The 72089-nt window shown below is 42.6% G+C and overlaps 1 long non-coding RNA gene across 1 annotated transcript; it reads right to left on the bottom strand.

The window, feature by feature from the left end:
* Positions 1–17994: 17994 nt before the first annotated feature.
* LOC121536599 lies at positions 17995–45892 on the bottom strand. Its single transcript, XR_005994885.1, has 4 exons — positions 45647–45892; positions 31855–31923; positions 20224–20317; positions 17995–18332 (listed from the first exon to the last, which is right to left on the bottom strand). It is a non-coding gene; the product is annotated as an uncharacterized LOC121536599 (long non-coding RNA).
* Positions 45893–72089: the final 26197 nt, after the last annotated feature.

Raw genomic sequence — 72089 nt, 5'->3', positions numbered from 1 at the left:
GATTATGCACTGGTCACTTTCCCATTTTTATATAGATTTTTAGGGCTGTGTCCCATAATATTAGGTCTATTTTGTTTAGGTTGATCTCTGTTGATTGTAACTCAACTCTTTTTCTGTTCACCAGTTCACCAGAACAGTTATGCACAGCATCCAATATGCTAGACTAGGCCTTCACCAATTTGACTTAGGGTCTATTCTCATTGACAAGAATTTCGAGAGATTCTCGAGATGGTATCGATTCTCGAGAGGTTACTGTAATGTAAACTTAAAGCTGCAATATGTAACTTTTTCTGCGACCCGACTAAATTCATATAGAAATGTGTGTTATAAATATGTAATTCTCATTTAAAGCAAGTCTAAGAAGCGGTAGATCTGTTCTATGTGCACTATTTCTATGCTTCCCGTTCTTAAGTTTCGTTTTTGCATCTTTTACTTTCGGTTTTGTACATCAGCTTCAAACAGCTGAAAATACAATATATGTGGTTATGGAAAATATATTTCACAGCGGTTTAGATGGTACAATGATTCTCTACACTATACTTGCTTGTTTTGTCACATAAACTGAAATTAGGCAAACTATTAGAATTTTAGCAACCAGGAAATGGCGGAGTGATTTCTGCATAGTACATATTTAAGTATTTTTCACGTCTCAAATGCTACCTCTGGAATCGCGCATGACACTCACCCTACAGTTGCCCCTCTCTAAAGGCTTCCGCATGCTTTGGTTCGGCAGGCGCCTAGGCTAGGCTAACCGAACGAGTGTGCTCACATACTCCCTTAATTAAATACCTTTGCTGTAGCCAGTATTAGCTAGATTCCTCAAAATAGTCAGAATGAATCTAAGATAACTCTAGAAACCTGTCATTAATTTTGACGTTTTTGCAGAGGAGATCTTAGTCGCGCAATTTTACATCTAACAGATGTTTGATGCAGAAAAAAAGTAATCTATCGTTGAATGACAACAAACACTTCATTGAAGAATCATGACTGTTGACCAATCACTGACGAAGGGGCATGGACTCCGGTTACCAACTTCGGCTTGCCTCAAGAAAAAAAAATGTGCAAGACCAAAATGAATAAAAACATCACAAAATGTATCATAAAATATGCACGATCTGTTCCGAACTGTTTCGGGTGGAAAGCATGCGGACGCCTTAACCAGGGCAGTGTAAACAGAATTGTCTGGTTGAGGCCAACATTCATACAGTAAGAATACAGGCTGTTACATTCAAAAATTGTCGCTGTAACTTTGTTTGACATGTAACGTTACTAGCTAGCATAGCTAGCTAGCTAGCTAGCTGTGTTATTGTCTTGCAAGCTACATTTAATGCCTTTAAGAATGAGAAAATAAACCCCTTAATTGTCTGCACATGCTTGTGAATTGCTGCATTATTCAGGAGTGTAATGTGGTTTGGTTGCATTATTCAAGAGTGTAGTTAGCTAATATGTTTTAGAGGAAAAGTTTTGAATAGTTTGCAAGCTTACTGGCTCGTCAGTGGCTACTGTGATACTGATTTGTATGGTAAATTTGGAGCTGCAGAGAAATAATGTCATGTTGCCAGCCACAACAAAAGGTAAGGCAAAGATGTCATGTAAATTGAAGTTAAAAAATAAGTTAATGTAGGCCTACATACATGTATTATGTAAATGAAATAAGAAAGATGAAAGGATTTAGGCCTATAGGGTTTGGATAGACACACAGGCATGATATATATTAAACCCTGTTTGATTAGCCGAAAGTTGGTGATCCCAATGAACTATTGTATAAAAGCAAATAACTGTCAAGTGGAATTGGTGATTGATAGGCCTATTGATTGACGACAAAGACAAATCTTTGGTATGATAATGGTATTTAGGCCTAACTGTTATAGTTCTATGTCGATGGTCTCCACATACACCCTCAGGGGCTTGTAAAAGCTACTTTGACCCTCTGACCTCGCACTAAGAATTCCATTTTCTCACCGTTACTAAATCTTTTTCCTTACACAGGCTATACCTTTGCTTCGCAACGCCTAACCGAGGCATTTTATTGTCACCACGGGGAACTAGGGTTCAGGCAACAGTCATCCGACAACAGGTCAACTATTAGTGCCAAGGGCAAGAGGAAGGATAACTTTTACTGACTTGTTGAAACAGTGTAGGCCTACTTTCCTGTTTAGCCTAATATTGTGACTAGTGAAAAATACAGTCTGTTGCAGTGGGTTTTCAGAATAATTGTTGTCTCATGATCATTATTTAGCCTACTGAAAACAGTTAAAGAATAATTTGTTTATCCCTTCACTTGGGATCGCAATTTTAACATTTCTAATTTACCATCAATGTCCCCTGGTTTTTGTTGTTGATCTTTAATAATATAAACAAATAGTGCCGGTCTTGCAGAGTGTGGTATTTAATATTTGCCGAAGGGTCACTGATAGTCCTCCCACCTGTGCACCTTTAGTCCTATACATTTTTTGGTTTAAATGTCTCATATATAGTCTTGCACAATTAATAAACAAACAGTAGCACGTTAAGTTACCTATATTTAATCTTAATTAGCTATACCCATGCTGGATCGTCATTTTCGAATGATCATGCTTTTTCTCGTTTTAGTCTGGTGCTGTGACAACAAATTATGTTCATTCATGCGGTAGGCTATCACCTTATTGTAACTGAGCAAAATTGTATTTAAAACACAATATTACTCATTTTAGACTGGGACATTTTTTAGACAAACACAACAATGTTTGGTTAAATATGATTAATATCCTGGTTTCAGATTTTATAATTTTTTACATGCAACCACACAAATATAAAAACGGCAATTGCGCTGTCGTCATTAAGAAATTAAACGCACTCAATTGTCTGAGAGTGCACAATCCAAATTTCTTACACAAGGCACAGTACTATTTCGTTTTACTCTGCTGTTGTTCATGTATTTATGGCAGGACATTCCTAGTCCAAAGGCTAATACCTCTTTTAAGGCAGGGGCTTTGCAGAAACCGGCTGTAGTGTGATTAGACTGCTGATGCACGTTTTGAAAACAGCTCCTGTACAGTAGCCTACGCTCTCTGAGTGATGTCACACATGGGTGGGTCCATAGAAATAGAATGATAATTGAAATAGCATTATTCTATTTCTATGGGTCCCTCGGTGCAGCAGCTGGAGAGCCCAGTAACATCTCTCTCTCCATTGAGGGCTGGGACTAAAGTGAGTGCTTTGAAGTTGTTAGTCGGCATAGCATAGCCTATAGTTACGATGCTGCAGGTGTCTTACAAATGTGAATGGACATATGGGTCAGGGATGACCCTTCACCCTACAGAAGGCATTTTTCACGCTAATAGCTAACGTTAGCCTACTTAACGACTTTCACGACTGGTCGCGTGATGTTTGTCAGGAATTTCCAGCAGTCCGTTGGCGTGCAACTATTTCTGTCATCTTTGCACGCCATGCGGTATCTCGTTGTCAGTCACCACGGCAGACTGGGAGCCGGGAGAGGACGCCAGTGCTGTGCCAGTTGGCTAGAGTTTGTGAAAACAACAGGCAGACGCAGCACGATTCTAATCTTAATCGTTCCAGACATGAAGGTCACTCTCGTGGCGATCGCAGTTTTACTTGTTACATTAAGAATAATGTAGATTCCACAGCTTTTATATATCAACTGAGCTCATTTCGTTTTTAACCACAACTGAATTACACACTTACCACATCGAAAAGGTTTCGCTCTTGGACCAGAGGCCACCGTAATTACGTTGACCTTTTGTTGTTTATTGTGTTAGGTGAGTAGATACGCACGGTTCCTAATAGGCCTACTACATTGTGAAGACCTTTGAGAAGTGTTAGAAAGCCAAAAAGGCTCAAATAAGTTTAAATGGGACATGCCACTGCAACACTAGTCTTACGTTATTTGATTGTGCATTACACACAATATACCCATTAGGCCCAAGGTATACCATTCCTAATTGGAAGAATTGAAAGGAAGGAGACTACTTGATCCTTCAGACATGGCTACAGGCAAAGTAAGATTATGCATTTGGGTTAAGTGCCTCCAAACGATGTTATGTAATTGAGGATGAGGAGAGGATTTAAGAGGCATGGCTTACTTGGACTATTTAACATACAGACTGAACACACTATTACTCTCTCATTAAACAAACAGGCACATGACTTACCTACCAAAACCTACCAAAACAATAAATTACCATGAATGGAAAGTCAACAGGAACATAGAGAAGATGAGTACTCTCCTATACTGTCAAACCACAGCGAAGGCCATCACATCTATTGGTATGATTCAGGTCCCTACACTCTTAGGAAAAAGGGTTCCAAAAGTTTTTCTTAGGCTATCGCCATAGGAGAACCCTTTTTGGTTTCAGGTAGAACCCTTTTTGGTTCCAGGTAGTTTCTACATGGAACCCAAAAGGGTTCTTCAAATTATTATCCTATGGGGACAGCCGAAGAACCCTTTTAAGGTTCTAGATAGCACCTTTTTTTCTAAGAGTGTATGACAGTATTGTAAATATCGAGGGGCCCCTTAATATATTTGGCTCAGCAGGTTTGGACATTATTTGAGTGTTTGCCTAATAATAGCTAATGAGAGCCAAGTGACATGTGTATGTACCCAGAATATCATGGGGCCCATTAAACTATAACAATGTTATAATTAGCATTGTGGCTAAGGTTAACTTCTGCCCTATAAATATCAAACTGGATGTGGGCCTGATTGGTACACTGTTTTTGGGTGAGGAGATGTGTGTGTGTGTGTCTGTGTGTGAGAGAGAGGGGGGGAGAGAGAGCGAGAGAGAAAGAGAGCAAGCATTGGACTAACCAAACCAATATACAAAATGTTTGTGTATTGTCTTATCCATTATGTTAATGCTCATAACAATATCAAAATATGTAACATAACGTGTGATACTCACATATCATACTGTTTGTACTACAGAAAAGAGCAGTGGTGTACCCTTCCAAGTGTGTTATAAACATGCAACCCAGTCACTATTAAACTACCTTGCTTTGCCAACAACAAAAATCAAGCAAATCCTCAATTTCGTCCATGACCAACACACAGACGTCATTATTTGTTGGTCTTTTTTTTATTGTCCTCTGTAAGTTGCAAGGCCTGGAATACACGGCAGTCTTCAACATTTATATTGGAAATGTTTTTGATCTTGTACCCCACTGCAAACACATTCAGCTGTCTGCAGGTCTCCTAGCAACAACAAACAAAGGCAGGGCCCATTTCAAGTTTCCCGCGGAGAGGCCAGTCCGGCGGAGCCTTTGATTTTGACTGGGAAAATAGCTGAGTGGGCACTACTGGCATTTGTCTTTCATTTACTCCAACACCCCCAAAAAAAAAAAAAAAAAACTTTCTGGAACAGCCAAATCTTCATCTGTCTGTCCCCTGCATCCAACCAACACCCCCCGATAATCAACCATGGCGAAGCAGCTCATTGAAACATTACAGTGTTTTGTTGAAGTTCTTCACTTTTTGTTTTGGTGCATAGTGACTGTTTGAGTAGCTAGAAAAGAGCTAGAATTTAGTAGACTAGTCATTTGTGGTTTCTCTGTATTCGGTCCATTGTTTTCACCTCCTCTTTAAAGTCGACCTATTTTTTATTTTTTCCACCTTTATTTAACCAGGTAAACCAGTTGAGAACAAGTTCTCATTTACAACTGCGACCTGGCAAAGATAAAGCAAAAAACAACAACACAGAGTTACATATGGGGTAAAACAAATCATAAAGTCAAAAATACAACAGAAAATATATATACAGTGTGTGCAAATGTAGCAAGTTATGGAGGTAAGGCAATAAATAGGCCATAGTGCAAAATAATTACAATTTAGTATTAACACTGGAATGATAGATGTGCAAGAGATGATGTGCAAATAGAGATACTGGGGTGCAAATGAGCAAAATAAATAACAATATGGGGATGAGGTAGTTGGGTGGGCTAATTTCAGATGGGCTGTGTACAGGTGCAGTGATCGGTAAGGTGCTCTGACAACTGATGCTTAAAGTTAGTGAGGGAGATAGGTGACTCCAGCTTTAGAGATTTTTGCTGTTCATTCCAGTCATTGGCAGCAGAGAACTGGATGGAATGGTGGCCAAAGGAGGTGTTGGCTTTGGTATCTCAGGATTGTGACATAAAATTATTTTCTAATCACATAATGTGTGCGTTTTCCTCCCCTACACAAGCGCGTAAAGCTTTTTGTGTTTCAATGGAGCTGTTGCTAGTTTCTCTGCTATGTATCTCCGAATGCCTGCAGCTCTCCAGAGGAACAGTGGAGCTGCCGTGGGTTTTCAGGGTCATGGGACCCATACAGAGCCGCCTATTTGGAATTCAACTACATCCATAAAGTGGGCCGCACATTGAAAACATTATTTGAAGTTGATGCTCGCCGAGAAATAACGCTTTCGTAGTGAGTCCTGAGGAGCATAGTATAAATAGCCCACTTTTTGCTGTATGTATAAGCATGGGGGGTAATAACGTTGGGCTATGTAATGTTATCTTACTCCAACGCTGCTTGCTTTCATCCAAAACGGCTCAGGAGATTAAACAAATGAAAGTGTTTCTCATTGTTTTGGTGTAATTTACTGTAATTGATGTTTCCATCTAGTTGCAGAGGCCTGCTAGAGCAATTGGTTGTGTTTGTAGAAGGACACGCAGCCCGGTGGGGTGTATTGACTCAGGCTGTTGACTAATACTGCGTTATTGCCATGTTTTAGGCTAACACTGCCCCCATTGTTTGTGAGTGACCAAACAGTACCCAGGCTCTACACTGAGACTATGCACAGCTCACCATGTATTGTATTTACATAGCATTTGGCCACTCAACAGAATATGAAATACTGTATCTAGAGTCATTTCAGTGAGGGAGTGCGCCCATGTGGTACGTTTATGTGTAGGCTAAAGCGTTGTCATTAAGTGTGCATGTCGTAAACATTATATAACACATACGTTACTAACCATTAGCATTTAAATGGAGTGCTCTGTAGTACCATTCTGAAGGCATATAGTGCAAGACCTCCATATTCACTATAACTCATCATATGTTTAGACGGAAGCAGAGACACACGTTAGACCATCTCAATATGTGCTGTTCATCCAAGCATGAAATGTACAGTTACAGTACACTTGGAATGAGGCCATGTATGTTTTGTGCCATATAGAACATATCACAGTATATGACTATATGACATTTTTGGAGTGAGGAAAAACACGGTACAGAAGGAGTGTGGGTGTGGTAGCATTTGTCACTGCTCTCTTTAGGGGTTCAAAACTAGGTTTGAAAATGTCTGTCTTGATGTCACACATTTATTTTTGTGTTGCAGAAATCTGTTCAGGGACCCCAAAATTTTTCCAACCGTCAAGGGTGTCAAAAACCCGAAGTGCAACTGAATTGCCACCCCCAGTCCTTCTGTACGTTAAATGGCTTGCTGATTCCAAGAGACGAGGTGGGAGTCTGTTGTATGTTGTGGTGCACCAGCCGCTCTGTCCCATCTCAAAACATGACCAGTCGCCCTAAACACACCCATCCCATAGCTGGCCCATCCCATCCCGTCACACACACACACACACACACACACACACACACACACACACACACACACACATTTTGTTATCCTATCCTCATGGGGACCTAAAATTGATTTCCATTCAAAATCCTATTTTCCCTAACCCTAAACTTAACCACTATCCCCTTACCCTAATTCTAACTCTAATAGTAACCCTAACCCTAAACCTAACCTCTAAGCTTAAAATAGCCTTTGTCCTCATGGGGATGTGGGAAATGTCCCCACGAGGGTAAATGTTCCTTGTTTTACTATCCTTTTGGGGATTTTAGGTCCCCACAAGGATCGAAGAACCAACCCCTACACACACACACACACACTCTGTGTCCTCCTCCAAAGTGTCCTTCCCTCACCACCTCTTTGACACTGTAATGTGACAGACAACCTTGTCCCACCGCCATTCGTTTTCAGGGTGACGTCTGAAAAGCTGAAGCTAACAGACTCTGGCAGTATTGTCCCGAGTGATTGAGATGTTAACTTTCAGTGCCGTCTCCCTACAGTGCTGTATCTCCTTCCTCCCTCCTCCTCTCCCCCTCCTGCTCCCCGGTCCCTCCGTCTCTCTTCCTCAGCAGCCTCTCTCTCTCTCTCCATCTGACTGCACTGTGAGAGAGCCAAGCCATTAGACACTCCCAGTGCTGATAATGAAGACACAGAGGTGGTCCAAAGCAGCGTGATGCGGTGGAGGAGAGGAGAGCAGAGGAGTAAGGTAGATTAGGATAATTGCCTGGCGTCGGGGGCAAAGAGAGAGAGAGAAAGATGTCTTACTACCAGCCGTCTCCATTTGCAAAAGGAGTATTAGCGCGATATTGCCAAATGCAGGATTCAGGATTCATGGTTTATTGTAACATCAAATGAGACATTTTTCTTTCCAGTGAATGTGCTCGGTAATCTGATAATAGGTGCAGAATAAATAAAAATGTTGCCAAATCTTGTTGTTATTGTTGTTTATACTGAATATTGATCATGTGGTATGTATGTAGGCCTATGCATCACCAGCTACGCCAGCATATCTGTTGTTTATACAGCCTCGGCCCGGGTTTCTCCTACACCAGTAAGCGCTAAATATCCGGGTCTCTCCTACACCAGTAAGCGCTAAATATCCGGGTCTCTCCTACACCAGTAAGCGCTAAATATATGGGTCTATCCTACACCAGTAAGTGCTAAATATCCAGGTCTCTCCTACACCAGTAAGTGCTAAATATCCAGGTCTCTCCTACACCAGTAAGCGCTAAATATCTGGGTCTATCCTACACCAGTAAGTGCTAAATATCCAGGTCTCTCCTACACCAGTAAGCGCTAAATATCTGGGTCTATCCTACACCAGTAAGTGCTAAATATCCAGGTCTCTCCTACACCAGTAAGCGCTAAATATCTTGGTCTCTCCTACACCAGTAAGTGCTAAATATCCAGGTCTCTCCTACACCAGTAAGCGCTAAATATCTGGGTCTATCCTACACCAGTAAGTGCTAAATATCTGGGTCTCTCCTACACCAGTAAGCACTAAATATCTTGGTCTCTCCTACACCAGTAAGCACTAAATATCCAGGTCTCTCCTACACCAGTAAGCGCTAAATATCCGGGTCTCTCCTATACCAGTAAGCGCTAAATATCCAGGTCTTTCCTACACCAGTAAGTGCTAAATATCCGGGTCTCTCCTATACCAGTAACCACAGAATATCAGGGTCGATCCTACACCAGTAAGCGCTAAATATCCAGGTCTTTCCTACACCAGTTAGCGCTAAATATCCAGGTCTCTCCTACACCAGTAAGCGCTAAATATCTGGGTCTTTCCTACACCAGTAAGCACTAAATATCCGGGTCTCTCCTACACCAGTAAGCACTAAATATCTGGGTCTCTCCTACACCAGTAAGCACTAAATATCTGGGTCTTTCCTACACCAGTAAGCACTAAATATCCGGGTCTCTCCTACACCAGTAAGCGCTATATATCTGGGTCTTTCCTACACCAGTAAGCACTAAATATCCGGGTCTCTCCTACACCAGTAAGCACTACATATCTGGGTCGCTCCTACACCAGTAAGCACTAAATATCCGGGTCTCTCCTACACCAGTAAGTGCTAAATATCCAGGTCTCTCCTATACCAGTAAGCGCTAAATATCCGGGTCTCTCCTATACCAGTAAGCACTAAATATCCAGGTCTCTCCTACACCAGTAAGCGCTAAATATCCGGATCTCTCTTACACCAGTAAGCGCTAAATATCAGGGTCTCTCCTACACCAGTAAGCGCTAAATATCCAGGTCTTTCCTACACCAGTAAGCACTAAATATCCAGGTCTCTCCTACACCAGTAAGCACTAAATATCTGGGTCCCTCCTACACCAGTAAGCACTAAATATCTGTGTCTCGCCTAAACCAGTAAGCGCTAAATATCTGGGTCTCTCCTATACCAGTAAGCGCTAAATATCTGGGTCTCTCCTACACCAGTAAGCACTAAATATCTGGGTCTCTCCTACACCAGTAAGTGCTAAATATCCGGGTCTCTCCTACACCAGTAAGCGCTAAATATCCGGGTCTCTCCTACACCAGTAAGCGCTAAATATATGGGTCTATCCTACACCAGTAAGTGCTAAATATCCAGGTCTCTCCTACACCAGTAAGTGCTAAATATCCAGGTCTCTCCTACACCAGTAAGCGCTAAATATCTGGGTCTATCCTACACCAGTAAGTGCTAAATATCCAGGTCTCTCCTACACCAGTAAGCGCTAAATATCTGGGTCTATCCTACACCAGTAAGTGCTAAATATCCAGGTCTCTCCTACACCAGTAAGCGCTAAATATCTTGGTCTCTCCTACACCAGTAAGTGCTAAATATCCAGGTCTCTCCTACACCAGTAAGCGCTAAATATCTGGGTCTATCCTACACCAGTAAGTGCTAAATATCTGGGTCTCTCCTACACCAGTAAGCACTAAATATCTTGGTCTCTCCTACACCAGTAAGCACTAAATATCCGGGTCTCTCCTACACCAGTAAGCGCTAAATATCCGGGTCTCTCCTATACCAGTAAGCGCTAAATATCCAGGTCTTTCCTACACCAGTAAGTGCTAAATATCCGGGTCTCTCCTATACCAGTAACCACAGAATATCAGGGTTCGATCCTACACCAGTAAGCGCTAAATATCCAGGTCTTTCCTACACCAGTTAGCGCTAAATATCCAGGTCTCTCCTACACCAGTAAGCGCTAAATATCTGGGTCTTTCCTACACCAGTAAGCACTAAATATCCGGGTCTCTCCTACACCAGTAAGCACTAAATATCTGGGTCTCTCCTACACCAGTAAGCACTAAATATCTGGGTCTTTCCTACACCAGTAAGCACTAAATATCCGGGTCTCTCCTACACCAGTAAGCGCTATATATCTGGGTCTTTCCTACACCAGTAAGCACTAAATATCCGGGTCTCTCCTACACCAGTAAGCACTACATATCTGGGTCGCTCCTACACCAGTAAGCACTAAATATCCGGGTCTCTCCTACACCAGTAAGTGCTAAATATCCAGGTCTCTCCTATACCAGTAAGCGCTAAATATCCGGGTCTCTCCTATACCAGTAAGCACTAAATATCCAGGTCTCTCCTACACCAGTAAGCGCTAAATATCCGGATCTCTCTTACACCAGTAAGCGCTAAATATCAGGGTCTCTCCTACACCAGTAAGCACTAAATATCCAGGTCTTTCCTACACCAGTAAGCACTAAATATCCAGGTCTCTCCTACACCAGTAAGCACTAAATATCTGGGTCCCTCCTACACCAGTAAGCACTAAATATCTGTGTCTCGCCTAAACCAGTAAGCGCTAAATATCTGGGTCTCTCCTATACCAGTAAGCGCTAAATATCTGGGTCTCTCCTACACCAGTAAGCACTAAATATCTGGGTCTCTCCTACACCAGTAAGTGCTAAATATCCGGGTCTCTCTTACACCAGTAAGCGCTAAATATCCGGGTCTCTCCTATACCACTAAGCGCTAAATATCCAGGTCTCTCCTACACCAGTAAGCGCTAAATATCCGGATCTCTCTTACACCAGTAAGCGCTAAATATCAGGGTCTCTCCTACACCAGTAAGCGCTAAATATCCAGGTCTTTCCTACACCAGTAAGCACTAAATATCCAGGTCTCTCCTACACCAGTAAGAACTAAATATCTGGGTCCCTCCTACACCAGTAAGCACTAAATATCCGGGTCTCGCCTAAACCAGTAAGCGCTAAATATCCGGATCTCTCTTACACCAGTAAGCACTAAATATCCTGGTCTCTCCTACACCAGTAAGCGCTAAATATCCGGGTCCCTCCTACACCAGTAAGTGCTAAATATCCGGGTCTTTCCTACACCAGTAAGCGCCGTAAATGTCTGGTTCTTTCCTACACCAGTAAGCACTAAATATCTGGGTTTCTCTTACACAAGTAAGCACTCAATATCCGGGTCTCTCCTACACCAGTAAGCGCTAAATATCCAGGTCTCTCCTACACAAGTAAGCACTCAATATCCGGGTCTCTCCTACACCAGTAAGCGCTAAATATCTGGGTCTATCCTACACCAGTAAGTGCTAAATATCCAGGTCTCTCCTACACCAGTAAGCGCTAAATATCCAGGTCTCTCCTACACCAGTAAGTGCTAAATATCCGGGTCTTTCCTACACCAGTAAGCGCCGTAAATGTCTGGTTCTTTCCTACACTAGTAAGCACTAAATATCTGGGTCTCTCTTACACAAGTAAGCACTCAATATCCGGGTCTCTCCTACACCAGTAAGCGCTAAATATCCAGGTCTCTCCTACACCAGAAAGCGCTAAATATCCAGGTCTCTCCTACACCAGTAAGTGCTACATATCCAGGTCTCTTCTACAGCAGTAAGTGCTACATATCCAGGTCGCTCCTACACCAGTAAGCGCTAAATATCCAGGTCTCTCCTACACCAGTGTGCACTAAATACTCTCACTCACTAAGGCTTTGAAGAGCCTATGAGGTCGGTTTTAAATGATGGTCTGCACCCACGCCACGCTTTCTCTCTCCCCTCGCACAAATCTATTCGCCATGCACACAATGCATTTCAAATCAAAGCAGCGTCACCATAACGTGCCTTGGGAGACATTAAGCTGTAGTACGTTACTTTAATGTATGATAGTATGGCCCCTGTACGCTTTGATGTGCTCACTGTTTTAATACTTTATTAATAATAACACACTGGCTACTTCTGCTGCTACTGCTGCTGTTCCCTCCCTCCTTCCATCCATCCATCCCTCCCTGGGTCTCTGGGTTGGACTGTCGGTGTGCTTGTGATTAAAGACAATGATATGGACCCGGAGATAAAGAGTGCCAGGAGAACCTATCAGAGAGCACTGGGTGTAAGGTACTACTCTCCTATTGGCTGCTGTTGGAATCAGACACATCTTCATTCTTCTTCCATCCAGCCTGCTTTCACATCCAAGCTCCAGGGAAGTGTCAGGAATTTCTCTGTGTTTGTGAGTGTGTGCACATGTGTGTGTGTGCATGAGTGTGTGTGTGTGTGTGCACGTGTGTGTGTGTGTGCGTGTGTATGCACGTGTGTGTGTGTATGAGTGAGTGTTTGTGTGTGTGTGAGTGAGTATGTGCAGGTGTGTGTGTGAGTGTGTGTGTGTGTGTGTGTGTGTGTGCAGTAAACATCTTATACACACAGAAGGCACAGTGCTTAGACACTGATAACACTAACCCTCCTCCAAGCCTGGCCCAGATACAGACACAGTGTTGGGAGCGCTGGCAGACTTCGAGGTACTGTCTTCTTCCAGCTACTTCAGTAGGACATCAGCTCATTATGAATGAGAGAGAATGGCTACACTACAGTAAGCTTTTTGCATGGATTTGTAATGGTGCTCACATTTGTAACAATGATTTCTCGCTGGCTTGCTCCTATTTATTCCAGTCATGTATTATATACAACACTCGAGTAAAATTCAGATTTAACACCACACCAAAAAAATACACTCAATGATCACACTTTTAAAAAAGGTGTTTGGTTTTTCCTTATATTAATTTAGCGGCTGATGTTGTTATTACACCCCTGACAATGGTGAGGAATTCTGCTCTGTCTGTGTCTCCTGTTTTAATCTGGTTGGGGTACCTGACATGATTTGTCAGTCACCACCACTCAACATTCATTTTTTCACAATGTGTTACCTTGCATTACTTTCAGTTATATTCAGCAGTCACCCCATTTCAATCAAAAACGCTTCCAGTCAAAGAATCCATGCATCGGCACTAGTTAAAAATAAATATGTTCCCTATTGCTGCCAGTGTAAGTCCTTGATTCAATCCGTATCGCCGAAGTTCAGCGTTATATCGCGCTTAAAATGTAAAGGTAATTTCCGATTGAGCTGACATGTGCAGAGTTTACCATGAATGCAGTCTCCGCAAACGCGGGAACATTGCATTTAAACTTCAATCGCGCTATTACGCTGAACTTCGGCGATACTGGTTGAATCAAGCCCTTAGTCCATCACCCGGTCAACAATGTTACAGCCAGTCAACACTGGGGCTCGGGCTAATGGCGTGACTGGGACCAGTGTGGCCCAGACTCCTCTCCTCCATGCCCAGACTGTGGCAGCTCATTCCAAGCCCCACCAGGGGCACCTGGCTCCCCTCCCTTCCCTGGCTGGATCAATGACTAGGGCCTTCCCAGCCCAGAGACCAGGGGTCAGCATCAAAAGCCCCCTGCCCACGTCCCTGCCACCTGGTGCTCTCTTTAGGATGAGGAGGTACACTTCCACCCCTCCACCCTCTCTGAACAGGCCAGTCTGTGTGGACATGGAGCCAGAACAGGGCCGTCGTGTGATCTCCCGCGCCCCCCTCCCCAGCCGCCCCCCACAGGGAGAGGGTGAGGGGTCAACCCCATCAGACCACCACACGACTCACAGAGCCATTTGATGAGGGGGATCTGTTTTTGATTTCATTATGCCAGTTGAATCCTGATCCTGAGCCCTCGTCAACGTGGCAATGATTGAGTGGTTGTTTGGAATGTGTTTGTGTCATCTGTAGTCAAAACCTTAATGTTGGAAAATGTCTGTTTTCAGGGATTGGTGGATGTGAAGTGGACCTGGTCATTGAAGGTTGGTAGATGGCTGTTTTCCTCACTTGACTTCATTATTGGTTCAAATGAACACATCAACAACATACTGTTATTTATGATACCGTTTATTAGGTCATTAACTAATGGGGGAAGGGCAGATATGACACCATATTAACAGTTATGATAATGAATCTGACATGTTTCTGACATAAAAAATGCATGAGTTGGAACCACAACAGGCTTTCATTTCACTAACTCATGCATGATAATGTACGGTGTGTCACTACCACACAGTCCTACCGAGGTACACCACAGGAAAATGGACAAAAAATATTCAGCCATTCTTGAAGGACAATGGAAGTTAAATATGTATGAGTTATTGTTATTAAAATAAACACCTTTTTGACATTAATGCCTTCATTACAGTGTTAGACTTTACTGACTGACTTTACTGACTCTTGGAAGTGTTTTATGGTCATTAAACTTTGATACAACATGAAGACTCAGTTTCTCTGTGACAGATACTGTATGTCGTTCAGGCTGTCAGTACATCAGCTCCATGAATACATATTCATTTCTAAATCTGTTTATTGAGCTCTTCTTCTATTTCTTCCCCCCATTCTTTCCTCTAGTGCATTAGCAGATCCCAGTATGTCCCCTAGTCTTGTGAACAAGGGATGAAAAGGAGAGAAAAAAAAGGTCTGATGAGTTTGGCAAAGGGAGGACGGAGGGGGACAGATGGCATGAAGTCTGCGTGGCTCTGGCCTGGCGCTAAAATCCTCCTCTCTCACATTCCAACAAATCCTAGCAGGAGGCTGGGGAGTCTGCCACACCACTCAGTGGATCCACAGGGTTCTCTCTGCATCTCTCTCCTCGCTCTCCTGCACCCCCCGTAAGTCCCTGACCAAGGGTGTCAGCCCCCCCCGATACCATATACACCTATAAATATATTAAAAGGCTACTTCAGGATTTTGCCAAAGAGGCCTTTATCTACTTCCCCAGAGTCAGAAGAACTAGTGGATACCATTTTTATGTCTCTGTGTCCAGTATGAAGGACTTTCGAGGTAGTTTCGCGAGCCAATGCTAACTGGCGTTAGCGCAGTGACTGGAAGTCTATGGGTATCTGCTAGCAAAAAAAAATCAAAAAGTATCCCTTTAACATGTGTATATGGTATGATGGGATTTGTGAGTTTATTGGCCTGCTAAGATAAGAGAGACAGGAGGGTGAGAGATGGAGACTCAGGCCCTGATTGTTAGTATGGAATTGGACAGAAGCGGGCTGGGCGTGTGGGGTAGAATTGGTAGTGGACCTATCCCGCCACTCCAGTGTCAGATCTCATTGAGTAAACATAGGACCAAAGCATGGAGGCAAAGACTGTCATCCATTTGTATGAGAGGAAGAAAACATAAGGAGTTTTTCAATTAGTCTTGTCATCCCCAGCTCCTGATAAGGAGGAAACGCTAGCAAATTGAGCCTGTCACAGGCCAGACATGCCCCGCTCAGATTGCCTCGTATCCTCCTCAGTCGGTCCGTCGGAGGGGTGTAAGTGTAACTGCATGGTAACCACACACAGATAGTATGCCCTACCACTGGCCCGCAGTGACCGCATGACGTCAGATAGTATGCCCTACCACTGGCCCGCAGTGACCGCATGACGTCAGATAGTATGCCCTACCACTGGCCCGCAGTGACCGCATGACGTCAGATAGTATGCCCTACCACTGGCCCGCAGTGACCGCATGACGTCAGATAGTATGCCCTACCACTGGCCCGCAGTGACCGCATGACGTCAGATAGTATGCCCTACCACTGGCCCGCAGTGACCGCATGACGTCTTTATGCGTTTCCACTTCCAAATTGTTTTCGATCGCATTATAATTTTAGGAATGTGCATTGAGGAGCACCGTATAAAAATATATCAGCAATATGATAATCATGTTTATAATGTCATTTATGGACTGTACTGTGTGCACTTTCTAGCTTTATATCGCTCTCACTCTCTCTCTCTGCACTTTGCCTTCTGCTCGTGCTAATGAGTGGCTCTTCTGAGAATAGAGGACGCTGTAAAAAGGTCACAGGAGGTTTGAGTATCACATTACTGTTAATGCTAATGATAATAAAAAGAGCAATCTGGGTAGGCCAAATCTATCTCTGAGCTTTTTTCCCTCTCCATATGGAATGTGATTTATCTGCAGTTGGTCATATGATTTGCTTTGCAGCATTGTAAGGAAGTGTGTATCTCATTACGATACAAAGGTTGTTGTTCATTTGTTGTTCTATGGTAATGTCGGATGCGCCTCAGAGGTTACTATGATGAAAGGTACAGTAGGGAGCCATCTGGGTTGTACAGAGCCTCACACACCACAACATCTCAACCCCAAAGCTTTACACAAACATTTAAATCCCTACAACTGCATTTTCCAGTTAAAAGCTGAAAACCACATAATATATTCCACTGCCCTAAACTTGGCTAAAGTCTTTGCCGAAACTGTAATTACACTAGACCCGTAGAAAAAAGGTGCTATCTAGAACCATAACGGTTTTTTTTTCTTCGGCTGGCCCCAAAGGGGAACCCTTTCATGAACCCTTTTTGGTTCCAGGTAGAATCACTTTGGTTCCAGGTAGAACCTGTTTTGGTTCCATGTAGAACCCTTTCCACAGAGGGTTCTACATTGAACCAAAAAGGGTTCTGCTATGGGGACAACTAAAAAAACCTTTTGGAACCCTTTTTGCTAAGAGTTTACATTTCAATTGAAAATTGGCCATAAACTTGTCATAAACACTAGGTCTTTCGTCAGATTCTTAATTACAGTATAGCCTACTGATAAAGCTGATTCCATCCAACCACAAAGCCATAATAGCCATTATTATAGATAGATCTGACTTTCACAAGTGGATCTGCACTGACTTTCCCTCCCTACCTACAGCACAGAGACAGAGGGGTTGGCCATCCTTCCTCGGTGGCAGGGCAGAGTGGCATCATGACATTACCATCCCCAGGCCCGCTGGCACAGCTATCACCCGCAGGATGGGAGAGTGGCAGGGTCGATGGCCCCATGTTGGCTCCTGGCTCCGTCCCCTTCTGTCCCCTTTGTCCCCCTCCGTCCCCTCTCTCAGAGAAAAGGCAAGATGGCCTCCGCCAGTCTCTCAGTGCATTGATCAGAGGCCAGACCTCCATTAGCTAAAGGTCAGTTAAGGCCAGCGGATGGGGTCCTGGATGGGTCCTGTGTGCGTGTCCTTTGGGGGGACCCAGACCCACTCAGGCCCAGCCAGGGAATGTGTCCTTGTCACTGGGTTCACCGTGCTCTTTGCCGTCCCCACAGCTCCCCATGACCATGTTGGTGGGAGGATGCGCCCCCCAATCCAGCAGGCAGCCCCCATCTATATCTACCTCCATTTTGTTTGATCTCAGCCACATTATACTACACAATTGTCCCTCTCCCAAAATCAAAGACTCATTCATTCTAATTTTCTCCCTCCAATAGAATGCCACAATAAATGATGTGCCTAGCTCCTACTACAGATGATCACAGTGGCACAATTACATCAAATTGCCAGGCCAGACCCGTGGTTTCACATCGCTGAATGGCAGTTTACCTTATAAGCCTGTGAATGAATGGGGGATAATTGTGGAGATAAACAGTGTGTAGGCTGAGTCTGCTGTCGGGTGGGATCAATTTCCTGTGTTGTCAGGGGCACCAGTGATGGAGAGGGCTGTGCTGTACACACAGAGAAAGGCAGATGAGATTATTTGCATACACACACACACAAGGATACAACCACCCTCACACACAGTCACATGTGGATACACACACACCGATATACTCACACCACACACACACACAGATGATTGTCTATTGCTTCTGTCAGTTTTTTTTTCTTCCTCCAGCCATGGAGACCTCATCCTGGGAAATTGAGCAATTTCTGATTGAAAACAGTGCCGGTAATTAGAGTACTCACTATTTGTAACCACTTGGCATTACATTAGTATGCAAAGCTGGCAGTCAGCTAATCTGTGGGAAAACGTTTGTTTCCTTAATTGCCCTCTTAGGACAAAAGCAAAAGTAAACGGAGGAGAGAATATAGTAGAATGTTAACTTGCTCCTGCTAGAAGGGAGCCTGGTGTGTTCAGGGGACGTGGCTCCCTCAACACAGGGGTTACACACACATACACACGCTTATAGATTGATAAACAGTGATGGCATATACAACGTGACAATAGGGTCATCTTCCTATCTTACTCTTTGTATGAAGGCATATCAATCCACCTGGTCTGTGTCAGGCCAGTCGTTCCTCTCCATCCTACCTGCCTCACCGTGGCTTCACTTGTATAAGGACGACTACCTCACTCTGCCGAAAGGTTACCCTGTCGTCTCACCCTCATCTTCAGTGGTCTTTTCTCCCTCTCCACTCCAATGCCTTTAGTAGATTATTATAGTCCCACCCTAATGACTTCATCCCTGCAGGCACCTATGACTTGAAATTGGTCCTGTGTTAATATAACTAAATATGTATATAATTACTGTGTAGAAAGTTAGTAAGTTCAAGCAGTTATGCACTACTTGACACTTTAAATATTACGGTTTTGCATGTAGTGATTTTGCAATGGAAAGTACTATGCAGAAGCCTACAATCACCTGTCTGGTACAATGTAATTTTCAGTAATTCCTCCCCTGTAGGATGACACCACTGTTTCATAAAGTGTTGCTATCAGAGGAGTCCTGCTCTACAATCCCTATTCTATATAAGATGAGTCTCTACTCTCATCCCAATCATAATGCCATCGTCTGCCCGCTCTCCCTTCTGCTCCAACCTTTCCTTACTGCAATCAGGGTCCTCCATCTGCCCAGCTTACCTTTATAAGGTACATGCACCTGGACACTGTATTATTGTTACGTTCCCCAGCCTAGAAAACCAAAATTGTCACTCAAACAGGAGGAAATAACAAAGAGTCACTGACAACAACCAAAACAAAACAGGTGGGGTTTTAGGAGGGGTTCTGAAAGACACTCATGGGGGTGTCCACTGAAAGTTGACTAGCAACAAGAACTGGGACCTAAAAGACACCCACCATGAGCGCCCACTAAATGTGCCCACTAAGATGCAAACAAAAGAAAAACCCCACATCAAACTTAAAGACAGGAAGCGAACCAAAAAGGTGGCGCAAAACAAAAACAGGAAAGATCAGATAAAGGATTGTCTTTCTAGAAATCAAATCGGGAGAGCCAACTAAATGTGTTGACCCTCCACATCTCTCAAGAGAGCTGGAGCACTGAGCCAGCCTCTCTTAAATATCACCTGTGCCAACGCAGATGGAAACCCCTTCCAACTAACAAGATGGACAAACCAGCACAGGTGGAACACATACTGACTTATGAGGTGCCACCAATCGGTGCACCCTACGTGTTAAAGTGTAACAATTATCAACAGGGAAGTACACTGTACGCTCTACCATCTCCTCTGTAACAATCTCTCTCACCCCATTGGTTGACCTGACATTGGTATGGATTGATATTCTATTCTATTCTATTATACACTTATCTTTTGCCCAGTACCACCATGACATATGATGTGCATTTGACAACAAAAATGTTGGCAATCTTCCTATACCTTTAATATGGATGGAGAATGGTTTTCTGCGATTGCAGGGCTGGAGGATCCACAGCCTGGCAAGCTTCATGGTCAGATGTTCTGTTGGCTCATCCTGCACACAAAGTAAAATACAGCCCAATTAAAACCGTCTGCAGCCTGGAAATGACAGGATCATACAAGAACGTCAGGTCACACTTTCATATGGAATAATATTGAGGCTTTTTCCTGAAACTGAATAGATGTGGCTCTTGGTGCATCTTCTCTGGGTTTTATGCTGTATTTACCTGTTTCAGTAAAATATGGTAAATTGATCTTGGCAGTGAGTTTTATGAGGGAACCCCGTATGATGAACATGAGTCCATCCAGGATACATTTTTGATTATTAATTACTATTCACTGCACAATACATCACAGCAAAAACATGTGTCTTGTTATTCATATAGCAACTAAAAACTACCATTGTCCTTAATTTGAGCAGTTTCAATAGTTTGATCATTGCAGCTGATTTAAAAACACTCTTTTCAAGTTCAAGCTATGCCTGCATAGGGCCCACTGAGTGGAAGTCTGACAGGCACAGAGACAAAATAAATGAAATACTCATAATAGGCTACTTTGTAAAATATGAAGATATGCATCAACATAATTAAAATAATAGAAAATGTTTCATGAATATAAACACTGTGTTATGGTGGTCACCATATCAATGCATTCTGGTTTAGGATTATACTATAGATCAATTTATAGATCAATATATCTTTACAAATCAGACTATAACAAAACACAAATTCAATCATAAAGGAGGGGTACCACATTATTTCAGTTGGATTGACAATTGACAGGTAAGAGACAGGTTTACAATGAAGTACTTTTTCTAGTAACAGGCCTAAATGTTAACATTATGTGGCCTTCAAATTATGACAGTCATGATCGGATTAGTTTTGAGCATTGGATTCCTGCATCGAACAGCATGGCTGATAAATTACTTGGAAAATGAGCACATACGTCCCTATAAATGATTATGTTGTAAAAAAAACTATTCGAATTCGTTCAATATAAAGAACCATGGGCTGTCTTCTTTACGTAGATCAACTTTTGCACAACCTTTACACATCACAGGTGCGCAGAAGAGGCAAAAGTGTACTTGGTTCCCATAGTCTGCAAAACTAAAACCACGTGCAATGTTTCTGTCGCCTTTCATCAAGGCAAGACTTTCTTCTAAAAAACTATTCCATTATCTTACAGCAAATTGTTTTATATCTTTTCTGTCTTTTTAATATTTTTAATTTAGCTCCTTGCTCCTGTTGACCTATTCACGCTTCGATAATAATTTCAGCCCACTATCCAAATTCAGACGATTTCACAGTGAGACCTTTAGGATATTGCCTTTTGACTTTGAAATGGTCTTATTTCGATAAAAGTTTAATTTCTCACAGGGTCTTTTGTATTTTGACTTGACAAGAGGGGTGAACCACAAGTTTGACAAAATATCGAATGAGAGAGAATCGTTTACCTTTTTACTTGTATACTTTTTACATCAATGGAGGGGTGAAAGTTGGGTGCCACAGGTGAAGAAAACGAGCTGTTGAGTTTATCCCTGTTTAAATCACTTGGGCTGCTATTTATTTACATTGGTAATAACTATACAATGCCTAACAACCTATTTAGAATAGAATATTCAACACATCAGAATAAATATCTCATTCAAGTAAACATTCTAGCTTATTTTGTTGTCATCATATCATCTTGCTAGCCTATTCACCCAAAATCGTGTCACGGTATTCTAAAATGGTTTCAAATAATCCATATAAAATGATAAGAAATGAAGTAATGAGTCATTTATTAGACATACTTCCACTAAGTGTGATGTCCTATCACAAATTAATTTCTCAGAGCCTTGCTGCGTTTAAATCATTTTCTTCCATGATCTTTTCAGACCTCTATTATAGAAGTAACTAGGCAACTGAAACACAGATGTTTCGGAAAGGATAAAAAATTGTGATCATAAGAATATGAAGTTGCATTTATTATATGATCATAACCCATTATAACTCATTACAAAACAAACACAGCATTCAGGTTATTGTAAATTAGGCTACAGAAACATACGGATTTTAGGATAGAAAGCGTTTAATTTCCCTCCAGATTTGGTCATTTAAAACAAGGCATGTGACAACCTGGGTACATTTATAGCAAACAAAGATTATGTTTTATGTAAGGTTGAAGGTTAGGGGCAGGTGCGAGAAAATACAACTAAAAAGCAAACTTTACCCTGGACAAGATCAGAATTTGAGAACACATTTCTGACACACTTACATAATTTATCCAGTCCCTATTTTAATATTTGACTTATTTTATTTATGAGTGGTAATTTGGTGTTGTCTTTTCAAAAATAATAAATACTACGATTTTAACTCAATTTAGGCGCACATATTTTAGAAATGGTCTGTAACGAAATAGAATAATCAGGACTCTGAAATTTGTATCGTTCACATTTAGTGAGCCATCAATCAAACAAATACATGTTCGTTTTTAGGTTTAGGCTATGGCATGAACAAAATAAATAAGTTATTAGGCGTTAAAATCTTTTAAAACGTTTCATATCTGACTGCAGACTATTATTCAATAAAAGTTAGGAAAAATAGGAAAACACACATTTACATTTTAGTCATTTAGCAGAAGCTCTTATCCAGAGCGACTTACAGGAGCAATTAGGGTTAAGTGCCTTGCTCAAGGGCACATCGACAGATTTTTCACCTAGTCGGCACACACACACACACACACACTTAATCAGGGTCACCTGAGAACACATTCACACTCATAACCCTGGAACCAATTTCGGAACAATGTGCCATCTTTAAGTAATGCATTAGGTCCTACTAGCATATTTATTATTCGATCCCCTTTCAATATTGACATTGTTATCGCATTGTAGCCTAATAATAATTGTTAAACGGTTGTTTCACTGCTCAATATAATTATACACACTGTTTCTATGCCGTAATAGCCTAAATAATATTATTGTGAACAATTAAACTAATTTTTTTGTAATTGAAATGATAGAAAATAAGGTAAGGTCATTTCCGGGGGCAAACCAGTAAATTACCTTATAATAATATAATATGTCATTTAGCAGACGCGTTTATCCAAAGCGACTTACAGTCATGCGTGCATATTTTTTTTTGTGTATGGGTGGTCCCGGGGATCGAACCCACTACCTTGGCGTTATAAGCGCTGTGCTCTACCAGCTGAGCTACAGAGGACTTAAGGTGAATTCAATTTGCCGGTGCAAAACAAAATGTATGCAGAGTTTCATACTGTTCTACTTTGACGAAGTTTCAAGGGTGAAATCAGAAGTCACGTTTTTATCCTTCACATCACAATCCATAATTTTCCAAACACCTGATATTCAACAATGACAGGTAGGCCTACTTTTTTGACGACCTATTTCCGGTTGAAATTTTAGTTATTTTAAGTATTGAATGGATGTAACACTTCCTTAACTTTGTCAGTGAGAGTTAAGGCCAAATGGCTTTGAAGGAGGGTTGAATCAGTCAGTCCCTGTGTGTACACTGAGGTCCAGTGTTCTGGCAACAAGGGGGGGGCTAATCCACGTAATTTACACAATGCATAGGGCTGTGTTTACATGGGATAGAGGAGGGCCTCATCTTTTTTCCACCGGACATAAATGCTGAAGAGTTGCATCGCCTTCTTGTGAAAAGGGGCCTTTTCGGGGCGATATGTGGAGAACACTTCTGGAGCTTTGAATCAATCCCATTGTAACTTTCTTTTGGTATGAAAAATGTATGCAGTCACTAACTGTAACTCGCTCTGGATAAGAGCGTCTGCTAAATGACTAAAATGTAAAATGTAATAGGCTGGAGTGTCCTAAACAGTTTCACCCCCGAGGGACGAGCAATGTCCGCCAAAACACACCTGTGATTGCAGTCAGCAGGCTAGGATAGGCTATGACCTATTTTACGGTGTCTATTCATAATTTAAGAGAATCACACAATTTTCCAACTTCGAGATAAATAGACACACTATTTCGTAAAATATATAAATAGAATGCTACTATGAAGAAGATATGTTTTGGATATTTTAATTGTGAATAAAATACGCTATAAATTGTGTGCAGTGCAATCATCAAAATATCCATCTCTGATTTCCGAAGTGTGTGACAACTGTTGGCTATTGTAAATTAGCAGCATATTCCAATTTGTCACATAACTTTTGTTGAATAAATTGTTGTATCTCCCTAAAATCACACACACTTAACAATCTGAAGTATTTTAGGTTTCGTTTAGTCTACAAGTTACGTTCAGCAGGGGGGTAGCCTAGGCCAATGTCTACATTATTTCCACAGCCCTTACATGCATTCGTTGTGGGTCAGCAATTATTTCAATCTGGATTTTGGTATGTCAAACCATAACCGCAATGCTTTTTAATTAGTTTTTTTTTAGTTCAGCGTTTCCTTTTCTTGAATTCAGATAAGGCTCTCTGTCTTAGAAATCATTACGCTATATGAAATTAGCCATTGGACTATTGGCTAATATAGCCGACATTAAGGATCGGCTATATTATTGCCAATCTAGGAAATCCAATAACAAAGGAAAATAAAAAATTGTAGTTAGTCCTTAAATAGGCAATTATAACAAATGTTGAATTGCATGGCCAACAATGGGTCATATGAGGAACATTTGTTAATGTTCTAACAAGACAATATATGGCTATCTCAAAATGTCGCATTATTTTATTAGGCCTACAATGTCTCAACAGGTTGAAAAGGCACAATATCCGCTCCAATCAAATGCATCACTTTTATGACACCTGCGAGACATCACTGTATGATATGATTGATTATCTAAATGTAAACACAATTCACGTCAAATGTCTTTCTTACATAGCCCACTGATGGCAGACATTATAGTATACTCTTAAAAAAAAAAAGTTCTGGATAGAACCAAAAAGGTTCTATTGCTTGCTTCATTTATGGCACCCCTATAGGTTCTATATAGAACCGTTTTGTAGGGTTCTTTGATCAGAACCCCAGGGGTTCTTCTTCAATGAACCAACAATGGTTGAAGTTCTATATGGGATCCCTTATGGAAAAAAATTATGTTCTATATAGAACCTTAAGGGGTGCCATAGATGAAGCAAGCATAGGACCCATTTTGCTTCTATCATAATCATTTTTTCTAAGAGTATATCACATGGCCAATCGGAACCGTGACCTTTAACTTAATCTGTTCCTTGAACAGTGTAAATATTGATAGCTGCATATAACCGCCATGTGTGGGAGGACCCTAATTTAAGCACTTCTGGTGCATGGCTCTGCCTTTCTCCCTATAACATATATAGGCTACACACGTAATATTATATCAGTTGTTGTATAACTCACAATTTGGGTTACAAAGGTAAAACGGCTTGCTTTTACATGATATTAAAGCATGTCGTTTCTACAAACTGATTAATTGCTTAATTCATATAACATAAATATCCCCCCCAAAGCAAAAACCCGGCCCTTTCCAGTTTGAAAGAATAGCACACCAAACAAATGTTTTACCCTCAATCACATATAGACAAAAACTGGCCGCAATCCCTTATTTAGCCTACAATCAATCATTCGTTAAATTATTTTCATTAATAACAGAAATTCCCTAGTTTGACTCACATACATTTTTAAATGCACTTCACCCCATTTCAGATATCTGTCTTTGGGGTTCCCTTAATTACGTTTTTCATGAAGGGTGGATAATTCTTTTGGCACTGCCAGGTAAATTCATGCGGTAAATTGGAATATTCTTGTTTAATCCCTGCTAATCCCAATTCTCATGGTGCAGAGATCTAAAGGGCAGACGTCACGTGGTGTTCAGGTTGCATCTCAGGTGAGCCTCGCGTTGCAGGGGGGCGCGAGGGATATGTTCCCGCCTTTACAGCATAAAACACGATTACCAGATCATTATTAATTAAGCCTTTTCTTCATGAAATTGTACATTCAGTTAAGATGCACGTTATCTAATGAGTGGAGGATTAAATGGCAAATTGTGACGGTAGGGTATATCAAATAGTCCAAGTAGCACATATTTCTTCCATTTCAGTGAATAAATCAACAGTATTATGGAATTAGTTTTTTTCTCTTCATGGATGCTCTAATTATGTCCTTGTGACAGATGAGCTTGTATCACTAGAGTTGGGAATAGCATGACTTCTATGTTATTTTGATTTTGACATCTTTGTTTTTATTAGAATATGACACTTTTGGTGCTTAATAGTTAGTGATTAGAACATTAACTATTCATTAATGACAGATTTGAGATTTGCTTGGAAAAATAATGATGTTAGTGTTAATGTTGCTCTCTGAGTTTGGAAGTGGTGGATGTTGCCACAGAGCATTGATAAAACAGAATGTTAAGCTTTGACTGTAGCCCAATGATATACACAACCGTTTCTTCAGTAGCTGCAACAGAATATTAACACACCTTTGTGACTTCAGTTGATGGTGAGTGTGTGTGCTTGGCACCCTCTGAATGTACCTTCTAAGCATCCTTCATTTGTAGTCGGTAGGAAATGAAAGAGTCAATCTCTGCTCAGGCAGTTCCTGTGTCACTCTCTGCATGAGAGGTCGGGAGAGAACTGTTGAAGCAGATAGCATGCTCAAACCGGATCTCTGGGGACCCTGACATCAAAGAGGACCAAATCTCACATGGAGAGCACTTTAAGCCAGGCAATACTGTGACAACAGAACAACCAATATGTGAATGTCACTTTTGTCAAAACTGAACACTGACACAAAGACTATAACCATTTTATGGCAGAAGGTTGAGGAACAGAAAGACAGAGATCTGTACTCCTACTTCCTTGGGACCTCAGAGATTGATTAAGTTGCTAGGGGAGATGGGTGACTGATAAGTATTTGTCGAAATCATGTTGATGAGAGTGGCTAGTGTCGAGCAAACAGGGTTTGGAGTTTGTTTCTACTCCAGAAGCGTCCATATTGACAAGGCATAGACATAGTCTGAAAGTGTAACGTCTTCTACAGACCCGTCAACTGACAAGGACACAGCTTGATCTTGAAACTGATAAATTCTCAAGCCAACGGCAAGACTTTGCGCTGATAGCAGCATTTATTTTGTAAAAACCCCTGTCTAGTATGTCTAAATTGTCAAGTTGTTCTTTGCATAGCAAGTCCCCTCTTCCTTCTGAATCCTGATAGGTTGAGTGGGAAAAGTTCTATCTAATCCTGGGTTTAAACTCTGAAGTTAGTCTTGACCTTTCTCAATCTCCAGTTGGGAGCAGTCAAGGAAGTAGCTCTAAACTCAAACCTGGTTTCTCTAGTCCTAGGTAGTATGCCGATTCAACAGGTCTAATACTTGAGCTTGTATTCGGACACTATTTCCAAGATGAAATCTGATACCCAAAGCACTTTCCTCTTCAAAGTAGTCTCCTGTTGTGCTTTGTGACCACAATAGTGTCAATCTCGTACGTTCAAAGCCCCATCCCTGTGTCAGCTTTCAGTTGCTGTCTATACATCTCTCTTGAAAATACATTTGAGGCTTTGAAGGCTGGCCTGAAAACACCAGTGAAAATGATAAGAAATTAAAAAAACGTTCAATGAATATTACAATTGATAAACATTCCAGTTGTGTAGGCTACACATCAAAACCAATGTTAAGATTCAAATTTAGAGTAAAGCAGTCAAAAAAACTCATGTCAATTGTTTTGGGGGCGATCTTTGCAAGTTTCCTCAGTATAGGAGTATTGATTGAGATGCGTTTAAAATATTAATAATGTAATGCTATAAACCAGAGCACTTTAAGGCCACAGTAACCAGCATGCACTATAATCTCTGCGTCAGAGGAAATATCCATTGAAATGCCGATGTTTTATTGAGCAAAGTGATGGATATGCAATTTTTTTATTTATTGTTTTGTATCAATATCATCACGTGATTCAACTTGTTACATAAAGACACAATGGATTAATATGAAGTATAAGGCTATTGGGTGTCTGGATAAATGAAAAGCCCCCCAAATTCCAAGCAGACAGATCTGACCTAGACAAAAGCAAGCGGAAAAGCTGCAGATCAACGAATTCCAAGTGATTGGGAACGTTCGACTGACAATGATCAGATGAAAAGAGGGGCGATCTCAATAAACTTGTCATTCAGCCTTTCAAGGTTCAATCATATCTGAGGTGTTTTGCATAACTATGAGGTCCACATTTCTAATCCTCAAAGGATCTCGGTGCTACTTGGCTTTGCACTGTAGTCATTCAAGGTCACAACCCGGCAGGAAATATGGGCTGCCATAGCAACACAAAGATGGCTTCTGAAGGCTTAGCATAATTCTTCCCTAATAGAAAAATAACAGCGCCAAATCCCGTCCTTAGTGAACTGGCTTATTTGATGGAGGCAGACTCCCACCTGTGAAGCACATAGTCACCACGCTAATGTGCTAGACCACTAGGAGATGAAAAAAGGTCCATCTTTGAAAAGGGGGTGGAGATGGGGGGCCTCGCACCAAGCCAAATTCTTTATCTTCTCTGCTGCTGAAAACAACCCACAGTATGTCTCAGACTAGCTTGAGCTCTTTGAGAGCAGAAAATATAAGCTGCCAAATGAATTGTAGTCTCTAAATAATACTTATCTTTGAAGAGCTTATGCGTCTCTCATTCTGTGAAAACTAGTGGAGAAAAAAAGTCTTCTCACATTGGCAGCAAACCTCGAGAGATGTTTTATTTTCATTTGGAGAATGATTGAACACAGCCCACATCACATGAAACTACATTAAAATATTAAAAGAAATGAGCAATATTTGAAAACTTTTTCCACAAATATATTTATTATATTCAGAGAGTTTTAGTTGTATTCTTGGGAAGGAGGACGTACATGATCATGGACTACCATGGGTCCCTATAGATTATCATGTCTTCACTCAGAATCCCAGTGAGCTCGTTAAACACACTGAAACAAACAGAATAGACTATAACCTTAAGAAAGCAGGAGACCAACCAACCACAGCAAGGAAAGCGCCTTTGCACTCCAGTTGCAGTGAAAGGGGGCTGCAGTGTGCTTAAGGGATGTTTTGTATGTGTGTGTGTGTGTGTGTGTATGTGTGTGTGTGTGTGTGTGGCAGGGAGGAGAGGAAGAGTATACTGTGGAATAGATTGTCAGGTCATGTATTCATGTGATCTCTATCTGCCTTGTAACCCTCTCCCCTCCCGTTCTGACTGTAACATTTTTTCCTAGCAGCCGAACATGGTTTCCTATAAGGGTCCTATAGTATGGTGCTGTTTATGTCTGTGTCATACAGATGCTAACAGATAGGGGATGTAGTAGTTGGATACGTGACTCATTCTGCTAGTGCTTGGCTACCTGAGTCAGCCATTTTTAGCCTCAAAGGATTTCTGTTTGTTCACTGTAAATCTCCAGTTGGAGCGCCTCTTCTCACTGTCTCTGGTGTAGTCATACTATTATCTCACGGTCTGTCTGTGGCGTATGCCTGCTACTTGTCTTATTACGGGGTGTTTTAAGGATATTTCAGCCTTCCAGGATAAAGAAACCTGCCACTTCATTCCCCTGCTATGGATAATCTTCTTTCATTGGGAGGGATGCTTTTCTATTCTGCGGTGCTGTGTTCAATAGCATCTCAGGTAGTCATAGTGACACCACAGAATCAGAGGAAGATAATCATTATATTCTAATGCGCTTTCAGCCTCCTCGCAAGAAGTAGCCGGAATGTTTTTGGGCTTGCTGTTGCCTAATGCTTCTATCAATAACAGAATCACTGAATGCTCAAGCACTTTCAAATTGTGATGTCTTCATTGCAGCTGAAGAGAGTTCTCACATTGTTCTACTCTTTTCCTAATCTAACATAAGCATTCCTGGTTGCAATAAGCGTACAGGTGGCATATTAATAGTCTTTGTTATGCAAATGAGCATGCAGCCTTCATTGCTTTTTTATCGATACATCTTTCAGCTGTTGGGCACATATGCAAAATTTATACATTCATAATTTTTTCTAAATCTTACTTTTATCCTTTGTGTCATGGATTCTTTGTGCATCATAGGCATACAGTACATTACCATTAAAAACAATTTAGATGCTATTTTCTCTTCTACCAGTCTCCACCATTGTTGCCCGTAGAACCCTCTTTATGAACCCCTCCCTGCATTTTTGACGCTCACCCCTTATTGTGGGCTGATTTGGCTTGGTGTCTTCACGTTGAATGGGCGATGACAGTCATAATGGTCATATACGGAGTCCCCCTGGCCTGTACAGTAGGCACTTAATGACCGTCTGACAGCAGTGTAATTAAATCAGCACTGTATGCACGATTGACCAACGAGAGGCCAGACTCCCCCGCTGTTCCCTGAAGGGAATCCCACCGAATCTCTCCCAAAGCCTCCTGTTTCAGTTTCTTACACCGAGCACCTTTCCACATCAAAGCACTGCACCCCTTAAGGACACGTCTCCAGGAAAGAATGGCCTCGGCTGAGATACTGACACCGCTGGTCTAATTTGCCTTGCCTGCACATCCCTCCCCCCTGGGTCCAGGCCATATCCGAGACTGAAGCAGCTATCTGATGAGATCACATGGAGAGGGAGCGGGAACGTAAAGGCGAAGAGCTACTGCGTATCCTACCAGGAGCCTCCAAAGGGTTCTGTTAAAACGCGTTCAATATGCCGGTCAGGGCTTTCAAAGTGCTGGACACCCTCTAACCCTGGCAAACTCAAAGGGTATAGGTGCACGCTCAATGAGGGGAATATCGACCCCATTAATATAATGAGTCCAGGGTATTAGTATTCCAAAGCCCACTGTGAAGTCTCTCTCTTTTTAAGGAGTGATCCGCCAACTTGGGAGTGACAAAGGATGGCAGGGAGAGAGAGAGGTACTTGCTTAAATCTGAGATCAATTTCCAGCTCTCAGTCCTCAGAGAGCAATTTCCAGCAGTTAGGAACTCTTTGCCCGAGTGTAAAACACAGATGAGCAACGCAGATTGGAACATTTACTATCATCAGGAGAGAGCTCTCCCTGCTTTTTGCCTTTTCTTCAGACCCGTTAATGTTTCTAAAGAGTGATAAAAAGAGCAACTAGAACAACATAGTGGACGATGGGAGACATATTTGCATAATTTTACCCTGGCTCGGCTGGAAGCGCTCTCTGGTTACTGAGCTAGAGTTGTGAGCATCCGCCATTTAGTTTCTCGCTAAACAAAACAAAGCGGGACTATGTTAGGCAGCAACTCCTTTCAGCAACATTGTGTAGCTTAGCAGTGTCCTCTTGACAGAGGACAACCTAAGTGAGAGCGGGTTAGACAGCTAAGTCCTGCATGGCGGGTAGGTTGACGTACGTCTGACAGTCACCTGTAAGACATTAGGGAGACGGTGGAGTGTGCCGGGGTCCTTCAACCAGGAAGCAGCAGCTGCTGGAGCTAATTAAAGGCATAGTAACATAGCCCTGCTCAGACCCACTTCAAACACTCCTCTACATGCAAGTCTGGAGTCCCATCTCTGGGGTGTCGGGGCCCGTCAGGGGCCCTCCGTGACCTGCTGCAGCCGCATGCTGGGCCCCGGGTCTGACCTGAGGACCGGGGAGGGAGCCTGAGAGGGACAGGGGCACTGCGGGGTGCACCTGGTCCAGACTTACCTGTGCCTGGGTGTCTGCACGCCGGAGCGTGGCATGTGGCTGTGTGGGCGTCGGTAAGGGCACTCTAACCTGCACAACAAAGAGAGAGAGGGGGCATAGGTGGAAGGTCAGGAGGAGAGGGGAGTTAGGAAAAACAGACATCAGGCACATTAACTAAACATGATCAGACGGACACATGCGCTGGAACAGAGGCAGAAACAGATGCCCTTTAGATGTTCTGAAGAAACGTAAGCCTAACCTAAACATGTCTTTGTAAGGATTTTGCTTAATGTAAGCCTTGCCTTAATGAATAAGACAGACTTCAATCTACAATGACAACGTTCAGCCTTTATCGGCTGACACAAGATCATTTTAAAAGGATGCCGGTTGCCCAAATCAAAGATGGCAGTACAGTATTCCTATCCTTCCAGTCAGAACTACTGACGAATGTTGCCTTGAAAAGTAAGTTGAACACTGACATGTGCAGCTCTGCCAGAACTCCAAACCCATTGAGGAAAAGTAACCTATAATATGTTTTGAGACACGCACTCAATATGAATCTGTCTATCAATCATTCAATACTGTAGGTTATTATTGAGGGAAACGTATGGAATCGAAGCCGTTATGCAATCATCCATCACTCACACGTTATGTTGCAGTGAAGATATGGACCAAAGCCAGTGGGATAAGGCAGAATAATTCTGACACCTCACGCAACCTCCTGACTTCAACTCCTAGAGATGTCAAATCAAGTTGTTCTTTTAACCCAGATTCAGTCTTTTCTTGCAGCACACATCCTTTCTTTTAGTTTTCTCTTGCTACGTATGTGAATAATGAGATTTAAGAATCATACTGTAACACTTATTACACACCTATTACATTAGAACCGTATTTTGGAATAACAGTGGCTCGATTGTGTTCGCATCAGATGTTATTTAACATTTTCCAGAGAACCGTATTTTGGAATAACAGTGGCTCGATTGTGTTTGCATCAGATGTTATTTAACATTTTCCAGAGAACCGTATTTTGGAATAACAGTGACTCGATTGTGTTTGCATCAGATGTTATTTAACATTTTCCAGAGAACCGTATTTTGGAATAACAGTTGCTCGATTGAGTTTGCTTCAGATGTTATTTAACATTTTCCAGAGAACCATATTTTGGAATAACAGTGGCTCGATTGAATTTGCATCAGATGTTATTTAACATTTTCCAGAGAACCATATTTTGGAATAACAGTGGCTCGATTGTGTTTGCATCAGATGTAATTCATTATTTTCCAGATAACCATATTTTGGAATAACAGTGGCTCGATTGTGTTTGCATCAGATGCTATTTAACTTTTTCCAGATGAGAACCATTATATCAAACCAATACTTTAGTCAGATTGTTTCCCTCTGCCGACATAAAACTTAATCTTTCCGATAACAATGAATATTTCCTTCAGATTTACAATGTTCTCTGTCAATGCTTTACTATACGTGGACATTTCCATATGGCCTAAACTTTGTGGTGTAAGAAGATGAGTGACTGCAGGATAAAGGTGAAGGCTGACAATCGCCGCCATTGGTTTGTAATAAAAAACTAGTCTAGGCAGAGCGGAGCGTGGCAGAATGGCGTGGGTGGCATCTCTCAGCGGTCTCTCTAGCCTCTGTGAAGTGGACGGCTCTGTGTCCTGTACCAGGCCACTGTGACGCCCAGGGCTAGCCCTGCTGTGTCCTACAGGCAGGTGTCTGCAGCATGGAGACACGATGTCTCTCCCTGGGGTTTCCCACACAGCACAGCACAGCCACAGCCACACGTGGGCCACCTGAAACCGGCCTCTGCCTCCACCAGCCACACGGCAACCAAATCAAACCCCCACAGGCAGAGACACGCAGGCAGGACTGTCTATCTATCCGCATGTCATTCAGATCCAAGAATGACATTCACCAAGCTGCCTCCATCTTGGGAGGGGATCACACAACATGGCTCCTACTGTACGTACACACACTGACCGTTCCTTTTCACCAGAGTAGCAAAGAAAATGACTGCGAGAATAATTAAATCCAATTTATGTGGTGTGGTGGATGTTCTTGTGTGCCTGCCGAGTGCTAAAAGGCCTAAACCAAATGGTAGAAAACCCTTGAATGGATTTCAGGCCCTAATAGTATTCTTCCACCCTGGACAGCTAGGTTTCTCTTGTGTAAAATAGAGTGAAGGCAACTTTCCGCTTCACGTCTTTATGGCTTCATGCTCTGAGCAGCTGGCTGTGTGGGGATCGTGTGCTGTACTCTTTCAGCTGTCCGTCGTGTGGTCTCAATCTCTTTACACGATTCACTGCCAGCCTCCTCTCCTCTCTACCAGGCCTCCCCAAACGGTGTAATCAGCAGATGTCTTTATAGAGGATCCCACTGCCGTGTGCTGCACACCCTACCTGCTTTGCCAATTTCATTTAGGTGATTCCCCCCCCACCCCCCCCGCTCACATTTCAGGCCCAGCAGCCATGTTGATTTAGTTCTTAATGTGAGTCACAAAATACTTATTCCCTCAGCACTGTCGAGCCACAGTGCCAAAGGACATAGCTAGTCCTCAGTGAGCCTAGGTTACCACAATGCTATCATCCACTACTGCTTCAATGAACAAGTAATACCTAATTCAAGAGTGTTCTTTGACCTTGAAAAGACGAACTAATAAGAATGGAGTTATATTTTCATTGGTCATGCTTATGGTGCTGTGATTTGTCTCAGTTCATAACCGTTACACAGCTAAATGGAAAGAGAGGTTATCTGATGTTAACAGGACAACACAGATAATTTCTGCTTAGGTAATTGAGATGCTTTTACCAAAACAAGGACACTGTGTTATATAAAACACATCAAACGCAGTTCTGATATTTTAAGGACAAAAAATCTACCCCGACATTTTTCTAAATGGTAAATTAATAATCAAAGACCAATTAAAAAAATATATAATTATGTCCGATGGATCTTCATTATCCTCTGCCAAAATAATTTGATAATATTTGACCAATTTCAAATGAACTAATTTAGTTGCCTCGTCAATCAAGGCAAAAATACAATCGGAGCGGCTTTGTCTGAAATTTTGAAAATGTAATTACGACTGAAACTGCGGGAACACGTACACTACCAGTCAAAAGTTTGGACACACCTACTCATTCAAGGGTTTTTCTTTATTTTTACTATTTTTTACATTGTAGAATAATATTGAAGACATCAAAACTATGAAATAACACATATGGAATCATGTAGTAACCAAAAAAGTGTTAAACAAATCAAAATATATTTTATATTTGAGATTCTTCAAATAGCCACCCTTTGCCTTGATGACATCTTTGCACACTCTTGGCATTCTCTCAACCAGCTTCATTAGGTAGTCACCTGGAATGCATTTCAATTAACAGGTGTGCCTTCTTAAAAGTTAATTTTTGGAATTTCTTTCCTTCTTAATGTGTTTGAGCCGATCAGTTGTGTTGTGACAAGGTAAGAGGGGTATACAGAAGATAGCCCTATTTGGTAAAAGACCAAGTCCATATTATGGCAAGAACAGCTCAAATAAGCAAAGAGAAACGACAGTCCATCATTACTTTAAGACATGAAGATTAGTCAATCCTGAAAATGTCAAGAAATGTGTTTCTTCAAGTGCAGTCGCAAAAACCATCAAGTGCTATGATGAAACGGTCTCTCATGAGGACAGCCACAGGAAGAAAGATCCAGATTTACTGCTGCTGCAGAGGATCTCAGAAATTGCAGCCCAAATAAATGCTTCACAGAGTTCAAGTAACAGACACATCTCAACATCAACTGTTCAGAGGAGACTGTGTGAATCAGACCTTCATGGTCAAATTGCTGCAAAGACACCACTACTAAAGGACACCAATAATAAGAAAAGACTTGCTTGGGCCAAGAAACATGAGCAATGGACATTAGACCGGTGGAAATCTGTCCTTTGGTTGGAGTCCAAATTGGAGATTGTTGGTTCCAACCGCCGTGTCTTTGTGAGACGTGGTGTGGGTGAACGGATGATCTCCGCATGTGTATTTCCCACCGTAAAGCATGGAGGAGGAGGTGTTATGGTGTGGGGATGCTTTGCTGGTGACACTGTGATTTATTTAGAATTCAAGGCACACTTAACCATCATGGCTACCACAGCATTATATGCCATCACATCTGGTTAGGGTTTAGTGGGACTATCATTTGTTTTTCAACAGGACAATGACCCAACACACCTCCAGGCTATGAAAGGGCTATTTTACCAAGAAGGAGAGTGATGGATTGCTGCATCAGGTGACCTAGGATCCACAATCCCCCGACCTCAACTCAATTGAAATGGTTTGAGATGAGTCAGACCGCAGAATGAAGGAATAGCAGCCAACAAGTGCTCAGCATATGTGGGAACTCCTTCAAGACTGTTGGAAAAGCATTCCAGGTGAAGCTGGTTGAGAGAATGCCAAGAGTGTGCAAAGCTGTCATCAAGGCAAAGGGTGGCAATTTGAAGAATCTCAAATATAAAATATATTTTGATTTGTTTAACACTTTTTTGGTTACAACATGATTCCATATGTGGTATTTCATAGTTTTGATGTCTTCACTATTGTTCTACAATGTAGAAAATAGTAAAAATAAAGAAAAACCCTTGAATGAGTAGTACTGTACATTGACAGTTTATTACACAGTAAACTCATGTTACTTTCCTTAAAAATTATACATACACACTATGCAAATGATATACTCTGCTCATGTAATGAAGGATGGTTCTGAAGGATGGTTCTGCTCTTGTTTTGGTTGTCTCTGTGAGGTCTGGCTTTGACAAATTGTACACAGCCGGGCACCACCTGGGCACCATCAGGGCATCAACATGGCATGTGTTCTGTCTGCCACCGTCATCTGTATAACTGGGTGAAAGTGGGAAAGTGATAGGTCTGCTAGTGTTGGGTAGCATGAAATGAGCTGTCAAATTACCAATATTCCCAGTCTGTTTGGTAAACTGGGCCATAAGATATATGGTCCTCTGTAGCTCAATTGGTAGAGCATGGCACTTGTAACGCCAGGGTGGGGGGTTCGATCCCCGGGACCACCCATACATAAAAATGTATGCGCACATGACTGTAAGTCGCTTTGGATAAAAGCGTCTGCAAAATGGCATTTTATTATTATTATATAAGGAAAAGGGATGCCTCGAGGGATACAGTAATCGGGAAAATATTATAAAAAACTTTATCATTATAAATTGGAATACTGTTATTCACATGGTTATTCAGTGTCTAATTATACTGAACAAAAAATATAAACACAACATGTAAAGTGTTGGTCCCATGTTTCATGAGCTGAAATAAAAGATGTTCCATACGCACAAAAATCTTATGTCTCTGAAATGTTGTGCACAAATGTATTTACATCCCTGTTAGTGAGCATTTCTCCTTTGCTAAGATAATCCATCCACCTGACAGGTGTGGCATATCAAGAAGCTGATTAAACAGCATGATCATTACACAGGTGCACCTTGTGCTGGGGAAAATAAAAGGCCACTCTAAAATGTGCAGTTTTGTCACACAAAACAATGCCACAGATCTCTCAAGTTTTGAGGCATCGTGCAATTGGCATGCTGACTACGGGAATATCCACCAGAGCTATTGCCAGAGAATTGAATGTTAAGTTCTCTACCATAAGCCACCTCCAACGCTGTTTTAGAGAATTTGGCAGTATGTCCAACCGGCCTCACAACTGCAGACCCACGTGTAACCACGCCAGCCCAGAACCTCCACACCCGGCTTCTTCACCTGTTGGATCATCTGATACCAGTCACCCGGACAGCTGATGAAACTGAGGAGTATTTCTGTCTGTAATAAAGCCCTTTTGTGGGGAAAAACTCATTCTGATTGGCTCCCAAGTGGGTGGGACTATGCCCTCCCAGGCCAACCCATGACTGCACCCCTGCCCAGTCATGTGAAATCCATAGATTATGGCCTAATTTATTTATTTCAATTGATCTTATATTTTACATTTTAGTAGACATTCTTATCCAGAGCGACTTACAGTATTGAGTGCATATATTTTCATATTTATTCGTACTGGTCCCCCGTGGGAATCGAACCCACAACACTGGCGTTGCAAGTGCCATGCTCTACCAACTGAGCCACATGGGACCTGTAATTCAGTAATATCATTGAAATTGTTGCAGTTTATATTTTCTGTTCAGTATAATCATGTTTTACACCAATTATAATATTTCTGCAGCACCTAACCTTTTTGACAATCCTGTTAACTTGACAAAATATGTTTTAAATTAATTTTGTGATTTGAAGTAATGATCAAAAGCAGGGTGAGTGTGTCTGTGGTTGTGTGGTTGTGTAAACATGTTCAGAAAGTAAACGTTTCTGGCCCTGTCGACAGATTGAGTTTTAATAACGTTATGTGTGTTCACAGTTGTGGCTCACGCTACCACTCCACATGCGGATGAAGGAAAAGCCGGTCGCTCCGCTTTGCATCAAGTTATTACATCCCCCAGGCCTAACCTGGGGTTCACTGAAACCAAACAAGCTTCAAAACCTTGTGTGTTTCCGTCGTCAAACCCCCGGGCACCACATACCCAGAGTTTCTGGTACAAATATAGAGGGGGAAAAAAACGTTGGGATTGAAATTACCTTAAACAGCATACCAGATTCTGCTCAGGAGACTCTCTGCACAGATAGTTCCTCGTGGAAATATCAAAACCAACACAAAATACATCAACGCAATCAAACTGATTACAATGACGATAGGGAAGCAGCCTAACCATTTGCATTGCAAACTGGATATGTGGTTGGTTGCAGCATTTTAAATTCATTCTACTGAAAATAGATGTAACTAGTCATACCTGGTGTGTTTTAACTACCACAACAACACCTTGGTTATCACATGTTGCTTTGTCTTGTGTTCCACAACCTAAATAGCTTAGTGCTTCCTGGCTAGGCTACGTAGCTTCCAAACACAGCCCAGACTTTCATACAGCATTCTGGCTATGACTTTGGGATGGTGGGCTAAAGGTCAAAGCGGTCAATAATTGTCTCTGTTGTTGCACCTGCCTGTGGGTAAGAGGGGTGCATGGGGTATCTCTTTAATATAGATGCTCCAGGCTCTCAAAAGCTCATCCAATGGTAATGCTGCATTAACTTGCTCAACCATATCTAACCCTTTCCCCCCCACACCCATCAGCCATGTTTGTTTTTGCTCGTGTTGCGTTATCAAAAGGCTAACTGCTTTACAGCGCCTCCTGCTGATCCTCAGGAGGAGGCTTTCCCTCCTGGAAATAGGAATCCAGCCATCAGATTAAAAGGTAATCACAACAGTATGTCCCGGCATGTTTCACATTTTAATTATTTTGTGTTTTCTTATTTATCAAAATAGGCTGTGGTATGGTCTTCCCATTATATCGCCAAGGCCGTCTTTTGAAAGTACAGTTGAGATGGTTGGTCAGTGTCAGCCAAATGTGCTTTTTAAATGTTCTACCTCTTTTCAAAGACTCAGTAGTGAATTGAGTGCAAGGTGCGAGTTAGAATGCACACACTTCCATTGTCCAAGAGTGATCAATGGCTGACATTTTAGTAAGTGGGCATGATTTTACATGATTTTAGGACAGAATAGAGCACTCTGCAATCATTCAGTAGTTATGAGAGGAGTATAGTGGTGATAGTGGGCCGACTGAATGCCTGACTAGAATAGGGTCCTTCAGAGCGCTGAGTTTGTGTTCCTCGGTCTGAGGGTCAGGCTGTGAGTCTGCCCTGAGCTGCCTGTCAACGTGAACACCAGAGCTGGGTCTGAGGAGGGGCACAGGGGAGGGGTAGGGGGGACTCCTGGGGCTGCCGCTGCCGGGCGGTGCCCATGCCAGCTGTGCGTAAAGACTAATAAAGACGGCACACTGGCAGGACCCCGTCACCCCAGCAACGAGATGTCCCCATAAACAAGCTGCAGGCCGTTGGCAGGCCACTTCCTTGTTATATAATGGCGACCCGTTTTTTCCGAAAGGAAGATTACAGGCCCTTCTCGGGGACATGGGCAAATTAAAATGGCAGTCGAAAATCGTAACGTTATATAACCCTTCTTTTGTCATCCTTTAACGAATATTGGCAAAAAATACAACGCACTCCCTATATCTACCCTCTACGCTTAGTCTGACATCACCTGCCGTCATCGCTACTCCCCGTTTCACACAATTGATGCCGCTATTAACCCTGTAGCACAGGTGTTAAGACGGTTTACATTGATCCAGTTACGTGTTCGTGAAAACATACCCCTTACAGTACTTCAAGGTTATTGAATAGCCTGGCTTTGTCAGCTGCACCTGCACCTTCCCATTCTCCTCTGAGGTGTGGAAGTGGAACCATGTAAACAGGTCACCAGTCACATGTGGCCCTGACAAATATACAAAATGACATGAAATCGATACTAAAACAAATCCTGAAGTATAGTGATGGCTACTGTGGGGCCATATGCTAATGGTGTTAAAATGGCTGAACACGGAACACACAGGCGCCGTTTTCAACTACACATTTACTGTGGTAAAAAACACACAAACAACAGAATGAGAAGACGCCAGTGCTTGCCGTGCATTATCAAAATTATAACTACTAATACATCATACCACTCCCACAACGCCAATGCTCAGTTTATTAGAAGAATGTTAAATATTTGGGTTTGAATCAGGCCATATTAACTGTATTGTACGGAACAGTCCTTCTGTACCCGCCACCATTTTAGCTTCATGTTTCTCATCAATTCATCAGAGATGTAGGGTTTTGAAGCATACCTTTAATTATTTTTTACGGGAAATTACATTGTAAAGCATAAGAAATATTCTGAAAATGATTGCTTTAAGTTTGATTTGTGAAACATACCATATTTGATTACTACCTGCGACCACATTGTTGTGTTTTATGTTTATCCATGAGTTGGATTTTACTGAGCAACAAAAATAAATATTTGTAAATATGTTGTTTTTGGTTTGTATCACATTACATGATTTCCATTGATTGTTGTATTGATATTTTATCATTGATATACTAATTGTCTATATAGGTATATTTTATTTTCATGATGAAATACATTTAGTCTCTATCTGTTTCACCCTATTGTAGATTGTCATCAGATCACTGTACAATCAGGAGGTATCAGATATTAGTTTCATGAATTGAATCCCACACAAATAACAAACATTCTCACACAAATAATTACCAAGGGGGTTTAAATATATATGCATTGAACTTAATTAATCTTATCTCACTAAGAAAAATAATAACCTTGTCTCAACTCAAATTATTATAAAATAAAAAGGCGTATCGCCTTCAAGTGGGCGGAAGTCTCTGCTGAAAAATGTTAACTGTATACAGGGTACATACATATGATACCACCTCTTCAGTTCGTACAGTAAGAATACACTCAGGAAAATACATAAGTAATTGAGAGCATTATTATTAATATTGAAGCCGCATAACAAAATGAAATGGATCACTGCATCCCCCCAAAAATATTTTTTTATAGATTTATAGTTCATTGTACTTTTTAAAATATCAAGATTAATTTAATGACTTACTTGAAAACTGATACAATGGGTATATACGATAGAAATGCATATGATAGTATGCATACACCAGTTTGGAGTAAATTTGTATATATATTTATTTATCTGAAATCAATGTGATAATATTATCCTTGAAATTAGCAATGTTATGTAAGTTTAGATAACTTCTGAAGAATGTGTAAACATGTTGTACACCTGTACACTTCCTCAGCAGACACAATAGCTTCAATCGTCACTATTGTGGCTGCTGCTAGGGTTGAAAGGATAAAAATATGCAGCCGTTGCTCGCCACTCTAACAATTAAACAATCTCTAAAAGGTCCCCAGTCTGGATTGAATTAGTGCGAGCAATGAGCCTGTGTTTAAACTAATTATTGCACAAAATGCTAGACGCTGAAGAAACAGAACAGAAAGATCCCTATCCAGCACACAGATAAACTCCTGTGACCTTGCTGTCAAAGAGAGCCCTAATGAGTTTTCATGAGACAACCAACACACAGACACACTTTGAAACTTCTTTTCTTCTAGGCAACTCATTAGCCTTTGGTTAAGGTACACGCAAATATGGTTTTTCAAGAATTAAATGAAACAAAATGGTCCCTAATGAACATGTTTTGTGATAGTAAATCTGGTGGCACTCCCGAGTGGCGCAGTGGTCTAAGGCACTGCATCACAGTGCTAACTGTGCCACTAGAGATCCTGGTTCAAATCCAGGCTCTGTCGTAGCCGGCCGTGACCGGGAGACCCATGGGGCGGCGCACAATTGGTCCAGGGTAGGTGAGGGAATGGCCGGCAGGGATGTAGCTTAGTTGGTAGAGCATGGTGTTTGCAACGCCAGGGTTGTGGGTTTGATTCCCACGGGGGGGCAGTATGAAAAAAATAAAAATAATGTATGCACTCACTAACTGTAAGTCGCACTCACTAACTGTAAGTCGCTCTGGATAAGAGCGTCTGCTAAAATGACTAAAATGTAAAATGACTAAAAATAGGGTCTCGTTTACCTATGTATTTACATGATAGTTAGGCAGGTGCAGTGAAACACTTGCCTATTGCACATTGTTGACAAGTAAGCCTACAGTAAAGATATCCTATGAAATAGGCCTATTACAATGAGCATTGTCTGCTATTAGAAAATGTTTATTAATCTAAACATGCATAGATTCTGGTTGTTGAGAGCTTTCTTCACATCGCACAATACATGCAGATGCAAAGACCAACGCCAGCTAGCATTGTTTGAATATTTTACAGCTTATTTCAGACAATTTGTTTCTGAAAGACTGAAACAACAATAGAAGCAATTATTCCAGACTTTGCATTTGTTTGTTTGCGTTTTATATTGCCATCTGTGAGTTTTCTTTGAATTCTTTCAATTGTTTTCAGTTTGTGAAACTTTAAGCGTGGCGTCAAAAGAACGAGAAATTCATTAGCTATTTCAAGTTGGGATCTAATTGGAAGACGTTTCTTTTATTTCCAGTGAGGCGCATTATTTCTTCAAGGGAAATGGTTATGAATGGATGACTCTTGAGTCATCATCTAATAATTTTTAATGATATGTGAGAATCAACTAAGACTGAGACTTGATCAAAACTGTCAGCCAAGTCAGATGTTTCTCTCTGTGAGATTGAAATATGAAACATCCCAGAGTTTTGTGAAATGAAAGCACACCATCTGTCTTTCATATGTTCATCTGTAGAGGGGACATTAAACTCTGTCATCAGGGTTTTTTAAAGAGTGCTCACCATAAATTCAAGCAGACACTTAATATACTAAACAATGCAAAGGGTTTTATATTGGCCTGTTCATTTCCCAAATATATTTGGTGCTATTCCAATGATACTGGAACAATATTATATATTACAATATAATATTTTTTGGGAAATGATGTGTTTTATGTGTTTAGTGTTATACTCGAACATGGCAATACACACAACAGTAATATTATATGTCTTAAGGTAAAACCTAGCACTTAGCATCCAGTTGTTGGCGGCTAGGATGATAAATGTGGACTTCTCTTTGAGTATTATATTTTATGCCATTCACGCAGAAATGTTTTCTTAATACTCTTCATAGCCTACTGTACCGTGTGCACATCATAGAGGAAACCACAAATACTCACTATGCGTGAGTTTCCCTCTCCTTAGTAGCTATAGTCCCTCTAAATATAAAAGGAGTTGGTTTGAAACTGGTGGGAGAGAAAGTTAGCTAACTTATTCTTTTCATTTTCAATTGCAAAGAAAAACGTCTCTCACATGATTTCCCAAAGTTAACCCATCTCGTGGGGAGAAAAAGGGGTAAAGCATTTGGAAAGCTTTTCTTGTTTCATACTATGAAAGCTTTCAAGTGCAAAGGCTCAAATAGACTTTCATATGAAGCTGTCATATTTTACAAATAAATAGGATTCAATAAAAGGAGAGACGTTTTGGCAGAGGGATATAGTACTTCCATATTCCTGTTGCCCAAGTAAAGATGCTATGCTAACATATTTTTGCTAGGATACATTGGCAATTGACTTAGAGATATCAGTATTCATATCAACATTTGCTGAAGACGTATTCCAGTACACCTTCCACTTTTATTTTGAAATGTTGAAATTATGATTAATCTGAAGACGTATGTGTGAATATAAAAATGTTGTTTGATATCGTAATCAACTGAAATGGGATGCTGGAAATCTTCAGTCTGCCCTTAACAACATAGGTATCACTGTCGCAAAGAGGTACTCTAATGGAGATTGATGCTTGTGAAGAAGATTGTTACGTCAGAAAATCGTTTTAGTGAGGACTAACTGAGAAAGTTACCTAAACTGTGGGTGGGGTATATGTGAAAAACAAACATACTTTACGGGCTCAGCTTTTGGTAAAACATTTTTTGAAAACATAGGATCGAAGTATCTACAATGTAATACCTTCTCAGACTCTCAATCCCTAAGAGTCTACTAATACACAGAGAATGGGAAAACAACATTCAGCGTATTTCCGCACCATCTTCTTCCTGCTCTTTTAGCTGCTTACCACCATGGCAGCCATTTTGTAAACATTTGACTGTATACATTCGGCTGTATATGGTCCTCCCTCTCACCATTTAAATAATGATCATGTACGTATTTGCTATTACAAATATAGTGGATCTATTTCAATTTTTTTGGCTTTCCCCCCGATATACGGTATGAGAAGTGGGTAGCGTATGTAATGTATGTGCACAATGGCGTACATGCCTCCATGCAACATTTCCATTTCCTGTTTAGAATGTTCCAGACTGTATTGAGTAATAGCCTGCCACATGGCTGTCACACACACACACACACATCATGGGATGATCTCGTCCGGAGTCTGACTCAACCACCCGCTGCCCCCACCGCCCCACCCCGACAACATACACACCAAACCATGGGATGTATAGACCAAGCTGTCCAGAGGTGACCTTGGGTTTGTTTACTTCAATGGAGATCAACTGAGCTGTGAAAGACTGGACCGAGGAACCTCCGTAGTAGCTCATTTACCAACATTAGTGACTACGGTAGATCCGCTGTCAGGTTTTCTAGGTAAGTAGGACAGTTGGTAGTAAAATACCCAAATTGTTTTCTCCTCAGTCAGCTGCTCCAGATAGAGATACTGTAGCTATGGACAGATGTTGGAATTAACATACTTTTTGGTAAATTTACTCTTATTCCATTAAAGGCTCCCAGCCCTTTTTGAAAATGCGTAATTTACATATACATGATCAATTAGTTATAGGTCTTCCAAATAGCCCCTCTTTTTCAACATCCCCAGAATATTTAGTTGGAAATCAATACATTTTTAATACACTTTTTTTTCCATGGTAACAGTTGGACCGAGGTATCATGTGAATAAGATAATATCTGTTCCATCTATTTCGTGTCTATTTTGTTAAGCCAACTCTGAAATAGAATTCTGCCTCTGGACAAAGTAGGTAAATAAACAGAATACATTCATGATTAAATATGTCTGCCTTGATAATGAACACGCTAGCTGTCAACGTATTGCGCAATCAGGACATGCCACCAATGCTACAAGGAGACAGCCAACCGGCAGCCGACATCTTCACACCCATCTAGCCCTCTGAACCATCCATTGAAGCCAGGTTGTCACTAAGTAATATGGATGTTGCGGCCCTCTGTCCATAGCAGTCTAGCCCAGACCAGTCCTATGGCCCTAGTCAGAATACAACAGGTCCCCATAGAGACACTGTCTGCTGTCCCCGGATCTGCATAAACACAGACCCAGAGAGAGTCCCTCACCTCGCTGCTGCTGCCATCCACACTGCGGCTATCGGAGCCAGACCGGGCCGGTGTCGGTAATGTCCAGAGGGTCCGAGGTGTATGAGACCAGAATAAGGTGGCTGTGCTGGACTAGAGGCCCAGTACTGGGTATTAGGTGCTTAGAGAGAGTCCACCATTGCTCCCCTGACCACCTCCCTAACCCCTTAGAAAGCCCAAATCCCTTTCAAGTTGAGAGTCTGACACCCGACTGCCCCATAAATCTGAGCAGGCAAGGCACCGGCAGGGAACGCCATGGGAGTGGCGGCCGGGGCGGCTCTCTGGTGAGGTTTTTGGGGAAGGATTATGGATTGAGACGTACAGCTGGGAGGCTAAGGTTACACTTTTCATTCCCACTTCGAGGGGGTCTCGGCTGCCTGGAAGCCAGTCAGATTTGTGGAGATCTCTTTCTTCCCCTCGAAAGATGCTCTAAATTCCACATTGGACAAGTCTGAGTTTATCTGATGATAATTGTTTTTGATATAGAACATTTTGGAATATAATTTGGCCAAATGTGGAAATATCGGCAACTTTTTCCCCCCGTTTTTTTATTTATTACTGAAGTAAGAGAAGAAAGAAGGGGCACTGTGAAAGACCAGAGTAAAGAGAGAGCAGTATGCCCCCTTCTGGCTCTTTTCTTCTCTCATCTCCTTTCTTCTCTTTTCCCCGGCGTCTGGAGATGTGAGGAAATGTCTTTTGATCTGCTCTGACAGAGCCTGGGCCGCGTGAAGAGAGGCTAGCAGGACTATGCCAACCCATGCAAGGGAAAAAATGTCCCTAATAAGAGAGTAATAAGCTAACGAGTGCTGGGTATCCGTCTGATAAACACTCTGCGCTACTGTTTGTGCCAGCACACTTTGTGCCCTTTGACATGTGTTTCCCCACTCTGACAGACTTTGGATTCTCTGCCAGGACAGTGCGTTTCACCTGGCCCCGTCCCATATGCTCTGCTGCTCTCAGTCATGCTGCAATAGGACGTAATCCAAGGACTTCAGTGACACTGTGCAAAAAGACAACTTAAGGATCTTATTTTAGATTTACAAATCCTCACTTGATAGAGGACAAGTTAGACATGTCTTTTGCCCGACATTTCTCATGCTACACATGCATGAGCAGAGGAAGTGGAAGGGTTTTTTGGACAATGTGATTGTGTCCCACCTATAGCCCACACAGACTCCACAGAGACCATTCCCACTACGACTGACTGGTCCCATTGTGAGAGTGGACTTTAGGCTGGTCAGATATTTCAAAGGATTCTGTCTCCACAGGGAGGCTTCAACTGCAGCTCTATAGGTACATGGAGGTACCTCTGAGAGCTCCTCAGTGCTGCATCCCATTTCGCCCCAAATATACACATCAGTCCAGGATGTCAGGATGTTGGTTGGGGGGGTGGACAGCAGAGCAGCACCAGCGTTTTGGCTGGCTGGTGCCACCCTCTCCCTTCCTCCACAACTTTCCCCAGGAGCTCTCCCCAAACTCAGCTAAGCCCACAGGCCTGAACAGGTGCTCTCCTGGAGGAAGGCGGCTGGGGCTCGGGCCAGGGCTGTGGCTGCTAGGGCTCGGGCCAGGGTTGAAGCAATTGGGCCTAGGTTGGGGGAGGCAGTGCTGGTGAGGCCTGGGCGACCGGGCCAGGCAGGCTTGGGCTACGGTGCAGTGCGGTGATGAGTCCCAGGCTCATGATTATAATTACGGCGGGGAGAAGCCGATTAGGTAGCGCTGAGCGGCCCAGCAAGGGGAACGGGCCCACACCCAGCAGGGAGGGGAGTCCAGCTACGGGAGGGACCAATCAAGTGTGAAGCAGAGTGCAGACCCTGGGCCCCGATTCAGTGGGAAAAGGCTTGGCCACTGCTTCAGAGCGCCGCAACTTTCACGGATTAGTAGAGACACTATTCTGGAGTCTGAAAGGGGAACACAGCACGGAGTAGGCATCAATGCACACACACGCACACACACACGCACATGCACATACAGCTGGGAGGAGGGCTGCAGCCGTCGCCATTTCACTATGGCAACGGCATATCTCACATTCGGGTCCAAAGGAAGACACTTTGGGCTGGAATTGGGATATTTATTCCCCCAGTTTAATAGAACTGTTTTAGTAGCTCCTCTCCCTCTCTGGGAGAAAGTGTTTCCCCTCCACTGAGTAAATTAGTTCCATTTGGAGACGCGGGGAGGATCCGACAAGCATCATTGGTGAATTACTGGATACCTACGCTCTGAATTACTTATTTAATTGCGCAGCGCTGGTTATTTCATCAGAATTTAACATTTTGGAAAAGCTTCAGTACTTCCTTTGGTGTGTTGTAATGTTCAATTGAGCCGAATGACTCATTCTCCAAGAGCTTTTCACAGAATTACCATGAGGAAAATGTTAGGTAGGCAAGACTTTTAGGTGTAGTTTACTAAATTAAGCAATGTTCCTAACTGTTCAATGATGCTGACAGTGAGAATCTGCAGACATGCGGTGTCACAATGAGACAGATTCTCTGTTCCTTACTGTTAAGTAATTATATTTAGGAAGACATTTTATTTTCTCTGTGTGTAACACTGTAGCAATATGAACAATATGAAACCACACAAATGATAGGTTACCAAGTACACTCTAAATACTGCTTCATTGAGCATGCTACCATACCCTAAATGTGCTTTTATCCTAACCTAGTTTCCCGTAGCGTGTTACTACGAACATATTGCAATATGATATCATTAGGATCACGGGCAGATACTTCAAAACCAGACTGTTTATGTTGTTGCTTTTCTTTGTTTAGAGAGGCCTTCCTCGAAGCTACATATGTTTTGTTTTGTTTGAATGTTTTACACTGAATCTAACTCATTTTTTAAATGAAATAAAGAAGTAAACCATGACATTAGTGTCTTTGTTCAGGGGGTGGGCCGTGGAGGCTCAAGTTCTATTCTGTTTAATGGCGTCTCCTCCCTAGACAGCCTGGGTGTGTGATTTAGCGTTCTTTGAGATGAGGAGAGTATGCCTGCATCCAGGGGCCTCCCCTCTCTCACCTCGCTCTGGGTCCTATCATCCAGTGGAGCTCTCTCTCTCTCTCTCTCTCTCTCTCTCTCTCTCTCTCTCTCTCTCTCTCTCTCTCTCTCTCTCTCTCTCTCTCTCTCTCTCTCTCTCTCTCTCTCTCTCTGAGTCGCTCATCACGTTTGGACTTTGAAGTCACAGCTTTCTCTTTGTCTTTTCTTGTCTCTGTGGTTCATAGATGCACTTACGTTCTGTGAATAGTTCCTTTAATGCCAGGATCCTGCCTTACTCTCCCCTCTCTGGCAGTATAGGAACAGTGTCTCTCTTGCCTTTGAAACGACGTCCATAAATTACAAGTTGTCTAGTGTCATTTCCCTTGTTTATTGCCATTTTGGGCTCCGTCTCCCCCATGTTCCTCTCTTGTGTTTCACGTTTAATTGCACCAATAATGTTGGCGGGCCTCGCCAGCATGGCACATGCAGTTGTTGATACGGGGGTACGGAAACTATGAACATATTTTCCAGGCTTTGCGCGTTTTATGTGTGTAATCTGTGTGGATATATCCCACTGTGTTACCAGCAACTATAAGAACAGAATGAGATTGTGCTGTGGCCTGTGACACAGTAGTGAGAGGGAGACAATGAGAGAGAGAGAGAGAGAGAGAGAGAGAGAGAGAGAGAGAGAGAGAGAGAAAGGGGAGGAGTGAGAGAAAATTGGAGAGAGGGAGAAAAGTCTGTACAGGAAATCAGCCCTAAGTGTTCCTAAAGAGCCTGTGTTTTCCCCCTCCTACACAAACAGCTTAATTTATTGCATGTCTGCTGAAGTCAACAGACCTTTATAACCCCACAATAATTTCCTATATGCTTCATATATGACCACAGAGGGAGAGAGGGGAAAACTGATCTTCTTGGCTGGTAAAGGGAATGTACAGTAGACCCTTAACACATAAGCATACTAAGTATGCACATTTTAATACTATCTTGATATCTAACTGCCTCTTCTTCCACTTGAATAGATGTATGCGTGGGTACAGATGAAGGATCTTAATTTGAGCCAGTTTGCTACAGCAGGGAAATAATCCTGCAGCAACAGGATGTGTGAAATATTATGTGGGTTATAATTAATGGACATTTTTATAGGGATTGATACAATTTACGTAAAGGAAACTAAAGTCTTTTAAAGTGGAAATTACAAACTTCAGAAGCATTGCAGGAAAGTTCTCCTGCAACAGGGTGATCAAAATAAGATCCTACATCTGTAAGGATACTAAGTAAGCAAATTGTGATAATATCGTTATTTCCATGTACACCCCCTGGACAGGACACTAGTCTATCACAGGGCCTTAACCCCAATCTATCTCCTTAATGCTGAGTGCCAAGCAGAGATGCATCAGGTCCCATTTCTACAGTCTTTGTTATGACTCGGCCAGGAATTGAACTCACAACCTTCCAATCTTAGGGTGGACACTAACCACAAGGCTGAGTAAGAAAAAGAATCAGGATCGGCACTGTTAGAAGTCCTTGATAGTCCACTGAAAACTTCTCTCACCCTGCGCTCCCTGTAAAGGCTCGGCACGACCTCCAACTCCCTCCACCTCTCCTGCAGGACCGGTTTGTTCTCATCAGAACCAATGTGCTGTGATGAGCCCGGCCGGACGTGCTGAGGAGAGTCGTGGGAGGTAAGAAATGAGAGGGATTTGAGTCAGAGACTGTCCTCTGCTGAGTCTACTCCCTCTGGGCCACAGAGGTCCAGCAAGAGGGGGAACATAGAGGGTGTTGACCTCTACCTGTGCCCTCATAGCGACCTATTAGGGGTTGTGGGTGTGTATGTGTGCCCACCTGTGTTGATGTGAGACATCATCGCAAGGGTCTGATTCGCCGGGCCGTGAGCTTCGGTAGCACCAGGAGGATGTAAAATAGGGAGCCCCCCGCGGCATTGATTCTGATGTGGAGCGTGTGTGTGGGGGTGAGGGCAGGAGGGGCGCATGGGAAGTGGGGGTCCCAGAGAGCCGATCGATCCCACAGCTGCAGGTGGCCAGGCTGGAGAACAGCCCCTAGGCACTGCTGAACCTGCCCTGACTACCAAACACACAGTAGCATCCACACAGCGAAGCAAATACACACATACACACAGCTCTTCACTCTGCACACAAGGCACCACATAGGGAGGGATAACACGGTCCAATAGTCATCAGATGAGACAGATCTATTGTGTTGAGCAAATAGTTTGGGATAAGAGAGTTATTTGACTCAATAGTTCGTCATATCTTTTATAGGACGATGATTTACTACATTTGATTCCATCGCTGGAACTGTCACATACAGTCTATTGCAAATTCCCATTCACAAAACAAATGATATCCTTCCTTCCCAGGGCTCTATATGCATCGACTTTATTCAGTCACCAGTTAGGAGCCCATCCCGATATCTTAAAAATACATGTTATCTGTGGCATACCATGACCATACAAAGATGAGGGATTTTGTTGAGAACCGCCTATCTTGTCATTTGGTTGCATCAGGAATCCGAGTTCCTGCAACTCTTTATTACCTCTCTGGAGATGTTTCCTCGCAAGTCACCTAGTCAGTCCTAGCAACATACAGTACAGAACATGCATGGCAAATAGCAGTTTGATCAGATATGTCACCTAATTAATACACGGAACAACTTCAATACCGCAGCTTCCACCCACCCCCATGTATTTATCACGGATGAGCTGATGACTGAATGAATCATCAAGTTGTGCACAGAGCCGTTCAATCCCTGAAACTCCTTATTCATAAAGAAATAAGTTAAGCCTTGATGTTTAAATCAGAGTAAATCTCCTAAAATCCTTTCATGCTTGTTAGACAAAAGGATATTTCTCGGGAACACGTCTTTTAGTTTGTTGTGGCAGAAACTAAATTCCAATGTTTTGGGGAAGTGTTTTTTTTCTTCGTTTTCCAAATGTTTGATTTCTGATGTGCGAGCCAAGGTTTGGCAGGTACACAGACCGAGCAGGTTACCGGAAAATGAGAGAATGATTGTTTAGAAGGCCTCGTGGGGTTAGAACTGTCGGGACACGCTGCTGTTCAGTCAATAGCAGATCAATACTACTTCAATATCAACTACACCCAGCCAGCCTAGCTCCCCACACTACCTCGAGCACCAAACAACAGGAAATTTTTAGGACAAATGATTGAAGTGTGCCTCGGGCTTAGAATAGTATCTGGTACTGGTAGGATGTGGGAAATTAAATAGGTCACCAGTTGCTTAACGACGTATGATCATATACTGTACATGCAGTATAATATAGTTCAAAACCTTTGTTGCTGTGGGGAAAGAAGTGTTTATGGCTAGTGATACTGATCTTAATTCAGACGTATTGCCATACGGTCTCTTTGCTATATACAGTATTACTGACTTATTTCAGGGTCTCTAGTGCTGGGCCTATACACTTAAGACCAGGATTGGAGCCGAGGTCTGGACAGCAACAGGGGGCAATTTTACTGCTGCTCCAAAATGAAACAAGCAGGCTTTATTTGCCTTTTCCTACTGAGACGATGGGAAATTATTATCCACAAAGTGCAGAAAGAAAGAATAGATTTTCCAGCCGTGATGAATACAGCATGTTACAGCTGAGGCCACTACTCTGACTAGGAACCTGAGCTGGGAGAGGAGAGGAAGCGGAAACCCTGACCACTCACTGGATACTTGATGAAAGTCATATCTTCCAAAATTGATATTAAGGGCTCCCAAAGTGGGTAGGGAGATTGCAGAGCGATATGATAAACTAGCTTTAAATGACTTGCTGCTGCGACTGCATCTGGTCCAATAAGCAGCTTTTTGCTACCCTTCCCCTGCTTTAGTTGCATGTAAAGCAGCAAACCGAGGAACAACCGAGAGAGTGGGATATCAAGATGTTGATAACGGAGACTGTGTTAAATCTCCGCTCCGCAAAGCTTTGTCTCAATGAGCTCATGTCAAGAGGCTGTCACGCTTACCCCACTGTCACCCTATCCAAACAAGTTTGTGTCTAAGTACCACATTGTTTCAAAAGGACCTCAGTCAGGACACAACTAGAAAAGCATTAGGCAGTGTCTTGGACACACATGCCCCCTTAGACCGAAGTTCTTTCACTCTGAAGCTAAACGTTTAGCCACCCCGGCTAATAAACAGCAGTTAAAGAGGGCACATCAAAGGGAGGCTGAGTTTGGACGCTCTCTCTCCGCCCCTTCAGGTCCTAGAGGTCAGCCCTCTTGCAGAGAGAAGTTAGGAGGTCCCGGCCCCAGACCTCTGGACCCTAACCCCTGCCAGAGCAGTTCAAAGCCCACCAGCAGAGGGATGCGCTGCCGTCCCCCCAAAAAACAGGAAGACATCAAAGAGACAGTTGGGAAAAAACAGAGGAGAAGTAAAAAAGAAAGCCCTCTCTGATATCAAATTCAAATGCAATGCATATTCCAGAAGACAAATAAAATGAATCTGTGTGAGTTGTCATGGGTCTAAAGGGCCTTTGCTGTGCCGTAGTCTCCTCCGGGCTCTTGAGGAGAATTATGTGATTAAACAGACCTGAGCATTCTGGACACAAGCAGGCAAGTGGAGTGGAGAGAAGAAAGCCTCTGTCCCCCCCATAATGCCCCCTAATGAAGTGGCTGGTGGGTCCTTCAGCCCTGGCTGGGGCCGCCACGCAGCCTGTTCACAATCTGTCTAATGACGAAGCCCTAGGAGCGGGGGCTTCTGGGCCCTGCTATGGGCTGATGAGCCCAGTGCACCAGCGCTTCCCAATGAAACCACAAAGGGAGATCACAGGAGCTTAGCACTCATCAAGCCTAATAAACCTGTCTGGAGTCAGGATGGGACACTCTGCCAAGGGGCCCCCGCACACTCCCTCACTATGGCATCAGGCTGACATGCCCTTTTCACCCACATGCCCTTATTTAGCAACATTGTAGGCTAATATCGGAGGCTTTTTTTCCTCTGTTGGTGGCTGGTGTTGTGTATAGTGTAGTATGGACAGTATATGTGTTTATGTGCATACACTGGGTTGTTTACTTGCCTCTATTTTAAACGGGGGTTGCTCCCCCTGTCCTGTGCCGCCGCCCGGAGTCCTCTGCCAAACTTATGCAAATGAGGCCGGCCACAATGGTGCCCACAGCTGCACACAGCCGGCCAAAGACGGAGGGGCGCGGCGGCTGCCCCTTTTATCTGTAACCCCTGATCCCCTCTCAGCGACACGTCATGTTCACCCCCAACACTGGCTCTGAAAGAGAAACGCCCCCCCCCTCCCCCCACTGCTCTGCTCTATACACACAGACAGATGAGACTGTGGCCTTGGCTGTAGCTTTGGACAGAAGGGCCATGATCTGCTGCTGCTCTGCTTTCTCCAAACTGACCCACTCACATACCTCCACCCACTCCATGGCCCTTGGCTTCTGTGGAGGCAAAGAGGAAATGTGCAGAAAGTAAACTATTTCTTCCCTTGTCATTCTTTAGGGTAATATGACTGTGCAGAGAGAGAGGGAGAGAGAGAACCTGATTACTTTAATCTCGGCTCTGGCGGCGGCGAGCCCTCTTTCATAAATCGGCTCTCCGGCCGTGTGATTCAGACCCGCGATCTGGCTCTCCTCGCCCTCCGCATTGTTCTCACATAAAAATCAATTCCCTTGAAGACCCTCCTTAATCCCGTCTTTGGCGTCAACAATGGCCACTTGTGCACGGCCCTGATGGACTAAGAGCCGGGATGATGCGGCTGTCTGCTCTCATTCCAGCCCCATTCAGGTTATGACGGCCCAGATCACTTTGTAGCGCCAAGTGCAGGAGTGGACAGGAAGACGTTTGCGATCATAATTTCCTGTGCAGCATTGGCCGGCCAGTCACCCCATCCCAGAATTAGACCCGACAACCACAGAGGTTACAGATCAACCTATAACAATACACTGTCAACAGGTGGTGGACCACTCTTTTTCTGTACATTGTTTCTGCACAAAATAAATGCATTGTTTTGTAGATTGCCCAAAGTGTTAGTGAGCTTGCCAACAAAAATGTCAAGCGATCAAAGCCACAATTTTGTGTGGTGTTTAAAAAAATTGCAGGATTTTCATAATCCTGTTTGTGTTTCAGGTAGCGTTTCTGATGTACAGGTTCCTGCCATGACTTCAGTGGGCTGCGGGCTGTGGGGTATTGGTTTTCAACAGGGCACGGATGTCTTGTCTGCTGGTCTTTATAATGGATTCATACATCAAACCATGGTTCAGGTTGGTTCTGCGACCTCTGGACTCCAGAAAATATGCTTTGATGCCAGCGTTCACCCCCCTAACTCTCCAAAGCCCAACAGGGGAAGGCAACAGAGAGCAACATCGCCGCAACAATCCCCCTTAATTACAGTCAGTCTATATCTAAAAAAAGCTGATCAGGAATACAAAGGCTTGAGTCTACGGAGGAGTTTTCATTACCCGTCCCTCTTCTTACCTTTTCTGTGTTTGGTAAAGAAAAGGAACAAAGGCGGAACCCTACTGATTGAAAACTAGCAGAACAGTGAAACAACAGGACACAACTGATCGCTCATGCATGGCTGGGATTAGGGCTAAAAGTAGAAAGAGCACTACAAAAGAAACAGGGGACTGACAAACTTTTTTTATTTTCCTTTTGAGGTGAAAGGGATAGAAAAAGGAATAGAAAAAAAGCTCTGTTCAAATGAAACGATCTAGAAAGATACACACAGAGAGGGCCGGCAGTCCTTTTTAGCCCCTGGACACCTCCTCCACTCCCCACTTTCCTTTTAACCAACAACATGAAAGATGAAGACCAAGGTCTCTGGTGAGCAACATGAGACGAACACCCCAGATAAATATGAATTGTTTATTACCGTATTACTATTCATTTATTAATTATTTGCTTTAAGGGCAAGCGTTGCCATGTGAACCATCTTCTATGTGCATTTTTTATGGCACAAGAATGGAACATTGCGATTCCGGTTGACCAACTGGCTTGTGAAAGTCTTCAATGCCACACTAGCTAACAAGACAGCAGCCCTTTCCTTTCACAGCACCAAGTGGAAATCATCCAACAACACTTTGCACGTCTCGCCTGGCTTTGGCCTTGGTCCAAATTGCACTCTATTCTTTTTAATCTCCCTTATAAAAAAAGAAGAGGAACAGAGAGAGATTAGAATCTGCATGTCTTTGGCTTTTTCTCATTGGAGTGTGTGGATGTGAATGTGGGGAGGTGATGGGTACGCCTCTACTGGTCCAGGCTCACTGAAGTGGTAACCCACTCTGCCCCTTTGGTTTGGGGGCAGGTTTGAATACTGCTAGATAACACTGAGAGAGGAGATGGTGGTAGTGGCAGTCTATGGAGAAATGGAGCACTAGGCTAATAGGTGGGGGTAGTTTGTCTTCAGGAAGTGAGGGATAATTCAGACAATGCAGATTAAAGCACTTACTCCTAAAACATGTGGGGAATTGTGTAAGTGTTGCAGAGTCTGGGTAAGCACTGTTTTACTAGGCTCTGTGTTTAACGCAGAGAATAATGTGGAGCTGGCTTCCTCACAATGCCTGGAGCCACTGAGTCATTACAAGTACACCACATGTAATAGTGGCACCAAAGAGACTATACAGTACAACCCATTACACAGAGGAATAGGATCATTCACAGCCATACTGTAGAAACAGCAGCCACAATGGATGAAAAACACACACATTAGAGACTCCAAAAACAGTTGACTTTCCATTAGAAACACAAGAGAGCCCACCAACTGTTCTTAAACTCCGGCTCACTGCTCTCCTATTTGATTATGCACTCATTTGAGTTTAAAACAACTTTACAAAGTGCTTTTTCTTAAGAGGGAAGACCTTTCAGTGACTTCCCCAAAAATGACCCAGAATTCTAGGGTCTGTTGCTGTGGTGTGCCACCCCCGACTCTCTCACGTTGCATTGCCCAGCCCAGCCCTCCTAATCGCCATGACTGTCTGACCTTTGTGTCGGCCCCTTCTGTGATTTACAGCCTTTCACTGGCTTGACCTCTGCCTCCTCTGTCTCCCTACAGACACCCTGTTCACGTGAGTACTGTTGAAGTGCTAATAAGTCGGACAAGCACTGTTTCCCTGACGTATTGCCCTGGCTCGCCTTGTCAAGCTCTCTCTAGGTGGCACAATGCAGCCAGTGGTTTATTAACCCTCCACCCCCACCACCTCCACTAAGCCAGCTTCCCCTCTGACCTGGAGCTATAGGTAGGCCAGGTTAACGCCAGGCCCTAATGAAGTGTGCCATGGTGGTGGAGGGTGAATGCGACCACATGTGGGGATGATTGCAGTGCAGGAAGTGGTGTGGACTGGCAGGGGACCCGGGAAGGTTTTGGGGAACACAGTTGGGGACACCGGCAGTAGCATTCCCAGAGGCCTTTGTGCGGAGTCACTCAGTGGGGCCCGGGGCCCAGCTCAGCAAAGCCCCCAGCGACCAGGACGCGGATGTTTTGGGCCCAATGAAACATAAGCAGCTGGGGGTTAACCTCTCTTAATCTTCAATTAAAGAGCCCCCCGTTCATCATCTCAGCACCACACTGACAATAAGACAGGTCAGAGAGACGGTGTCGGACTGACTTCTAGATTGGTTTTGAAATGTTGCCGTAAAAGGACCACAAATCTCTTTCTGAACTTGTGGTGTCCATATTGGTACAGTAAGTGGATAAGAAGGACTATGTTGTTTTGGTTCTGGGGATTTCTTCAAATCTCCCTCAGCTCACTCCCAAGGCCCAACCTCTTACCCTACAACCCCCCCTCCCCTTCAGAGAAACCCAGTAGCCAGAGTATTACAGCGCGTCCTCTTTGGGGGGCAGTTAATCACCTCTGAGCAAACATGTGTGTGCTGGACCGTGAAGGCACCATCTCTCTCACACTTCATAATGAACCTTGTTTTACACCCTCTCTGCTGCCTGACCGACACGTCCTCTGACACAGCCCACACAGCCCACTGAAGCGATTGCTTTTCTGTGATTGCCTGCAATTGGGAGAGGAAAACAGAGTTTCTAGAGGGAAGAACAGATGAGAAGACGATAGGAATAACAGGTTTGGAAGCCTCATTCAGCAAACAATTTGGACCAGCTGGAAAAGCCCTTTCTCCTCTCAGCTAAAGCGAGGCCCACTTCTCTTCTTTTTCCAATGTTCTGACTCCTAGACTACAAAGGTCAAAAGTTATTTATTGACTTGTTTTACTATGGCTAATGAAATCCCCTGCACCATCATAATAAGGCTAGTCTGTAACATCCTAACCAATGAAGTGATCTTTACTCTATTTTCTCACCGACAAACAAAAACAACACAACAAAGAGTGAGGGTTCATAAAGGAGTTTTTGGCCAGATGGGTCACATGCTGTCCATTGAGAGTCCACCCCATCAAGCCCATTCACTGGCCTCTATAACACAGACAGGCTGCTTAAATACCTGACATCAGAAAGGAAGAAAAAACAAAGAAGGGAATGAGGGAACAACAGATTAAATAAATAAGGCAGCCTCTGTGACTGATGTGTATGGATGGTGCCGGAGAGTCACTGACAATTAAAGAAATGTGGCACTGCTCACAAAAGGGGGCTGGAAAATACTGAATGTTGCCTCGAGCCCCAAATTCCCCAAGCCTTTCTCTTGGGATTGAAGGAGGCTTGCTGGGCACATTTTTTATGCCATTCCCGCTTGGACCCCCTTTAGAGTCTTTGTCTGTGCTCTGAGTCCATGAGAAAAGTCAATCACAGACACTTGGCTGTGCACGGCTCCTCATGCGTCAGCTAGTGCTTCTGGATTCCTCACAGCTTCTCCTGTTGACATTATTACTCATAATTACACAAGGGGATCTCCATAAATAAAATAAAAATGGTAGGATAGTGCTTTTCCTATAGCACACACTGAGTAAGATGTTATTGACACGTGGGCCAGCAAATATGGTGATATTAAAAGAGGAGAAGAAAGCTAAACACTGGCCGGCGATTAAAATCCATATTTATGCAGCCCAATTTTCCTTGCGAGAGAAAATTCAGCGGCATTGGTTAGCTGGCTCCATTTGATCTGTGCTGAGAGAACTAAGAGATGTCTGAACCTTGGGGGCCTGTGATCCAAGCCTAATGCATTGGCAAAAACAGTCAATTATATTGTAAATTGCAGGGAGAGGAGCATTGAAATGTTTGAACAGCGAAGGATTTTTACAAATTAAAATAGACAGTCAAACACAAAATAGTGCAAATTAACCAGGTTGCGAGCGGCAATGGAAAAAGTCGGGGTCTATCGACTAAGCCAATTATAACAAGCTAATCATACTTGCTGTGCGATATCTCAGTGTAGCTCGGGCAGAAGAGACCAGGAAAATGACACGACCTCAAAGTACAGCTCACATACATAACAACACTGGCATATGCATTCTCTAGGAGAACAGAAATAATCAAGTGTACCATATGCCTCCCCACTTTCTCCCTCTCCATCTCTCCCTCTCTTCCCCTCAGAAAGGCAGAACCAGAACAGTGGAGAGACTGTTTTCTTTATTTCCCAATTCCACTAAAATAATCCCCACAGCTGCCATCTTTTCTTCTATCGCCCCAGAAGAACCTCCCAGTTGCAGAATCTCTGAGGTAGAATTTCACAGTCTTTACACATGAACAGTAGCAGCAAAGTTTGCCTTTATTTCAATGGAAAGTGTCTTTAAATTGAAGCAGAAAAATAAATGAATCATTTCCCCAAAGTCCCCTTTTATTTAAGTGTGTTATAAATCAATGTTAAGCAGTGTTATAGCTCTGTGGATGGTGCTTACACAGGGTGTCAGTTCCAGTGCTGTTCAATCCATGTGTGTAATCCCATCTTTACTCAGCCCCTGCAACCCTGTAAATCACACACCGGTAGTCCAACTTTGTTTCCACGTTGGCTGTAAACTAGACTGGAGGGCCTCAACATGTGCTGCTGTTTGATCTCTCATAGCCTGGACTCCCAATCGGCTAGGAGCCATTCCTACACTGACATCATCCCTGTATAATCACATAGAACAACTTTATATTTGTTTCCTTGTGTGTACTGTACACAAGAAGGGACGATCAGTCAATGAGTATACAGTATAGCTGTCTGAGGTTTACTGATGTGTAGAGATGCTGTATGCGACTGGTCTACTGTTGTTCAGATGAAGACGCTACCTTTATCAGTCCGCTATAGAAATAGATAAATACTGAGATTTGCGCTAGTTTTACAGCATGCAGCAAGCCTATGGCCATCATGTACATGTTTACCTGATATCACCTTGAAGGCACTGTTTTTGTTGTTGCTTGGCTCAGTTTCTTGGTTGTATATCACATGGGTATTTCTAAATGCATGAGATTGTTTTCCTTGAGTTAAACACATGGGGGGAAAAAGTCAATCATAGTTAATTCTCCGCTTGAAATACCATAAAGACAAGTAATCATGTCTTAATCTGAGAGATGTTTGCTTGCACTAGAATCCATTTCATGTTATTTCGCGTGAGAAGAGATGGCCGGCTCTTCCTTTGATCTGGTGCGCTCTCCAGGAAGAACTAGATTAAAAGGTTCATGAAATCTAAATAAATCTCAAATTGGTTTTTAGTGGGAATGCTTAAGTCGAAAATTAACTTTATGCAAAGCGTGCAGGAAGGTATGCAGCATGGTGGTAATTCCAACAGCTATCTCATATCCATAACCTGTATTTCTGATGTCCTCATTTCGAATGCTCGACACACACACACACACGCAGGAAGCACACATACACACATATACAGGTACACACACACATACACACACGCTTCACTCTATGAAATAAAAAGCATGTCTTTGGTCACGTCCCAGTGTGGTCAAAGGAGGGCTGAGAGACCCTTTTAGTCCGAGGGCTCACCATTTGAAGTGTGCAGAAAGAGGGGAATTTGATTGGAGGAATCTAGGTTTAGATAGCTGTGAGAAGAGCTAGCTGGCTAGCTGTTTGCAGGGCTTTCTTTCTTTTCTGTGGCATTTTCCCCCATATGAGAAGAAAAAAAAGAGGATCGGCACTGAAGATGAAACCAGATCAGAGACTGTTTCAAATGGGGGTAAGACCAGAGGAGGAGTCTCTCTCTCGTTGTATACCCCCCCACCCCCACCCCCCGCTCCAAAATAATAGAGACATTTCTAATGTCATATTATGTCTATATACAGTGTTGTAAAGATGTGCAAGTAGTTAAAGTACAAAAGGGAAAATAAATCAACATAAATATGGGTTGTATTTACAATGGGGTTTGTTCTTCACTGGTTTCCCTTTTCTTGTGGCAACAGGTCACAAATATTGTTGCTGTGATGGCACAATGTGGTATTTCACCCAATAGATATGGGAGTTTATAAAAATGTGGATTTGCTTTTGGATTCTTTGTGGGTCTGTGTAATCTGTGGGAAATATGTGTCTCTAATATAGTCATACATTTGCAGCTCAGTTTCCACCTAATTTTGTGGGCAGTGTGCACATAGCCTGTTTTCTCTTGAGAGCCAGGTCTGCCTACGGTGGCCTTTCTCAATAGCAAGGCTATGCTCACTGAGTCTGTACATAGTCAAAGCTTTCCTTAATTTTGGGTCAGTCACAGTGGTCAGGTACTCTGCCACTGTGTACTCTCTGTTTAGGGCCAAATAGCATTCTAGTTTGCTCTGTTTTTTTGTTAATTCTTTCCAATGTGTCAAGTAATTATCTTTTTGTTTTCTCATGATTTCGTTGGGTCTAATTGTGTTGCTGTCCTGGGGCTCTGTGGGGTCTGTTTGTGTTTGTGAACAGAGCCCCAGGACCAGCTTGCTTAGGGGACTCTTCTCCAGGTTCATCTCTCTGTAGGTGATGGCTTTGTTACGGAAGGTTTGGGAATCGCTTCCTTTTAGGTGGTTGTAGAATTTAACGCCTCTTTTCTGGATTAGGTATCGGCCTAATTCTGCTCTGCATGCATTATTTGGTGTTTTACATTGTACACTGAGGATATTTTTGCAGAATTCTGCATGCAGTGTCTAAATTTGGTGTTTGTCCCATTTTGTGAATTCTTGGTTGGCAAGCGGACCCCAGACCTCACAACCATAAAGATACCTGTGGCGCTGATGCTTATGCCGAGGTATGTATAGTTTTTTGTGTGCAAACAGTAGACATTTGACTTCAGATTCTAGTAGGGTGCTGCAGACTGTTCTAGTGCCCTCGCCAATTCGTTGATATATAATAATAATATAATATGCCATTTAGCAGACGCTTTTATCCAAAGCGACTTACAGTCATGCGTGCATACATTTTTTTTGTGTATGGGTGGTCCTGGGGATCGAACCACTACCTTGGCGTTACAAGCGCCGTGCTCTACCAGCTGAGCTACAGAGGACCACATATATGTATGTTGAAGAGGGTGGGGCTCAAGCTGCATCCCTGTCTCACCCCACGGCCCTGTGGAAAGAAATGTGTGTATTTTTTGGCAATTTTAACCGCACACTTGTTGTTTGTGTACATGGATTTTATAAAGTCGTATGTTTTTCCCCCAACACTGCTTTGCATCAATTTGTATAGCAGACCCTCCGGCCAAATATAGTCAAAAGGTTTTTTGAAATCAACAAAGCATGAGAAGACTTTACATTTGTTTTGGTTTGTTTGTCAATTAGGGTGTGCAGGGTGAATACGGGGTCTGTCGTACGGTAATTTGGTAAAAAGCCAATTTGACATTTGCTCAGTACATTGTTTTCACTGAGGAAATGTACGAGTCTGCTGTTAATGATAATGTAGAGGATTTTCCCAAGGTTGCTGTTGATGCATATCCCACAGTAGTTATTGTGGTCAAATTTGTCTCCAATTTTGTGGATTGGGGTGATCAGTCCTTGGTTACAAATATTGGGGAAGATGCCAGAGCTGAGGATGATATTATAGAGTTTAAGTATAGCCAATTGGAATATGTGGTCTGTATATTTTATCATTGTATTTAGGATACCGTCAACACCACAGGCCTTTTTAGGTTGGACAGTTTGTATTTTGTCCTGTAGTTCATTCAATGTAATTGGAGAATCCAGTGGGTTCTGGTAGTCTTTAATAGTTGATTCTAAGATTTGTATTTGATCATGTATATGTTTTTGCTGTTTGTTATTTGTTATAGAGCCAAAAATATTAGAGAAGTGGTTTATCCATACATCTCCATTTTGGATAGATAACTCTTTGTGTTGTTGTTTGTTTAGTGTGTTCCAATTTTCTCAGAAGTGGTTAGATCTATGGATTCTTCAATTACATTGAACGGATTTCTGATGTGCTGTTCCTTCTTTTTCCATGGTGTATTTCTGTATTGTTTTAGTGATTTTTTCTCTCTCTCTCTCTCTCTCTCTCTCTCTCTCTCTCTCTCTCTCTCTCTCTCTCTCTGTCTCTGTCTCTCTCTCTCTCTCTCTTTAGTTTTATACCCCCCCCTCTCTCTCTATCTCTCTCTCTGTATCTTTAGTTTTATACCCCTCTCTCTCTCTCTCTCTCGCACTCTCTCTCTCTCTCTCTCTCTCTCTCTCTCTCTCTCTCTCTCTCTCTCTCGCTCTAGTTTTATACCTCTCTCTCTGTGTCTTTAGTTTTATACCTCTCTCTCTCTCAATTCAATTCAAGGGCCTTTATTGGCATGGGAAACACATGTTTACATTGCCTAAACAAAAGTGAAATAAACAATAAAAAGTGAACAGTTAACATTACACTCACACTGTCTAGATGGAATTTTTATTTGTGGTCCTGAGATGGACTTATTTACATTGAAAAGCTTGGGACGGTGGCGGCGTAAAATCTCAAAATTGGTTCATTTGGGTTTAGAACAACTTTAATGTGCAACAGTTCCTCTCCTGAAGCCCACCAGTGATGACATAGAGGTAATGACAATGTCGCAATTACTCAAGTTTGAGCTATACTTCTTATGCCAGTAACTTTGCCCGAAAAATCCTTATGGTTAGAGTAATACCATATCTCTTGTTACAGAGTCTCAATGTAACAGAGGCAGAGAGTCATAAATGCATTAGCTCAGAGTATGAGTGTTGTTGGTTGATGGTCCTATATAAGAACCTGTTTGTGTTGAAATAAGATACTACATTGTAGGCCCAATGTATGGCCTAGTATGTGGTTACCCGGGATAGCCAGAGCCTATCCTTCCCAAACAGTGTCGGTTTTGGTCGCTCACTAATGCTTCACTAAGAGGATAGTGATGCCCCCTACTGGGCGAAAAACATCACATAATTCCCCGTAATCTGATTTTTGTATTTTCAATGAATAATAAGTAACCCTTATCTGAAAATGGTACCATTGATCAAAACTCCTGTATTCGTATTAATTCAAAAATACATGAAAGTGCCAAAAAGGAAAACATGTTTTTATAGAGTAGAAATGAGCAGCTTCATTTTCTATACCAAAATAATTATTATAGACAGACTGGATAAGGCCAGACTCAAACACACAGGGGCAGAGTGACATCATATACTTTATTGTCCCCTAGGGGAAATCTGACTTGAACTTGGACAATTAAAGAGTGCTGCTGACTCCACATAAATACATAGAATCAGTTGATACAACATACATATAATAACACCCCATCATACACCCCTCTTCCGACCCACACAAAAGTTTGTTAGTTCATGCCAGGGACGCTACAGGGACATGTACAGGGTTGTCCCTAAAAGTGGTCTCTGTGTTAGTTCACATGATTTTAATGTGAAATATTTGTTAACATTTTTGCTGCAAAGCCCACTGACCCTTCATTAGTGGACTTGTGTCAGGGGGAATTAAGGTGGTGAGTGTTCTTGGCCAGTTGCCTTTTGAAATCCCAGACTAACTGCTTCTAAAAGCTGTTATCTGGCTTCTTCTACTTGTAAACTCAAAACAACAGTGGCATTAGACATTTTCCCTTTTGTCTTTTCTTAGTGTGCAGTTTACAGTTCTTTTAGAACAATGTTGTCGATTTTTTAAAACAGTGTACACAAGAAACAGAACTCTGTGGCCTTTTGCAAAACAGTAAATGCGTTTTCAAAATGTAGTTGCCTTCTCAAAACATAAATATATTTATCAAAACTATATGATACTGTCCAAATTGCAAAAACATTCATCAAAAGAACACGAAAAACAATTAACACAACTATACTTAACTCTTGAGTCCAAACAGACAAAACAGAGAGTTAGTCAGTCTTTTAAAATCCCAGTAGATCAAAACATTTTCTTAGCAGTCACCAAATCATGATGATCACATTTGGAAATACAACTATCAAAAGGTGCAGAATTATGGGCAATTACTCTCCTTTTATACATATTTTAATGAAACAATTTCATACACATCAAATATTATTCCTGATCAAAAATTTAAACAAAGCACATTGTGGGCAGGATTAATTCATCTGTGTCATGGACATCCAAAATTCCATGCATTCAATACATATGCTGGTTTACTCATATTTTTGTAGACTTTCCATTGGCAAGCAGAAACACAATCCCAAATAGAAATAAGGAAAGGTGAATACATACAATGGAGGAACACAACTGATATGAATGTAAAGGCCTCAATCCACTCCAAAGCAAGGTTCTATAATGGAAGGGCACAATGTTGGTGATGACAATTTAGAAGTAACCCAAAGTTATTAGAAGTAACCTAACTTCATTCTTTGCATGTCTGCAATACTGTAGAAAATCATAAACACTTGACAGGTCCCATTGCCTAGATCTTTCCCTATATTGTACATGGTTTAGCACTGATGGGGTGATTTAGACTTTTCTGCACTAGTATTTACTGATAGCTGGAACACAATTCCACACATTTCTCTTCTGATGAAAACGATGTGAATACAACATTTACAGTGAATTTTGTATTCACTGATGACGTTTGCATTTAAAGTTTTGCAAAACGGTGTCTAAGATATGCAACTTAGGTACAAAGGCAAGAAGATGATCAGAAGCTCTGTAAATTAGTGTTTGAGCATTTGATCATTTTTGTTTTGCTAAAGAAACGTTTCAACACAGATCCCAAAAATGCTTGTACAGATTTGAGAAAAACTGTAATCTCTGGTAGTGCAAGAATTTCTGTATTTAAATATGTTATTTTTTTAAAGACAAAATAATTAATCTAATCCAATGCCCTTTTTTTCGGAGGCTATAAGAGGGATGATTCTAACTTTGACAGGGCTGTAGAGGTTGCCGTTTGTTCCAGGCTTCCTCAATATGTGCAAAGCCTCTCTAAGCTGCACCTATTTAAATACGCAATGTTTTAAAGCTTAGAGCAGCATGGTGCCCAGGAGTAGAGGAGATGAGAGAGGGAGAGAGGTAGTGGAAGAGATGGAGGGAGTGAGAGAGAGAGGTAGTGGAAGAGATGGAGGGAGTGAGGGAGAGAGGGAGTGGAAGAGATGGAGGGAGTGAGAGAGAGAAGGAGAGAAGAAAAGAGAGAAAAGTCAAGTCACTGCTCTGTTTATTCAAAACTAACACGACAACTACTTGGCATCTTGTTCCTTGCCTCTTAAGTCTGTGACATGACAGCTGAGACAAGATGAGAGGGTGGTATAGTGGGAGTATGTAATACAGATGTAGGATCTTAATTTGACCTATATTGTCACAGCAAAATAATCCTGCAGCAACAGGATTTGAATGTTTAGTCCATAATGATGCTTGATCGGTGTTTAGGCAAAAGTAGGCTACATGAAAAGTGCAATACTATTAATATAACCATGTGTTAGTGTGGGTTTTCAGTGAATTTATGTAAATCACGAAGCTCAACAAAAGTTAATTCTTAAAAGTCTAAGCTGTACATGTACCAGAGAGCCACTGCAATCATATGTCCTGTTTTTTCATGGATTCCTCTAAATCAACATTACCGTAAGTAAACCAAATTAAAGCAGATCAATTGGATTACTTCATAATTAACAGAATTGGCGACTTCTAGACAAAGTCTTCTAAGTCTCGCTTTCAACCAGACATGAGTCTTATGGTAGAGTCTGGCACTCAAGGCTAGACAAGGACTCTCTGCTGCCAGTATTATAAGAAGCTGTCTGTCTGGTCAGTGGCTGAGCAGCAGATGGTCACCTGGATTAATTTAGTTAATTAATTCATCCTATTATGTAATTAATAGTGGAGTCCAGTGAGGGGGAAAGGGAGGAGTGAGACGGTCTCCCTCAGAGAAACAGATCTGATTTACTATCTCCAGACAGAGCAGACAGAGCAGAGCAACATCTAACACCCCAGCACCGGTCTGCTCTGTTGACAAACACAGGCACTTTTTTTGACAGCTGTCTGGTTTATGCATGAATCAAATATCCAGTCAGACAACAGACTCAGACTGCACAATCATATAAATAGAAATGTATACAGAAATGTAGGTGACAGAAAGTTTGCCCTTTTGTATTGAGGTGTAAGAATAGATGATACTACTAAACTGGGAGAATTGTCACACTGTATCATTGTATGACATCATATTATTCTACCTAGGCTGCCTCTCCTATTATTTCACTAGAGGGTGCTCTAATGACATGGCAGTAAATATTGTATGTCTGACTGAGACGCTATGATGCTGTTCTAGACAGTGACTCTGTGGTAATATTAGTCTGAATGGAGGTGTACAAACCCAGTGATATGTTTTGAGGCCACTGATGAAATGAAAAGTGTTTTAGTTTGGCTGTGTTTTCTGCCCTAGGGTGTGTTCTCTGATTACATCTGGAGTCGGAGAGCAATAACTCATCACTGCCTGAGAGGCGGTGGCTTCCTGTGTGGCGCTAGAGATGGTGTGTTAGTGTGTGCGTGTATGTGGTGTTTGTGTTATTTGTGCATATGTGATCTCCTGTATTCTTGCTTGTATATCTATGTATGTGGCATGTCGTGTGTGTTCACTGAAGTGGCCTGTGATTTATTTAATGTCGGGGCTAATGCAGAGGAGTTCAACTTGTTTCAATTAGGAGCTCTTCATGCAGAGACTTATTGTGTGCCTTAACAGGTTTCACAGTGACGTCCTTCTGCGCCTGGTCCAGTCCTCATGGGAGTTATACGTACTGTCCAGTATTGTCCGGCTAGAGGAAGGGAGGGAGCGTTAACCATACCACCAAGATATAGGCATGCAGTACGGTAATCTGCTGCACTCCTATTAATTACCCCTGTACTAATCCATGGGGTTTTCACATGTAACAGGACCAGCACCGCACTCATTGCATTTAATATAAGTTAATGGGATGGGATCAGAGACTGGATAGTTAAGCTGATCCCTGTCTCCCCTCTTCTCACTGATGCCTACTCTATACCCAGACCAGACCAGCCTAGCCCAAACCAGCCTAACCCAGGCCAGACCAATGTAACCCAGACCAGACCAGCCTCACCTAATTCAGACCAGCCTAACCCAAACCAGACCAGCCTAACCTAGATCAGACCAGACTAACCTAGACCAGACCAGCCTAACCCAGACCAGGCCAGACCAGCCAAACCCAAACCAGACCAAGAACAGCCTAACCCAAACCAGACCCAGACCAGCATAACCCAAACCAGACCCAGACCAGCCTAACCCAAACCAGACCCAGACCAGCCTAACCCAGATCAGACCAGCCTAACCCAGATCAGACCAGCCGAACCCAGACAGGACCAGCCTAACCTAGACCAGACCAGACCAACCTAGACCAGACCAGCTTAACCTAGACCAGACCAGCCTAACCCAGACCAGCCTAACCCAGACCAGACCAGCCTAACCCAGACCAGATCAGCCTAACCCAAACCTGACCAGCCTAAACTAGATCAGACCAGCCTAACCTAGACCAGACCAGACCAGCCTAACCTAGACCAGACCAGCCTAGACCAGACCAGCCTAACCCAGATCAGACCAGCCTAACCCAGACCAGACCAGATCAGCCTAACCCAAACCAGACCAGCCTAACCCAGACCAGCCTAACCTAGACCAGACCAGCCTAACCCAGACCAAACCAGCCTAACCTAGACCAGACCAGCCTAACCTAGACCAGACCAGCCTAACCCAGACCAGTTCAGCCTAACCCAGACCAGACCAGCCTAACCCAGATCAGACCAGCCTAACCCAGATCAGATCAGACCAGCCTAACCCAGACCAACCTAACCCAGACCAGACCAGCCTAACCCAAACCAGACCAGCCTAACTCAGACCAGCCTAAACCAGACCAGACTAGCCAGAAAAGAGGATGCTAAAAGCTAGGTTTTGTCTAAGACTTGTCTAGTCGATACGCACCTTCTCACACCCTCAGATGTCTAAAGACTTTGGCTTAGTAATGTTGTTTGTTTTTTGTCCTGCTTTTTTTGTGATCCTTAGGAGCCAAAATGGAAGCCAAGGCCAAGCCATTTCGGCCTAGTGGCTCTCTGCTACAGTAATGTTAGGCCTTCAGCGAGAAACTGCAGCTCTTTACGACTGCATGGAGTCGAGAGGTTGGAGTGTTGCAAGCATATATCCTGGCCCTCGGCGTGGTCGGAAGAGGGCATATCTCGCTGCCCTGCAGTGGATTCCATTTACTACATCAAAGAGGAAATCTGCTCTCTTCTCACCCAGGGAAAGACATTCCAGTGTGTAGTTTAGTTTTCACTGGGTATCATGGGAAAATTAGGTTAGTGCAGTGCACTTTAGTTCTTAGTGGAGAGGGGAGAGGAGTATACTATTTTCATATCAGCACCTAAAAAAAAGTAATAAATAAAATAATCAAAGGCTGACCTCATTAACTCAACCAACTCCTAAAATACTCCTAAAATAAACACTGCCATAACAATGTGACAGCTGTTTCCCAAACAAGTTCCTCACCTCTCCTCAGAGGCCTGCCTAATGTAAGAATGACCTGGTAGTTTTTGGCAGAAGGGAGTTTGACTGCTGCCAAATCTCTTTCTCTTCTTCCTCTGAGACCTGTCTCCTTTATGTCTTTCCATTATACCAGTGACAGGTGAAACGGTATGGTCTGAGTCTGGGCCTGAGTCTGGGCCAGTCCCCATCAATAAAATTACTCTCCAACACACTCTGGCTTTATGTAAACACATGTTCCATATTCCACAGCCAGACCGGTAAGTCCATCCATGTGTTATCATCTCGACTCACATCTGCACACGATGTAGGCAAACAGAAAAAACTGGGAAGCAGACTTAATCTGTGGCCTTTTCTCAATTGGATTTGCTCAACTCCTGCATCCTCTCTCCATTTTAGGGCTTCCGAGTGGCGCAGCGGTCTAAGGCACTGCATCTCAGTGCTTGAGGCGTCACTACAGATCCCCTGGTTCGATTCCAGGCTGTATCACAACCGGCCGTGATTGGGAGTCCCATAGGGCGGCGCACAATTGGCCCAGCGTCGTCTGGGTTTGGCTGGTGTAGGCTGTCATTGTAAATAAGAATTTGTTCTTAACTCTTGCCTCCTTTTGAAAAAGGTCAAAGGTAATTGAGGAAAGGCAGAGAGGAAAGTGTATGAAAATGCGCTTGTATGAAATGAGACTCCTTCTCCAATCACACATCATCAGGCAAATTACATTTACAGTGTCGAATCCCAAAATAAATGTAAAAAGTGATAAAAACTAATTTAACTAGTTGTGCAATACATTTTATAGATAAAAGGATAAGTAGCATATCGTTTTTAAATGTTTGCATGCTTTTCTCCTTCGAGAAAACAATAGCTGATTCAAAGGGGTCTGGTTTCAAAACTCTTCTGCGAAGGACTCCGTTAGGATACACTTGTGCTTCCTCGCCAAAAGGAGGCTATCGAGGAGGACCGTCTTCCGTTTGCCTACTAACGAGGATGGAGGAGAGACGGCGAAGGACATACTTTTGCCCAAATTGGAAAAGACCACAGTGTGATAAATGTTGATTAAACATGACCAGCATGACCTTTGACCTTACTACCCTTTACCCCATTTCCTGTACAAGCATAACTCAATCTTGAACATCAGAACATCCTCATGTTAGAAGTGAGTTAGTATGGTGTATATAATCAACAGGTGGCAGTGTTGCATTCAAGATGTGTCTCCCAAGCATAGCCCTGAGAGCGGGTAAGAGATACAAAAATCCATATTGTGTCAGAACGGCCATAATTAAATCCATCTATCTACTTGATGTATTTATATCCAGTACATTTCTCTGTGTGTCTACAGGAGACAGATTGGATATTTTCTTTTCGTGGCAGCCAAACTGTCCTTTTAGCTCACATAACAATGTTCAACTGAAGAGAACATGTTTTGACTTCAGTTTATGGGATTGTTATGTTGTGAATTTGTCCCCTTGTCTTCCTATTATCATCTTTATAAGACTCTGCAATGAGACGGGACAGGCTGACGTCACAGACGTTCTCAAACACGTGAGGATGGATGGAATTGCCGTGGGTTTAGAAAACGAGTCTCAAACTTCTAGTACTTACTGTGCACAGGAGGTTGGTGGCACCTTAATTGGGGAGGACAGGCTCATGGTAATGGCTGGAGCGGAATTAGTGGAATGGTATCAAAAACATCAAACACATGGGTTCCATGACATTATTATGAGCCGTCCTCCCCTCAGTAGCCACCACTGATACAGTGACACACAAAACCAGGAACCTTGGTTCATTAGCCTGCCTGCCTTTGATTGCAATGTTCTACTGAGTCAATCTGAATACAATGTTATAAAACCACTTCAAGTGAGTCCATTATGCCGATATAGTTATCCTTACAGTACAAACTGTACAGAGATACAATCACGGATTATAAAGGGGAAACCAGCCACGTCGTGGACACCGGCGTCTTGCTCACGGACAAGCTAAACACTTTCTTCAACTGTTTTGTGGATAACACAGTGCCACTGACACGGGCCGCTCCCGAGCACTGTGAGCTCTTGTTCTCCGTGGCCGACGTGAGTAAGACATTTAGCGTGTTAACCCTCGCTTGGCTGCCGGCCCAGACGTCATCCCTAGCCGCATCCTCAGAGCATGCGCAGACTAGCTGGCTGGAGTGTTTACGGACTGCTGTCCTCACTTGCTTGAAGATGTCCTCCATTGTTCCTGTACCCAAGAAAGCGTTATACAAAAGGTAGCCGTATTTGGTAAAAGACCAAGTCCATATTATGGCAAGAACAGCTCAAATAAGCAAAGAGAAACGACAGTCCGTCATTCCTTTAAGACATGATGGTCAGTCAATACAGAACATTTCAAGAACTTTGAAAGTTTCTTCAAGCCCATCTGGTTTGCGCTTAGTGGGACTATCATTTGTTTTTCAACTGGACAATGACCCAACACACCTCCAGGCTGTGTAAGGGCTATTTTACCAGGAAGGAGAGTGATGGAGTGCTGCATCAGATGACCTGGCCTCCACAATCCCCCGACTTCAACCCAAATGAGATGGTTTGAGATGAGTCGGACAGCAGAGTGAAGGAAAAGCAGCCAACAAGTGTTAAGCATATGTGGGAACTCCTTCAAGACTGTTGGAAAATAATTCCAGGTAAAGCTGGTTGAGAGAATGCCAATAGTGTGCAAAGCTGTCATCAAGGCAAAGGATGGCTATTTGAAGAATCTCAAATCTCAAATA

The sequence above is a fragment of the Coregonus clupeaformis genome, chromosome 2, assembly GCF_020615455.1.
Source record: "Coregonus clupeaformis isolate EN_2021a chromosome 2, ASM2061545v1, whole genome shotgun sequence".
NCBI classification, from domain to species: domain Eukaryota; kingdom Metazoa; phylum Chordata; class Actinopteri; order Salmoniformes; family Salmonidae; genus Coregonus; species Coregonus clupeaformis.
Note: the sequence above shows the minus strand (reverse complement) of the source record. Positions and strands in the feature narration are given on the sequence as shown.